The 68462-nt window shown below is 46.7% G+C and overlaps 8 protein-coding genes across 19 annotated transcripts in view; 5 read left to right on the top strand and 3 right to left on the bottom strand.

The window, feature by feature from the left end:
- The first annotated feature begins 8455 nt into the window (after positions 1–8455).
- Positions 8456–9993, top strand: LOC120706365. The gene is made up of 2 exons (XM_039990994.1): positions 8456–9219; positions 9335–9993. The coding sequence occupies exons 1-2, from the start codon at positions 8753–8755 to the stop codon at positions 9747–9749; spliced, it is 882 nt and encodes a 293-aa protein (XP_039846928.1). The 5' UTR covers positions 8456–8752; the 3' UTR covers positions 9750–9993.
- Positions 9994–10065: 72 nt separating this feature from the next.
- On the bottom strand, positions 10066–15987 carry LOC120706364 (importin subunit alpha-1a). Of its 3 annotated transcripts, none has more exons than XM_039990993.1 (11): positions 15560–15987; positions 13778–13874; positions 13573–13664; positions 13353–13484; positions 13063–13248; positions 12817–12980; positions 12636–12714; positions 12251–12379; positions 11666–11793; positions 11180–11561; positions 10066–10519 (listed from the first exon to the last, which is right to left on the bottom strand). In XM_039990993.1, exons 1-10 carry the CDS (start codon positions 15758–15760, stop codon positions 11186–11188), a joined length of 1584 nt encoding a protein of 527 aa, XP_039846927.1. In that variant the 5' UTR covers positions 15761–15987; the 3' UTR covers positions 10066–10519; positions 11180–11185. The 3 variants fall into 3 exon arrangements, 2 of the variants coding, with proteins under 2 accessions (XP_039846927.1, XP_039846926.1); XR_005688263.1 differs by having other exon boundaries at positions 10110–10564; positions 11120–11561; positions 15560–15952; XM_039990992.1 differs by having other exon boundaries at positions 10110–10519; positions 11162–11561; positions 15560–15952.
- Positions 15988–17074: 1087 nt separating this feature from the next.
- On the bottom strand, positions 17075–18131 carry LOC120710519. Its single transcript, XM_039996186.1, has one exon. It carries the CDS (start codon positions 18048–18050, stop codon positions 17511–17513), a length of 540 nt encoding a protein of 179 aa, XP_039852120.1. The 5' UTR covers positions 18051–18131; the 3' UTR covers positions 17075–17510.
- Positions 18132–21015: 2884 nt separating this feature from the next.
- LOC120706362 lies at positions 21016–22660 on the top strand. Of its 2 annotated transcripts, none has more exons than XM_039990990.1 (3): positions 21016–21703; positions 21798–21926; positions 22279–22660. In XM_039990990.1, the coding sequence occupies exons 1-3, from the start codon at positions 21172–21174 to the stop codon at positions 22440–22442; spliced, it is 825 nt and encodes a 274-aa protein (XP_039846924.1). In that variant the 5' UTR covers positions 21016–21171; the 3' UTR covers positions 22443–22660. The 2 variants fall into 2 exon arrangements, with proteins under 2 accessions (XP_039846924.1, XP_039846925.1); XM_039990991.1 differs by having other exon boundaries at positions 22196–22660.
- A 654-nt stretch (positions 22661–23314) lies between these two features.
- LOC120710518 lies at positions 23315–24306 on the bottom strand. The gene has a single exon (XM_039996185.1). The coding sequence runs from the start codon at positions 24168–24170 to the stop codon at positions 23634–23636; it is 537 nt and encodes a 178-aa protein (XP_039852119.1). The 5' UTR covers positions 24171–24306; the 3' UTR covers positions 23315–23633.
- Positions 24307–32223: 7917 nt separating this feature from the next.
- LOC120706361 (receptor-like protein kinase ANXUR2) lies at positions 32224–42098 on the top strand. Its single transcript, XM_039990989.1, has 9 exons — positions 32224–32577; positions 34874–35353; positions 35543–35917; positions 36518–36730; positions 37267–37638; positions 37787–38030; positions 38108–38255; positions 38490–38857; positions 39476–42098. Exons 1-9 carry the CDS (start codon positions 32538–32540, stop codon positions 42096–42098), a joined length of 4863 nt encoding a protein of 1620 aa, XP_039846923.1. The 5' UTR covers positions 32224–32537.
- Positions 42099–45266: 3168 nt separating this feature from the next.
- Positions 45267–50665, top strand: LOC120706360. Of its 4 annotated transcripts, XM_039990987.1 has the most exons (8): positions 45267–45694; positions 45764–45801; positions 46384–46736; positions 47323–47800; positions 47952–47957; positions 48266–48564; positions 49842–50166; positions 50383–50665. In XM_039990987.1, exons 3-7 carry the CDS (start codon positions 46410–46412, stop codon positions 50151–50153), a joined length of 1422 nt encoding a protein of 473 aa, XP_039846921.1. In that variant the 5' UTR covers positions 45267–45694; positions 45764–45801; positions 46384–46409; the 3' UTR covers positions 50154–50166; positions 50383–50665. The 4 variants fall into 4 exon arrangements, with proteins under 4 accessions (XP_039846921.1, XP_039846919.1, XP_039846920.1 ...); XM_039990985.1 differs by lacking the exon at positions 45764–45801; XM_039990986.1 differs by lacking the exon at positions 45764–45801 and having other exon boundaries at positions 45267–45699.
- A 17100-nt stretch (positions 50666–67765) lies between these two features.
- Positions 67766–68462, top strand: part of LOC120706359 (GPI ethanolamine phosphate transferase 3-like) — a 6053-nt gene continuing 5356 nt past the window's right edge. For 5 of the 6 annotated variants that reach the window (XR_005688262.1, XR_005688261.1, XM_039990981.1 and 2 more), the window contains exons 1-3: positions 67766–68079; positions 68162–68196; positions 68268–68389. Coding sequence is in view for 4 of the 6 variants with exons in the window: in XM_039990981.1 (XP_039846915.1) it covers positions 67829–68079; positions 68162–68196; positions 68268–68389 (408 nt within the window). In the remaining 2 variants the exon portion in view is untranslated. The remainder of the gene's footprint in view (positions 68080–68161; positions 68197–68267; positions 68390–68462) is intronic. The other variant, XM_039990982.1, reaches the window with a different exon arrangement.

The raw sequence follows: 68462 nt of genomic DNA, 5'->3' as shown, positions 1-68462 counted from the left end.
GCTATCGTAAAAGTTTGATTTTCAACCTTCAACTACGAAACCGAACAACATAAGCCATCCAACTGTCAGAACCGGACAAATTTGACCCCTGGGGTGGTTTTGAAGGTGTTTTTTCATTTTATGAGAATAAAAAATATTTCAATTTACACTAAAAAAGTAATTCATTCTAAGTCAAAAAATTATGATATGGGTATCAAAAGTTTTCTAAAAATATAACCTATCTATTGTCACATAACTTGTGAGCTATTCAGATCTAATTTTTTATGTTCATAATATTTGGTTGCTTGCAGTTATGCCTATTATTTTTAATAATTAAGATTCAAATGGAGCAATAATAGATATGTTACATTTTTAGAAAAATTTTGGTACTAATTTCATATTTTTCTGATTTAAAGTGAATTAGTTTTGATTTTTAGATCTAATTAGATTTATTTAATTTTTTAGAAAATACAAAACCACCTTCAAAATCACCCTAAAGGCCAAATTTGTCCGATTTTGACAATTGGATGGCCTATGTTGTCCGGTTTCGTAGTTGAATGTTGAAAATCAGACTTTTGCGATAGTTCGAGAGTGAAAAATTGACTTTTCCCTAAATTTTTTCTGCCGATTACGTATTTTGTACGCATGACTATTTGTTGAAGCAATAAGATGAGGATCCATTATGTAGAGCATATGTGTTATGCTTAATTATAAGCCATCACCAACGACCGATTCAAAAGGCAGAGGAGGATCGTTTTCAGTGATAGGTTCAATAGAAATTTCCACTTGAGGTGCCACTGGATCGTGGCTTCCTCGTGCTGCAAAAGTTTGATGTGAAAAGCCACCTAATCAAAACAATAAGCAGTATTAGGTGGGCGGGTGTTTGTTTCCTTTGGGTATGTTGATAGCTGGAAGCTAAAGGTACCAGTTTGATAAGTTTTGGGCAAACATTTCGTGCGCAGCAAATGAGCATAAAAGCAATGTTTGCGTGACCAAGCCAAGCAACTGACTAATTTAGTGAGCAGAGCTTAAATGCTAAGCGTAAAGTTTTGTTTTGCTTTGCTTTCGCGGTATTTAGGCGGCATTTTGTACAGTGTTGTACCTTTAGTCTTTTTTGGTTTTTCCCTTCTAATTAATATAATAGGCAGCTCGCCTGCCTGTTCGTTTCAAAAAAAAAATGTTTGACTGACCAAAGGTTGTAGAATGTAGACGCGACATTTAGCTTGTAAATAAAAAATAGTGAACGAACCATGCAATTTTATTTAGGGAAGGTGCATTACACAAATGGTGCAAGCATAACGGGTCTAGGTACGAATGAAGCATTAGGGATTGAAACAGCTTAGAGGCTTTCATAGCTGTAAACGAAGAAATTATAGAAATGGCAGGCGGGTTTCAGGGGTATCAAACCAGCTGATGCTTGATGATGACACAGGGATGGATTAGCCGCCAAGTTTGCTGCGGACGATTACGGGATGATGGTTTCCTGTCCTGTTAATGAGGTGCTGCAAAGATGTACCTGAAGGGGAAATAATGTAGGTAAACTATGATATGAGGCATTCTGTTTTGGCTGATTGAATTTCCCAGCAGGAAGAAGCTGTGACTGAACACTAAACAGGAACTGTATCAGATAAATTGTTGACAATGCATTCCTTAAGCAGATGAGGTTAACTAAATGTATAGTTGAAGTTTCAGATTTGGGACAACATCTGAGAAATTGGAGAGCCTAATTAAGACAAATGCTTAATCCAGCTTTTATTACTTATTAAGCTTGAGTTCAGTAAAGGTAAATCACAAAAAACGACATACACAATAATCTATATATATGCAGGGCTGATGGAAGAAGCGTGATATCTGTATATTTCTTGTTCTGTGAATCTGTGTGCTGGGATCCATTACTCTTGCCTAACAAACACAGTTTTTGAATGCAGTAATAGGGTTAGGAACTAATCACCCGTGAACTGCTGCTTGGAGGAAGTTGTTTCAGTTGATGCGCTCAATGTAGAAGCTTCATATTCAGACATAGTAACAAGGTGGGCATTGTTTACAACCTGTCAATGGGAAACTGTCTAGATCTAGAGGAAGCCGAAATTTCATTCAACCTTTTTGTCAGATGTATCTGGACAGAGCAGTATTTGGTTATGCTCAGAATTAATTAGGCATGCAGATGAGACCGGTAGTATCTAATTTATTTCTGCTACAGGATATGTTACACGCTAACTCAAGGCAGCCACCAGGGCCATTACCAGTCTCTTTTTGTTGAACAAGAAAGAGATGCAATGCCTCCTCCAAGACTGACCACTGCAATGGCAAAAGGCAGACTGAGAAGGGCAAGAGGGACTAGAGGTAGCACAAGAGGACGTGTTCAAATAAGAGATGCAGGAGGAAACACAAGAGGTAGGACAAGTGGTAGTACTAAAAGTACAAAAGGGCATGGTCGGAAAAGGACTAAGAGAGATGATGATAGTATAGGAGAACTAAGTGCCGCAATAGATATCGACGAGGTTAGCATTACACAAAATGCTCTAGCTAACCTTAGTCAGCAAGAATCTCAAGAATAATTCAATGTTTTTTGTGTGATTGTTATGGACTAGGCATGAATATCTAGTACTATCACTAGTTTTCTTATCACAGTTTTTAAATGTGGAATTAATATAGTTTGTTGTGACTACAATATTCTTGTTTTTTCAACTTATTGTGTATTTGCTTATAATATTCTAGGCCTTGAGAACTCAGAACAAAAGCAAACAACAGATATATGATCATGTGTAACAAGCAATTGACCGATCGAACTGGACAGATAGATAGCGCGAGCATCATCACATGGCAGAGACCATCATCAACCAAGAGATATTTTGCATTATGGCCCTCCCTCTTCTCCACATTAAAGCTTGTGGCCAAAATACGCTTTGTGGTGTATGTGTGACCGTAGATGCACACTTTTGACAAGTTCATGCATCTATTCGTGCATTTTACAATTTGTTGGACTAAAGTGATACAGCCGCATAAGTTGATGTATGACGGGTGCAATTTACTCTTATTTTTTTCATAATAGAGTTCTAGAGTCAACAAAACTAAGCGGTGGGATTGGTTCATTGTTTAAGTATGGTTTTTCGTGGCCTCTTGATTGAGATGAGATCTATGGTTTTTCTTGACTTCTTGATTAGGATGAGATCCATGTGTTGAGCGTGAGCAATAATATGGTGAAGGAGGTTTTGAGGTTGACAAAAAAAGAAATAGTTGCAGACAAGTATGTATAGTTGTTGACCTGGATATAAGTTATTGTTACGTGGCTCTTCGTCCCAAATTTTGTTTGCATGTCTTACGGACCTGACATGCAAACGAAAAGCAAAGTGTGACAATGCAGCCAATGGAACGAACTTTAAAACGTGAAATAAAAGGACAGGGACGATGTTTGAGGTAATGAGACAGTTACAATTGTCTCTGTGCCGCTTGGAAATGCACCCACAAAAAGTACACGGAGTGACTATTGTTTTTCATGAAATGACTAATGAACATAGTGAGATGTAATTTTATATAATATATTTTTCTTCTAAACCAGATTTATAATATTAAGGGCGTTGCTACAGCTCCGCTCCAAGTTTTTTATTTTTGCCAATCGTGTCCCTCTAGAATTCAAAATTTGTCCCAAAAATCATGACATCTTACCCTATTTAGGAAGTGCATATGCATGCAAAAATCAATTAGTATCAAATATGGATAATAAATAGGAGCAAACATGGTCATTTTATCTTTTTTTTTTCTTTGAGAAACACAGTACAGACGCTCACAAACACGCACGCACACTCATTCCTATAAATACACGCACGCAACTCTTGTTAATTTATTCTAGAATTTTTAGGTTGACTTGTTTTTTTTTTTTGGACGGAGACAGTACGTTGGAGTGGGAGTGGGCCTTCTTATTTTTCAATGCCTTGGTATTGTATTACGCGTGACATCAGCAGCTAAGGGTGGACGCATCAAGCGTGGCAACCCAGATCATACACTCCCCGGGGGATGAGTCTACTCTGCAGTACTACAGAGAGACTCTCCCACTGACCTGCGGCTCCCTGAACCATGGCCCCGTAGGTCAGTGGCCGGTTCCTCCCCGGGTGCAGAACATACGGTCCAAGTGGCCAGTTCACATGATCCGGGTGACAGCTTCTAGCACTCCGGGTACCAAAGACATGTCAGATGCATCGTGTGCACATATCACACGCTCTGGCTGTCCATGTCACACGATCCAGTGCACCCGCAGCTGCTCCAGGTGGACACATCAGATGCGTGGCCTACCCACGTCATCAAGACCCGCAAAAGCAGAACACTCCTCCAAGACATAGACGAAACGTTCCGCAATCTTCGGGCAAAACGAGTCAAGTTCAACCTGGAGAAGTGCGTCTTCGGCCGGGGTACCCCTGCTTGGCTTCCTGGTGTCACACCGCGGGATCAAGGCGAACCCGGAGAAAATCAAGCCATCGAAGTACGCCGCCTCGAGCGCGCACTTCCATGCCCTTGAGCTCAAACAAGTCCCCCGCAAGGACAACATGGCTGCCCATGAGCTCTCCTGGATCGCCTCCTCAAGGCAACCCGCTCAAAGCGGCACGTTCGTGGAGAAGCTTTACCAACCCTCCGGCTAGGCCCGTCCCGAGGGGCGTGCAACCAGTGCACCTGTACAGGGCCCTAAAAAATGTGGGGCCCCCAAAATTAAACTATGTGCTAACTACTAGTTCTAATACTACCTTAGCATTCGATAACTTTTCTTTCTCTCCCTAAATCTCTTCTAATTTTTCCTGCAGGATACAAACAATCTGCTATAGATCAACAGCCGTGCGCCTAATTCTCCTCCCCCAATTAATCCCTAAGTTCACCCATAGAAGATCACCTGGACCTGTGGAGGCGAGGGCAATGTTTATGGCCCAACCAGTCCTTAAGGTGGGCTCTCGTGCCAGTAGACCACAAGCTAATGTCATTGCTACAATGTTGAAGACCATAGTGAAGGGTACACCCACAAATAAAAATTCTACCAAGCTAGTGGCAGCAACAGCAAAGAGATGAGAGAGGGAGGAGATGGCAAGTGAGATGAGAGAGAGTTTAGTATTTTTAATTCCTTATGGGTGGTCTTTGTGGCTATGGGTACCTATAAAAGATTCTTTTCTATTGCCACTATGCACAATGTTGAGCCAGGCTTTATAGGACTATAAGAGCATCTCCAAGAGTTTGGCATTTTCTACTTGGCAAATTTTGTGATTTGCCAACTCCCTAAAATATATGCAAAGTAAAAAAAAAGATTATCTCCAACAATTTAGCATAATTCACTCCCAAAATTAAAATAGAAAATCTTGTCAAGAATAATCCCCACCCCCAGCTGCTTAAAACGAGTCAGCAGGCAAGCGGGGTGTCCCAAGCTGTCGAAAGCGAAGCCAATATCCTTTCAAAAAAAAAAAGCGAAGCCAAGCAAAGCAAAGCCGAGCGGCGGCAGTCCTCGCAGGCCCCGACCGGTCAAAAGCACTGGCGCTCCACACCACACCACATCACCATCCCCATTCCCCAACCCCAAGCGAACCATCCCCGCAGCCGCAGCAGCCCCCCACCGGCCTAGGCGACGGAGGGCGGGAGCCGATCTAGGCGGAGGAGGCGACGGAGGCGAGGATCCGGGACCCGACGAGGTAGGCGAGGAAGCCGGCAAAGGCGAGCAGGAAGGCGTAGTCCACCGCCACGAACAGCGCCGTGGACCCGTGCCTCCTCTTCCTCGCCGCTCCGGCGCTGAGCTTCTTGGCCGCCTCCATCGCGTGGGAGAAGACGACGGGGAGGCGCGGGAGAAGACGACGGGGAGGCGCGGGAGACGGCGGGGAAGACCACTTTTCGTGTACATTGTGGCTGCCCTAAATCGCCACCAATCCAATCTAGTATTTGTTTTTGTGTGTGTGTGCGCGCGCGCTCTAGCCAGTCTTTCTCTAATTTTGTTCTTAATCCAAAGGTATCAGATTGTATTGGATCGGGCCCATCAAGAGCAATAGCATCCCAGGGCCGTACTAGTACAGAATGGATATGACTGTAAATTTTGGTTTTCTTCTTGAAATAGTCATGTTAATTTGACCTTTTTCATACTTGTCACCAGTATTTAGTCGCATTAGGAAATATTACTCCAAGAAAAGGGTTAAAAATAAGAAAATAGTAGAGGAGCGGACTAAATCTTATAAAGGAGTTGTAGGTTTATTATTAAAGAATCTTCATTTCACTCCAAAATTTTGATTTTGAGATTCTTTTAGCTTAAAAAAACAGCCTATCTAACATAAGACGTTGAACAAATGGGTTCAATTAAGCAACATACACAATCATTATATTAAACTATTTGATTGAAGTGGTATAAAATAAGCCTTAGTTATATTATTTCTTCTATAGTTAGGGTTTAAATTGAAATTTGGCATAGGGCCCATATATTTTGCGGGACAGCCCTGCCTCCGGCCGGGTCCCCCAACCGCCAGATGAGAATGGCACGCGCCCGTCCGCGTCGACCCACAGCCCGCTCAAGCAAGCACCCGGAGCTCGCGGCAACGTCTCAGGCACCCGCATGGTTCGAAGGACATACATCCTTCCTGATTGTCATCGAAACTTAGAGACGATGGGTTAAGTTTATCATTTTATTGAATATTTTATTAGGCGTGGAATTCGTATATATGTCAAGTATGATATTTTGCACGTCCCAACTAATTGACTGTTGAATCAGTGTTTTGAAAGTATTGAATATTGTATTACGAGGATTACGAAGAAAAACAAATGAAAATATATAAAGAAGCTTAGAACAACGGGTTTCGACGAGTCTGCTTTTTTTTTTTTTGAGTGGATCGACGAGTCTGCTTTGTTGTTCCGGATCCGTTCCGCTGCATGCTCACGGCCTGATGTGTTGTGCTCCTTTTTTACTGTTCGTGATTGGGCCGGACACTATTTGAGCATTAGGCAGATGAGCCATGGCGGGCTGTGCGGGCGGGGTGAGTGCCACCCATCAAAAAAAAAAAAAAAGAGGGGTCAGGGATGAGTCCTCACGTACAACTTTTGACATGAAAAAAAAGATGAGGTTAAAAAAGGCTCATCGTGCTGCATGAATCTGCATATACCTGGGCATTTCTCGGGTCGGGTCGGGTTCGGGTCGGGTCGAAAAAAACCTGGTAGAAAAACTCATGGCCCGAGCCCGCCCGTGGCCCGGCGAAAACCCTAAAATGTTGCCCGAGCCCGCCCGCAGCCCGACCCGACGGCCCGCGGGCCGACCCGCTGACCCGACGGTCACTTGTAGATGAACCAGCCACTGATCTTCCTCGTTTCTTTACACGCCGTTGTGTGCTTGCTCCTCTCAAATTTTCTTCCTGATTGCCACCATCCTGCTGCTGCCCGACGCCACCCTGTTGCTGCCCAGCACCCTTCTCCTGCGTTGCAATTGCTATAGCACCAGCACCAACCTCTTCAACTTCATCCTCCTCTTCACTACTAGCCATAGGGCTCCATGGGCTTGCCATGTCGTGAAGCAAAACACCAACGGCCAATCTAACAATAGGCAAATAAAGTATTAGTCAATGCAGCTTACAGAATAGAACTACAGAAGCAAGGGGAACTGCCGGTTTGCTGCGTGCTGCTGGCTAGCTGCTTGCCTGCTTGTTCCTCGGTGCCTCGTCACGGCAGGATGCGAACTGCCGGGATCTCGCCACCAGTTCTGAATGGATCAGGCCATCGCGCTCATCATGGAGGTTGCGTCGCTGCAGTCGTCGTCGAGGTGTGGAGGGGAGGGCGCGCCGGCGTCGTAGGTCGCCTCGCACTCGCAGAGTCGCAGTTGGGGTCTTGGGGAGCGGCGGCTGGTAGAGTGACGGGAAGGAGACACTGGATGACTGGAGGGGGAGGATTTTAGGATTTAGGGTTTGCACTTTGCAGGCTGTTGGGTTGGGCCAGATTGCCAGAACATTGCGCATGGCCTGCTAGGCTGCGGGATGTCTTTTTGACCGGGCCGTCGGGCCGGCCCGCGGGTTTGATTTTCAGCCCGCACCCGACCCGAATTTTTCACCGGGCTGAAATCATGGCCCGGACCCGCCCGCCGTGTTCCTCGGGCCGGGTCGGGTTGGGTTTTTTTCGGGCGGGTCGGTCCGGGTTTTTCGGGTCGGGCGGCCCATGCCCAGGTCTATTTATCTGCAGTCCACTCCGGAAGGCACCCCTGCAACTCCCCGGCCGCCCAAAAGCGCGCGTCCCTTTCCCCGGGAAAAGCTAAGCTAGGCACCATGGCGTCGACGGGGATCGACGGCGACGATGACGATGCTCCGGTCGTGCCCCTGCTAAAAGAGGCTAGTACTAGCTAAAGAAACTGCGAGTTTCGCGTCAAAAAAAAACAAAGAAGAAGAAGAAGCCGCGGGTGAAAGGCGAAAGCGAGGAATCGGAATGTCGCCTCCAGCAAGGCACGCACGGCAGGCCCCGTGGATTATATTCCTCCCGTGCTGCCCCGTCCAAAGGGCCCGATCGAGGTCTCCTTGATCGCTCCTCCGCGCAGCAATTCCTTCCTCCACCCCGATGCAACGCCATATTCTCCCTCGCCTCCTCCAGGCGTCGCCTGCAAATAGGTAGCACGGCCGCGTACGAACAGATCCGCCCCATATATACCGACGCCGCCCGGCTTGCAAGTACCCGGCCGCAGGCTCTTCTTCTGCTTTAGTTCTTCTCCATTCGCTAGGTACACGTAGCAGCCATCCACCGATCGAGTAAGCTCTGCGGCTGCCAAGGTAGTAGCTTGTCATCATCCATGCACGCGGTGCCGGCGACGGCGGCGGCGATGCCGGCGGCGGTGACCCACGACGACCTGTCCCTGCGCAAGGCGCACGAGCGCCGCGCCGCGCGGTCGAGCGGCCAGGCCGCGGTCGCGCTCGTCGCGCTCTCCGTCATCTGCGGCCTCGTCGCATTCGTCCTCTGCCTCGCCGCCGAGGGGTCGCGCTCCGAGGTCTCCCACTACCTCCTGAGCGTGGGCGGAAGCCGGGACCAGCTGGACGTGTGCGTCTACAGCGGCAGCGGCCGCGCCGCGCTCGCCTACGCCGTCGGCGCCTTCGTCCTGCTCGCCGTCGCCATGTTCGCCGAGCACGCCTACATGCTGGTCGCCGTCGCCGCGCCCGGGTCCGCCTCCGCGGGCCTTGCCGTCGCGCAGGACAACCCGCGCGTTGCGTCCACCGCCGCCACGCTCACCTGGCAGACTTGCTGCCTCTTCTTCCTCACATGGTAACTTGATCGAAACAGCCTCATTTCGTCGAACGCGATGCTGCCGCTCGATCGGCTGTTGGTTTCGAAATGGCGAGGTGTGATATGCATGCTCTGTCGTCGAACACCCCCGCAGGATCTGCTTCGGGCTCGCAGAGGTGCTGCTCATGATCGGCATCGGCGTCGAGTCCGGCCACATCAGCGACTGGCGCAAGCCGCGGCCAGTGTGCCACCGGGTGCGGCCCGGGATGTTCGCCGCCGCGGGGATCCTGGGGCTCATCACCGTCGTCGTCGGCTTCCTGGTCTACGTCACAGCCGTGCAGGCGCAGCGGCTGCGTGGGCAGTACCACTACGGTGGCGGCGGTCACTTCGTCGGCCCCGTCGCTCCACACCCCGGCGTCCAGCACCAGCACCTGCAGCCGCCGGTGCCGCACCCACACCCACACCCACACGCTCATCCAGCGCCATCCGCGCCGGAGATTAGGGCGGCGCCGTGCCAGGTGGAGCCCAGCCGTGCGTCCCTCATCACCAAGGAGGTCGCCGAGGTGTGAAACGCTTGCAAAGGGGTCAAAACGGAGCAGAAACAAGACCACAGCTACGGCTACATTCTTTGCCGCCATATAAGTTCTACATTCTTTGCCGCCTTATTTTCTACCATGTAAGAATACTACCAAGACTATTTCGTCGTAAATGCCAACTAATCATTGTGAAGTGGGTTAGATGCGCTTTGAGTTGTAAAGGGCTTTGTACCGATCTTTCAAAGAATAATCCTGAGATTTATGTATTTGAACTGCATCAGCCTGACCCTTGTATTTGCTACGAATTTGAGCACCCAACTAAACTTAGAGAGAAGAATCTTACAGATCATAGAGAATCTAGAGAATATGAAAGTTATTTTAAGCTCCAACAGGTTGAATTGACCGTAGTAAATAAAGGCCTAGCAATATACTCAGAAACCATTGAAGGTTTACAACTCCGGACAAACTGCAACGCAGCCAATTCCTGAAAAACCTCAACCAAACTATTCAGGAATGTCTTAACGGCCTTGCAGACGACGGGCTATACAGTAGCCAGATATAACACACCAAACTATGCAAACTCTAGAGTAGCCTTTTCAAAAATCCAGACTCAGGTTGACAATTATAATCCTGTTACAGACCCTGCGATATTGATATCCATGACTTGGTAACCCAGCTCCATCGAAATCTCAAGCTTATTGGACCCCACCACAGCCATCATCCCGCACATGGAACCAAACTGACTACATTGACTAATCATGACAAGCCATCACTGAGGGTATTACCACCCTTTGGTAAAAAGACTGCAAAGTGAATATCAGAAAAGTTAGTCTGTTTGCAGAAACAACCAAGGTTTACCAAACCGGTGGGAACCGGTCCGGTTTGACCGGTTACCGGTCAAACCGGTCCGGCCCGGTTCCGGTTTGGTCCGGTACCCAACCGGCCAAAATTTAAATTTAAATTCAAAAAATGAAAAATTCCTAAAAATACTTCAAGGTGCAATGAATCTAATAGTGTCAAATTTTCTCAAAAATTCGTTCATTTAGTATAGTTTGTGGAGATTTAAAGTTAAATCAAAAAAAGAAAAAGAAAAAAATGGGCCGGCCCATTAAGGCCCATCGGTCAAACCGGTCAAACTGGCCGGTAAACCGGTTGCACGGGAGCTTTTAAATTTGGGTTTGAATTCAAACCGGTCAAACCGACCGGTAAACCGGTAAAACCGGCCGGTCAAACCGGCCGGTAAACCGGTCGGAACCGGTTGCACGGGATTTTTTGAATTTATTTGAATTTGGATTTGAATTCAACCGGTTTGCACCGGTTACCGGTCAAACCGGTCCGGTAAACCGCTACCGGAGGGCGGCGGTTTGACCGGACCGGTCGGTTTGGTTAACCCTGGAAACAACACATAAAAACAGTAAACGGCTCTTGATGCAATGAATATTAACTGATGGTGTTTGGAGCACCTGTACTTAATTGAAGTTCAAACCACCACCAGCGGGAGGGTTGCCACCTTGGCCAAAGTCAAAAACAGCAGGAGCAGCTTCCCCAGCAGTAGCCATTGCCTCATCTTCCTCCTCCATCCAGTATGCCTCAAGAAGCTTCACAGCCTTTTCATAGATTTCATTGTTATCATGGCTCTGTAGGTTCTCAATCTTCTCCAGGCCTTCAGCTTCATCGATCATCTGAGCAAAGACATTGATGTCACCTGTTGCACCTGCGGCCTTGTCATGCTCACCCACTTTGAGAATATTCTCAAGACCCTCCAAACACACTGTTACAATTCTTGGATCAGGGCAAACAAGAAGGTCGCACAATGGCTTGATGCAGCCCTCAGACACCAAATACCTACACAAGGCATACAATAAGTTCTCAATTATGCCTAAAATATAAATAAGTAACTCGCATTGCATGGGAGCTGAATAGCAGTGCAGCAAGTTGAGTGAACATACTTGATTTGCTCGTGGGAACCACCTGAGGTAGCATTTGAGATAGCCCAAGCAGCCTCTTTCTTAATATCAAACTCTGCTGTTTGGAGTAGATGCAATAAAGGAGCGATAATTCCACCACTAATCACAGCCTAAAATTCATCAGTATAGTAATGTGAGAAAACAATGGTTAACATTTTAGAAGGTATGTTATGAACAAGATTTATGCTTGATGTATGGCATGGGCCATCTGTGGAAACATATTATATTGTTAAATTATATTTTTCCTTCTCACAAATGTAGGATGTACCAACTAATAAAGAATGCTCATAAATGAAGAAACATGATGGTACTATTGCTAAGAGCGAGATGCTAGCTTCCAACTAAGATCCATTGGTCTGCTCCGACATTTGACGAAATTGAATTGGAAAAATCTCAAGTAGTGACAAAACAGGGCTTGCACGCTTTCAAAAATTGCTTAATTGCATTGCAGTACTAGGAACACTACGAAAGATTAGCAAAAACCACTAAACTAGAGTACTTTGCTGTCATCCACTGAGTGATAACTGAAAAAATAAACAATTTATCTAAGGTTTACTGAATGTATACCTGTATCTGATCTTTGTTTCCAGCAGTAATATTTGAAATTGTCCAGCAAGCCTCTTTCTTAATACTTTTCTTATGGTTCTGTGTCAATAGATTCAGAAGGCAGGGAAGAGCTTGATGATCAATGATGCACTGCAAAAGTAGAAGAAAAGTTTGTAGAATGGATAAAATGCCCACATAGTTGCAATAAACTCTCATGCTGGTTCCTTAAATGCTTGGGACAGCACCTAAAAGCAACACAAATTGACAGATCGTCTTGTCTTATAAAACATGCAAGAAAATTAAACATAGCATGACCTTAAATAATCATATTCACATCAAATTAGCTCATAAGTGAGCATTCAAATGCTATATAATTGATTGTACTAACAAAACTAATGTGCTCAACCTGAGTTTGCAAATCATCTCCAGTGACAATGTTTCCAACAGTTCGTAGAGCAGGTATAAGCACCGAAGGTGATGGATGGCTGCATGTGGTACCAGAACACATCACACAAAGAACAGAAATCAACGTAAACAGCAAACTATTGAAGAAATCAGCATAAAATTTGTGTGCAAGATTCACATACAGGAGGAGCTCCACAAGGCGGGGACACACACCAGCTTCAATCACAGCTTGGATTTTGTCATTAGTGCCATCAGATAAGTATGAAAGAGCCCAGCATGCATCAGTGAGAACTTCCTCATCATTGGAGTGGATAAGTCGTGCAAGTGCTGGAAGAGCAGGCTTAGTCTATACAACGAAAAAAACAACAGGCTTAGTAACTGTTGCTGGGCGGAAAAAAACCAATAAAATAACAGCCTTGTCTAGAAACCTGATCAAATGATGGCTGCGGCTTTCCCCTGCAGAAGTTTGACAGAGTCCATGTAGCATTCCTCAACATGGAGAGCTTAGCATGCTCATTTAACTGGGCTAGCAGAGGCATCAAGGCACCATTGGCGAGAACAAGGTCGCGGCACTTTGGAGAATCACCAGCAACATTGCCCAAAGCCCATACAGCCTATTGAATTGTTTTAAAATGGAGACTCATTAATATCCCATGATGCAGTCCACAATCAGAAATAAAAGGCATAGATGTTAGCAGCCAAGCAACTGAACAAATACCTGCTCACGAACATCATCACTAGCAGACTGAAGAAGTTTCACAAATATCGGAACAGCCCCATGATCAATGACAACCTTCGTATTTTCCGAAGTGCCAGAAGCAATATTTGTAAGTGCCCATGCTGCTTCAAACTACAAAAAAAAAATTACAAAGCTCAATGATAAGAGGACCATTTTCATCTAGCAGCAACAAGATATAAGATTTAGAATGTATCAATACCTGCAGTTGAGGGAAATCCTCTCTGGTGAGGAACTGCACAAATCTAGGAACAACACCTGACTGAATAACTTCCTCAATCGGGGGGCTCCTCTCTGATTCAGAAATGATGCAAGTTCAACCAATGTTTACCAAATGTCAAGAATAGGTCATCTTTAGCTTTAATAAACTAAGGAACAAAACAAATGAAAATCAAACAAGTTAGTACCTATGGAGAGCAACTTGCGGAATTGTGTTGTGGCCTCAAGCTGAAGGTTGTTGTCGTCCGAATAAACCCCACTAACCATAGCTGGGAGGCTTTCAAGCTACAAATGCAACACGTCAAATGTCAAATCAAGCATAGCCAGTACTAGAACCACCAAAACAAATGGTTGAAGAAGAGGTGAAGCAATTTATTTGTACAACAACCACATCAGGGCCAACACAATAAATAAACTTCACAAAGATACCGCAGCATAGCAGCATGCTAGTTTTTTTCCCCTAAGATAATTGACAAGGACACAAGCAGCATCGCACCATGCTAGTATTTTTTTACCCTAAGAAAAAAAGGATTGAAATAACCATCCAATAAATACATATAGATTACTAGATTAGAGCTTAAAGCATACAGATGGAGTAAAAACTAAAACTTCTCGAAAGAATTAAATGGTATCAGTGTGAGTGTGACCACGCATATAATAAGGACGACTACGAACAGAACCCTCAAAACGAGAGCAAATTTCAAATGAACCAAAGAAGTTATGAAAATACTCAAAAAAACTAAAACTAATTTCAAAAGTCACAAGGGGCCTAGGTCAACGTGAAAGAAGTAATTCAAATTAAACTGCGAGAAAGACACCTTTGGTTATAGAAATATAATCCATGTTTCAGTTGTCAAGCACAAGGACAATTCCTTTCTCATCCTTACCCACAATGCTAGATCAAAAATTAGTGTGACAAAGCATTAGGTCCCTAAAAAGCAGCCAAGTGACTTCAGAACTATGATGACAGCTCTTAGCAGCAAGCATGCATCAGATCATTATGGTACATTATACCGTTTGAAAACAAAAAATGATGGTCCATATTATCAAACTGAACAATATGAAAAATGACACATAACAAGCAAATCAGCATACAAGTAGCATGGCAAGGGCAACTCTGAAAAATGCATGAGATTGACGAAGCTGATCGCAAACATTAACACAACATCAATTATGCAGTTATGTAAGCCCAACAAGATAATGAGGAAAAGAGTTTTAATCCCTTGGTGTAGTAATTGAAATCGAGACAGGATGACAAACTCAGAGATACAGCAAGTACACTAACATTAATAAGAAATCTTGCTTAAATAAATAAATAAATAATGTATTTGAGACACTATAAGCCTGTGCGGCTGCCGTTGCTGCAGCTGCAAATAACTATGGCATGCTATTCCATGACCCACATTCAGTGGCACATTGCTTGGGAGCTGCAGCAGCAGCAGAACACCTATGTCATGTTTTAGCGAAACACCATCCTGTAATACAAACAATCCACATCTCTAGAGCCATATGCCTAAACGTTTTATTTTCCTGAAAAGCCATAGTGCTATGGATGGCGGATATACCAAACGCTTGTCAAAAACACCAACTAATCTTTGCTCTAAAATCTAATTTCTAGAGAGGTAATCCAACATCCAAAGGCCCATATTAGTCAGAATCTGAAAAGGATTCAGGCATCTGAAAGCACAACTGCAAGCACCCAATACTCTCACATACAAGTAATCAAACATGCATCGGTGGTCGCATAAGAGCTCCGAGCTACAAACTTGCGAGCATAAAGAAAGAAAAGTAATCAAATCGTTGGTATAGCATATCAATCGAACCGATCTACCGAACTTGTACTGAACACTTGTCCACGAGCGACATAATCCCAAGACTCCAGTACTCGCCGCAGTAGTGCAACTACAAATAAGAACGCGAAAACATATAGATAGAAGGCAGTTGGAGCGGCCCGCGCTGCGCATCCTCACCTTCTTCTCGACCCCGGAGGCGGGGACGGGGACCTGGGCCTGGAGCCCCTCGCGGCGCTTCTTGAGGAGGCTCTCCTCGCGGCGGTTCTTGCGGAGCTCCACCATGTTGTCCTCGCGCCGCCGCCGCCCCTCCTCCGCGTCCACCGCCACCTTGTAGCGGTTCCGCCGCACCTCGACCCGCTCGCTCGGGCGCAGCGACATGGCTGCCTACGCTCCGCTCGCTCCCTACCCCCTCGGTCTCGCTCGCTCCAGCGCCGGCGGTGGCGGCGGAGGGGATGAGGCAAAACCCTAGCCGGCGTCGGGGGATTGAAGGGGGAGCGGGGAGGAGGGGGAAAAAAGAGAGGAGAAACCCTAGCGGCGGGTGGGAAAGGGTAGTTAAAGCTCACACCACGATCGCAATATTCTCCTTTCTTTCTTCTTTTTTTTTTTTGAGGCCGCTAAATTGCGTGCGAGATGGGAGGAATGAGGAACTGTAGGCCCACCAATTGTGTAGCCCATCTGGACTAATGGATTCGGCCCAGGCTATGCTCGCAGCCTCTCCTCTGCTCCACCAAGCGCTAAGAAAAACTTCGTTTTGTGCACCCCCTCATCAAAGAAAAACGAATCTTCACCGGTTCTATTTAGTTTGATGTCTATAAGAACTTGCAGAAAATTTTTGTAAGTTTGTCTGTTACTATGATTCAAACCATCGGGATGGTATTCAAACTGTCAACATATCTTTCGCCAGAGAGCAGTTCAAAAGTTTCAGATGATTGTCCCTTCACGAGCTTCTCTCCTCCATGCTAGTAGTTTGTCAATGGTATTTTCAGGACAGAATGACCCCAAACACAAGTGACCTCAGCCTCCATAAGAACATTTTCATCTTGCTTGGTACTTGTAAGCTCGAGTCATGTCTCACACTTTGCATTGATCCCTAGATTGGATTCATAATTTGTACGCTGATTTAACTGAGAACACCTTACCATACCATCAGTAATCAGAATGTCATGCCGCCATGCACGTCCTCAACATGATACATTTCGTGTCACTTGGACAAAAGAAAAAAAAACTTTTGAAATTTTGATTAATCTCCTCTTTGTGCTTTACTTGGCGATGGATGTAATTCGGTAGCCGGTGCGGCTCTAGTTTTTGTTGGGAATGATCGTCTGCTCTAGGTCTAGGTACATTGTTTTCCGGACATCGCAATCAGTTATGTGGCCAACAATTTAGCTGAGCATGTGATCTAATGGGACATGTTTTCACTAAGAATGGGGCGTAAACCAACAACGGGGCAGCCAATACACCGGAACGCGAAGTGTTCACATAACAAGACTACTAACTTCCCCTAACAATTTTGGTTATTAGTGGCCAACGATTTCTATAACTAGTGGAGTACGGCCTACCATAATGGTGGGAAACGCAATTATTAGGAATTACGCGCGTTGTTGGTAATTTGATTTGATAAATAAAACTGTCAAAGAATATGCAAATTACACAAGAGAAAATGTCGGTCGCTCGGGGAAAAGAATTAAGGATCAGTAAAACAGTTTGTCCATCATGTAAATAAAAATGTCAGGAAAGATCATATGTCCTGTAGTCTGTTATATATACAGGAGTATCATCGTACGTGTGATGGCAAGATGATTAATGGCCAAAATCCGGTCCGGGGAGTGATTGAGAGTACAACACGATCGATCATCAGTGCAGCAGAACCTGAACCGTGATTCAGATTGAAGCAGCAGCAATGGTGATCCCACCTCAATGCGCCTCCCCGGCCCGTTTCGGAGACCAGACTAACACATTTCTCCTGAGGGATTAGTACTGACGCTGTTATACGACGGCGATCAACAATGATCAAAGCAAAAGAAAACTCAGCAGCGCATCGATGTCGCTCGCAGCCGCGGCGACGAACCGTGCGAGGAGCGAGCTCGGGCCCACGCCGGGCGGCCGTGTCAGGGCAAGCGGCAAGCTCTCAGATCATGTTGGAGAGCGAGCGGCAGTTCTCGGACATCTCGACGAGCGACTCGTCGAAGCGCTTCATGGGGTTGTTCTCGCCGATCTGCCTGAACTGCTCGTCGCAGTTCTGCATGTCCTGCGCCGCCATGCCCATGGTGGCGCGGATGGTGACGGCGTCCTTGAAGCCGATGGCGCGGCGGCAGGCGCCCAGGTTGTCCAGCACGTCCAGGTACAGGTTGTTGCACAGGTCCAGCTTCGCCCGCGCCGCCGGGGACGCCGTCTGGGCCGCCTCCGCCACGTGCGCCCGCGCCGCCTCCGTGCGCTTGGCGAACGCGTCCACCTGCATCTCCAGCACCGTCAGCGGGTCCACCACGTTGTGGTAGCGCTCCGCCTGCTCCCCCGCCGTAGTGGTGCACAGCGCGGGGAACGCCGTGCCCTTGCACACGTCCGCCACCGTGGCCGCCGGCGGGTTCGCGGCCACCAGGTCCAGGAGCGAGCAGCAGCAGGACGCCGCCGCGACGGCGAGGAGCAGCAGCGCGCGGGTTCCCGCCGCCATGGCTGTGTTGGGCTTCGCCGAGGCGGTGCTACGTGCGTGGCCGGGCTGGCTGCTGGCTGCGCGTCGGAGGAGGCCGGTGAGGAGAGGAGGGGGGGCCTGCTCGGACGGGGGGGAGGGAGGAGATAAGTAGGCGAGTTGGGTGGCGCGCATGGTCGCAGGAGCAGCGGAAATGGCGGGTGTCCTCCGTTGCCCGGGTCACCTCTGTCCGTCCGACCGTTGGTATTGGCGTGTTTGCCATTGCCAAGCTTTAATCTCCCTTTTTTTTGACAGCTTAAGCTCCCATTTTTGGTAGCCCTTGACGCCTCACGGGAGTAATTTGCAATTTCGCATGGAAAGCAGCTCGGCTTCCATGTGGAGAATTCCATGAAAAGATTTGACCAATGGTGTTAGTCTGTCGTCACACTGGATTTGCCTCAATAATGGCTGAGAGTAATGGAAAAGAGCTCGATATTGCCTTCAGAAACTTGCCTAGCAAGTGCACATTATTTTTCCACTGCACGATGAAACCGCATTTCAATGAAATTACAAGGCATTATGTAAAATGGATCCCTTGGGGTTTTAAATGGACCACGCAGGACAGCCAGCCAGAGTACAGCAGGACATGTCAACGGTCTTTTCATGTAGGAGTTTTGATGTGAAGGAGTGAGAGAGAGGACAAGGTTGTTGTTTTGCCAAACAACCATCTCATAAGCTAAAATTAAGAACAGTAAGACTACTCCTCTCTACTGTACAACTTATTGTTGCCATGCGACTTGTAAATATTACTTTCTCTATGTGCACAAATTAAGGGATGAGGCAATCACTACGAGACAACTAAAAAACAATCCACTGTAGGGGTTATCAGTTAAACTGTCTTAAGATTATGTGGTACGCATGAGACCATCTTTAATCTTTAGACAACATAAATATACTTGCCCTACGCATAATTGTTGCATCGTCACTACTATAGCACCCCCATCACCACCAGTTCAAAATAAGCACCACTGTGGTTTTGGAGGATATTGGATTTAACTCCACAGTGATGAGGGGGTATCACCGCCGGGTCTAGAACCATAGTTGATGCCCTTTTCACATAACAGAAAATTAATAAATATTGCTGTTTTGGGGCCACACCGCGTCGCGCCCTGCTGCCCACTGCTGCGGAGAGGAGGGGAGGCGGCGATGGAAAGGAGAGGAGGCAGCGGCAGGGAGGATGAGGAGGGGAGACTGGGAGGAGGATGGGATGGTCAGCAGTGACGGCAGGGAGGAGGAGGATGGGAGGTGAGGCGGTTGTAGGGTGGGGGGATGAGGATGGAAGGGTCGGCGGCGGACAGAGGAAGAGGAGGAGAGGGGAGGCGACGGGGAGAGGAGGAGAGTTGAGGTGGGTGAGAAAAGATGAATATTGAGAGGGAGAGGAGTGAGCCAGAAAGGGAGAAAGGAAATATGGTAGTAAATGTATAACCGTGGCGGTGATGCCTAGCATCACCGCCGATTGCAAATGAAAATCGATGGTGGTAGACTATCACTATCAGTTCGGTTTGGTTCGAACTAGCATGAAGGAGCATTTGCAATGACTAATTATGTAATAGTGCATGTACGTGTATGTAATTGAAGAATGGGAAAGACAACTCTAAATACCAAGTTAGGGGCTATTGCTAGTGGATACAACAGCCCGAGACACAAAGAGGCGAAAAGGAGGATAAGGCGAGGGCATCATGTCAAGAAAAAAATTGTCAGTGAGCACATTGGGATAAGAAAGGAGATGCAGGAAGAAGAAGCTCACGAAGAAGAAGAACAAGGCAAGTTTCAATAGTTTGAATCCATAACTAGCCACTTATTACCATCAATGTTTTAAATCGCGCGCTATCAAATTTAGCGTGAGGCTGTCCTGGACGTTATTAGCGCTATAGCGGCAGCTAAACACAGTAGCGTCAGCTGATTGTACACGATATAGCGCCGCTATTTGCACTCTATAGCGCGCTATTTGTTTACAAATACAGAAAACATAAAAATCTGTCAATTCTTAATCACTCAATGTCTCAATCTAATAACTCATAAGTCATAACTGATAACATCCACCAGACCACCATAACAATTATAAGAGCAAAGTAGCAAATAGCCAAAGAGGAACATAACCACATTTGATTCAAATAGGCAAAGCCAAACAATAGCGGCTGGTTAGCGGCGCTTTTGCGCTAAACGTACTTAGCGGCGCTTTAGCGTGCAATAGCGCATATAGCACAAAAACGAGCAATTGCGTCGCGCCAGTTGCCTTGGGCCACTATAGCGTCGAAATAGCGCGCTATTTTTTTTATTGAGTACCATGCTGCCATCCACGTGGCATAGATAAGATATCAGTGAACATGTTATCACACATTTAAGATATGTAAATAGGCAAAATCGCCCCGAACTCTTGGCAAAAGGTCATCAAGTCCGTCTCTGTAGTTTTGCACCAGCCAATTTAATCCTTGAACTATAGCTCTTCACTTCAGTTGCGTATTCATCTGAGTTGGATGTCCACGCCGTTAGCGAACGGGTGACACACAATACCAAAAGACCTGTTTGCCCTTGTCCTACCAATGACCCCTCCCGTAGGGCCGCAGCCCTTGACTCAATGTCTCATGTCCAAAGTTGCAGATAATAAAACAAATGTCTCACGTTCAAACAAAAGCCATTACAAAATTGTTGGCAATACGCTTGTCTCTGATCATGCGTCCCAACTCACGCGAACACGATTGAGGAGCACCAGGACAAGGGGCGTTTCTGTGCTCCGAAGAAATGAGCAGCGTCTTCAGTTATCTATGAACCTAAATAATTGAAATTAGCATGGATCAAAAAGAGTACTCTGTACCTCTCACAAGTAACCCCACGTGTCAGACTTTTGGTACAGCGGCAGACCGAAACAGACGAAGCTGACCGAAAAAAACTTGCGATACAAAATGTTTCCGCCAAATCCCTTCATCTTTTTTCACCGCACGCAGCGCTTACCCGCCCGCGCGTACCCGCTCCTCATCGCATCAATCACGCCTTCAGTCCCCCCTCCATTTCCTTATCTGTAGCGCCCCTCCGGATCCTCTCCCCGATTCCCCTTCCATCCGCCGCCGTGGCGGTGTGCTCCTCGCCGCCGCTGCGCCCGACGAGGATGCCCCTGTGCCGCACCGTGCGGGACCTCTGCGTCATCGCGGGGGATATAACGGACGATTTCCATCAGCTTCGGCCTTCGAGGTCGTCGACCCCGCCGCGCCGCGCTCTCAGCCTCGTCGGGTTCCCGCCGCAGCGGGTGTGGGAGGCCGCGCTGCCGCAGCGGCCAGCTGACGCGGTAGGAGGAGGAAGACCGCCTGACCGGATGCGCAGGGGCGTGCGGCCGGCTTCCCCACTCCGGCCTTCCCGCCGGCTCCTCCCTCCACGGCAGTTTCACCGGCTCGCGCCCTTTCCTCCCTCCCCTCCCGATCCCTCGCGCGCGGCCGCCGTCGTCGCCGCCGTCTTCGTCACGTTCGACCTGCCCCCACCACGGATCCCCACACGCGGTGCGCGAGTACCTCCTGCGCACCCTCGCTGTTGCCTGCGTCGCGTCCTCCCCCGAGACGGACGAGCAGATGGGATCGACGACGACCGGATGGTTGCAGTGCTGGCATCGGCGAGCAGGGCAAGCAGGGCTCCACTGGTGACGGAAGGTAAGAAGAGACTCTTCTTCCCGGCGATGCCTTTTGGTTATTTCAGGATGATTTCGCGTGCAGGCCTCCTTACTTTCATGCTTCAACCTTTAAGGAATGGTGGTGTATCCTAAGCAATGGTTCCCTAGGCGGCATGCGCAACCACGTCAGAGCAACAGCCAGCACGCCAGCGCGCTGTTCACCACCAGCTGCTGCAACCCATTAGCCATCCATGTCTGTGCAGGTAACCTGTTTGAGTAAGTGCCTGTGAAAGGCACAGTTGTGGATTAGTTAGTTTTCTTGTGCGTCCTCCTTTTGATTCACCTTCATTCACCTTCAAATTTATTAAGATGCATCTGTGATTTTTATCTGAGTTGTAATCCTCTTGTTTTAATCTGAGTAGTCTCAAAGGTTTTTATTGAAATGCATCTATGATTTTGGAGATAAATAAAGATCATGAACATACATTAAAAAATCTAACGAAATGTATGGCTTTTATTTTGCATATTGGAGGTGGTGTATCTAGCTAGCTGCAGTTGGGGCTAATGATGATGTGCCTGCATTTCTCCAATCTAACACTTTATTGAACTGACTAGATGAGTTCTTTTCGTGGCTGTTTTCTGTTCGCGGAGTATGTGGCTCACGAATGGGAGAAGGCCCGGTCTTCATGGAGTGTACGTGTGTGCGAAAATCGCTGGTGATAGTTGTGCGGGCGCTAACTAGCGGAGAGGCTACATATGGCCATGTAATCCTTGTGTAAGGTTGTTCGGTCCTTTTGAAGTTGAATAGAAGCCAACATATAGACCGCCGATCGGTCGGGGCATTCATTGCTAAAACTTGTGTCTCCTGTTTATTGTCTTCCTCCATGCGTCTTCGCGGGAGCGTGTGTGATTATATGAAGCATATGTGAAAATAATATCATAAAAGATGTACCATAAAATGATGCACTTCATAAATGGATATCAGTTAAAGTATTTATATTGAATAATATTTTTATTTTTGAAGGTAGTTGAGTCGTCTTGAGTTTACATAAATTCAACATCAATAATATGTATGCTTGACTTGTTTTTGTTATTGGATAATTTTAATGCGTGTGATACTAATTGTAGTTGCTTATTTGATTTTTGAAAATACACGTCCTTCTCATGCATTCATATTATTGAATAATTTTATTTTATCTGGTTTTTGAAAAACATGTGCATGCCGCACATGCACCCTACTAGTATTGTTAAAGAATCATAAATAATTAGCCAGTTAGGGTGCCCCTTCATGCGCACCATGCCTCTCGACGACGAGCCGTGCCATCCCCGCGGTCGATCGATCTCAAGCCATGGCGCGCACGAGGCAACATGAAAAAGGACTGTGAAACTCCAACATCTTTTAGTTTAATTATTTGTGCTACTTTTCTAAATAAAATTTTGTTTTGTGTCCCGCGAACACGATCGAGGAGCACTAGAAATAGAGGTGCAAATAGGTGACCTTTACGTGCACCTCAAATATTTTTAGTATTTTCTATAACAGAATTTTATTTTGAAAAAAATAGTACAAATATTTAAATTAAAAGGAATTAGAGATGCACCTAATTAAGGATCACCAATTTACGGCTCTAACCAGAACACGGGGCGTTTTTGTGCTGCGAAGAACTGAGCAGCGTTTTCAGTTGTATTCATTGATGACTGGTTTAAAGAAGCACAAAATAATTAGCCGGTTAGGGCGCCCTTCACGTGCGCCATGCCTCTCGACGATGAGCCGTGCCATCCCCACGGTCGATCGATCGTCAAGCCATGGCGCGCACGAGGCAACGGGAAAAAAAAAAGAAGGACGCGCCCCGGCCGCACGGACTGGGCAGGGGCATGACGAGTACGCGTCCAGCTCGGCGACGACTGTTGCCATCGATCGGGTCAAAGAGAAAAAAGAAAAGAAGAAGCGGAAAAACAATGAAGCGAGCACTTCAGCTAGTAGCGGGGATCATGTTGGAGAGCACGCGGCAGTTCTCGCCCATCTCGACGAGCGACCTGTTGAGGTCGCAGACGGGGTTCTTGGCGGCGGCCTTCCTGAACTCCTCGTCGCAGTTCTGCATGTCCTGCGCCGCCATGCTCATGGTGGCGCGGATGGTGACGCCGTCCTTGAAGACGATGGCGCGCTTGCAGGCGCCGATGTTGTCGCCGGCGTCCAGGTAGAAGCTCTTGCACAGGTTCAGCGCCCTCCGCTGCTCCGGCGAGGCGGCCTTCTTGGCCTCCTTCTTCGCGCGCCGGCTCGCCGCCCGGACCCGCTTCTTGAACGCGTCCACCTGCATCCCCAGCACCGTCAGCGGGTCCACCGTCTCGTACTTTTCCGCGTGCTTCGTCGCGGACCCCGTGCACAGGTCGGGGAACGGGGTGTTCTTGCACACCGCCGCCACAGCCGGGTTGCCGGTGGCGTGCGACGCCAGCTGGAGCGCGACGACGGCCGCCGCCAGGACGATGAGCGCCGCGCGGGCTCCGGCCATGGCTACCTAGCTGGTTGGTTTATTGGTCGCGGTGGAAACGATCGGTCGGACACATCAATGGAGGGGGATAAATACTGCGCGAGGCGGGTGGCAGGGGGTGGTTGCATGCACCGGCGACGGAAGTGGCGGCTCTCCACCATTGCCGCCGCTGGCATTATTGGGACGATTACTAAGCTAAGCTAACCTAATTAAACAATGGCGAGAAGCTCGCAGGCTCGTATCCATCTGCTTTATTTCGCTCGTTCTCGCTCGCTAATTTGAGACCTGCCTATTTCCTCCCGGTCCCAGTCCGTGATTAGGGAAATTGATGGAAACATGTTGACACCGATTCTGGCCAGTACTCCTATAACTCAACAGTCTTCGTTCCTACCAGAATATCTGTCAAGGAATTTAGGAGTAGAACTAAATTACTGCCATAAAAAAATCGAGGAGACGCAAAAAGGAAAATCTATATAAATGTTTTGATACCGTTTCTGGCCGTTTCATCTGTCGATTATTCAAAAGCTTAATTAAACACAAGCATCTCTCTATCTTTTTTTTTTCACGGTCATGCCTGAACATGTTTTTAATTAAGAGAGAAAAAACATCTCTCTATCTGTTCTCTTCAGTCATAAAAAGGGCGATGTAATGGATAGACATGTCCACATGATTCCTAAAGCCAATTCTGAGTCTCAATTTTCCATGGTAATATATTTACAAGCCCCAGGAAATTCTATGGTCATGATTATACTATTTTAGACAGATATACTTGTACCATTCAAATAGTGCTCAATCTCAGTAACATAAAATATTTTATCATCATTTATTTTACTAGCATAGATGGACGTGCGACACGCACATGATTTAAGAAAACCTAATAGTTTTCAATAGAAATACATTAAATTATATATTAATTAAATGCACGCTCATTTACTTTTATAAATACACGCACGCAACCCTACCCCTATGAGCATCTTCGAGAGATCGAGCCGGCAGATTCGCAAAATTGACGAGCATCAGTACCGAGTCGAGGACTTGAACCCTGGTGGACAGTTTCCAAAAGAAACCTTACCGCTGAGCTATGCTCCGTTTGCATTCTCAGAACATTTTGTTTCGTTCTCAGAATAATTTCTATTGCTGATAGAATCCATTTCAGATTAATTTTTATTTGGAATATTTTTTATTTGTTTTAGAATAATTTAATATTTTAAGGATAATAAAAAATTTCTAGTTTCATCATCAAATTATTTCCAACTAAAAAAGTATCTAAACATATTCAAATATAATCTTATTTTGAAAATCTCATCACAAGAAGATGCAAGCAAAATTTATTTTGGGCAATAGTTTTTGAGATGCAATTTTCTTCATTGAATGCACATACTAATCTTGCTTTCTTTTCTTTTCTCGATACGTGGGCCATTGTAGAGGTCTAACGTTCGTTTTTTTTTTGTGGCTATCGGGAGCCTGGCTGGATGCTGCCTTTGTGCGACACAGTATCTCTATGGCGGTGCATCTAGGACTCCTGGTTCCGGTGAGCACTATTTTTTTTATATAATAACACGTTAGGACTCCTGCAATTTAAGTGTATGTTTCTTTCTTAGCGTGCCATGTGGGCGCGCGGGTACTATAGGTGGGTAGATGGAGGTGCGGTGAGAAAAGAAATAACTTTTTGACAGAAACACTCTCAAACTCACAATTTTTATGGGTCTCCACCCCCTCCCACCTTCCGGGGCCCTGACAGGTGGGTCCGGTGTGAGGGGTACGGTGGACCCAATCTGAGTGAGAAAAGTTTTCAATTGTTTTCGATCTTTATAGTATAGAGATAAAATCTGACTGTATGGAACCTATATTGTCACAACTTTTAATTTCTGACTGCAACACATGTAGAATTAGCAATGCCATAATAACATTTCTAGACCCCAAATATCCAATTATATGGAATCAAAGACATTCAAAAAGGGGTACGGAATAGGAACCCTTGTCCAACTGATGGTATAATATAATTTAAAAGTTACTTGCGTGCGTTGTGAGTGTCTGAGTTGTATTATGTAATCTAGAAAATAATGAAACTCGTTACTCCTCCAAACTATTGCCTCCAATTAGAAGTACTTAGTTTTTTATGGTATATGCAGTCATTTCTTAACAGTACTTTCTACTATATGTTCATAAAATCGAATAAATCTATTTTCGAACCGAGGCCATCCTCATTACCATTGTAACAATGGAAATCAAATAAATTTATTAATTATGAAAAATGCTTTCCAAGATAATTCTTCGTGTATATATGTTCAATGATCTTATAATTATTTACAGCCAACTTTCAAAAGTTCAGTTGGGTCTTTGTTTAAAACGCAACTGTTTTGTCACAGGAGATGAGGGGAGAGTATTTGCATTTAGCGGCAAATTTTATGATTAGTGGTAGGAATGGACTGAGAGATCCCAATCATCCAACTGCAGAACGTCTTGAATTGCAATAAAAAAGTCTGCTATCCAATTGAAGTCCAAAAAAAATATCAAAAGAAGACTATATAATGTCCAATCCAAATGCTTTGGTCTATGTCCATCGAAGAGGCTTCTGGGCTTTCACTCTTCTTATTAATACAACGGGCAGCTTTCCTATTGGTTCCGTTTCAAAAAAAAAAGTCCATCTAAGAGAGAATCCAATATTTCGATTACTGATCATTCACACTATCGATTACACAAGGTAGGCCCCTTATGCTTGGTCAGTGTGTGGTAAGCCGGGGAAGACGGACGAGGAAGACGTAGAGAGGAGAACATGCCGAAAGCTATGTCTAGGAAGAACAAATGATGTTGGCTAGACATTGACTAATAAATCCTTGCACTTTTTGTGTATGATGTTGTGCGAGAGAGCAGAGGGATCCACATCTACCTTTCCGGCCTTCTTCTTCTTGGTCTAAGAATCGAGAAATCTCATAATATTGTTTCGCATTTTTTAAATGAAACCGTTTTTCTTGTTGAAAAAAAAAGAAATGAAACCTCTGTTGCCGTATCAAGTTAGGCATTTTCCCACAACCATATCTGCAGTTAGGTAGTACTAATAACTCTCGCTGAAATTCACCTCCATCAGCTGCAAAGAACAGAACTCTGACCTTTGGCACATTAGACGACGGATTTGCCGTGCTCGCGCGTGGTCAGACAGCTTACAAGAAAGTCGCAAGTTGTGAAGAAAACAGGTGCCAAACTGCAGTGGAGGTCAAAGCAGCGACCTGAATTCAGCCAAGGACAACAACTTGCTGAACTCCAAGAGGGGGCGCGGCCGGGGACGACCGGACGAGGACGAGCAAGCGGAGGCGGAGCCCCGTCTTTCAGGCTGTGGCTGTTGATTAAAGAAGAGGTAAAGCGTCGCTGTCAACCTGGCACCCGTGGTGGAAGGATCGACGCGAACACAGGGAGGGGGGGAGGGAGCCATGATGGCGCACACATGAGAGGTCGACGTCGACCCCGGCGAGCTGCCCGCGGATCCGATGCCCGGCCACTGTGGTCGACTGCTTGGGCCGGGGATCGTGTCGTCCTCGGCAGGGGTTAATAAACAACTCGTCGTAGATTGACAGATTGGGCTTGTCCTAAGCGAGTACGGTCGGTGCAGGGCTGATTTAGTTTGGTATACGTGCGTGACCTATCTTTTGTTGCCTTCCACATGAGCAAGTAAACAACGGAGCCTGACTAGGACAGTTCGTATTTTTACAATTTTTTTTAATCCTCGGTTTGATTTGATTTTTGGCCGGTGTGCATGTGGGCTGGCGTGCAACGGACCTGGGTATGTGCACGAGAGATCGCGTATAAGCAGATGCAGGAGCTACTTGTTTGGATTTCGAGAATTTCTCAAGAACTTTGCACGTTATTTTTTATTTTACAAAAGTTTATGTAGGTCATATTATTTGATCCATCATCTCTGCATTGAAAATGGGAAATCCCGACTTTAGGTGTTCTTTCTTTTTTGGAAAAACCTTCAGGGTTCATCTGGACATAGGCCAAATAGTCATTCGAACGGACTATTGGAGTAGGAATCGATTGATGTTTAAGCAGGCTAAATAGCCATTTAGCTGTACATCTACAAGCATACGAGAATTTTACCATTTAGAAGTAGTATAAATAAAATCTATTTACAGAATTTTTTGCACAAATGAGTGCTAATTCGCAAGGTAAATTTAATGAGTCTAATTAATTTAAATTTTGTTATGGTGATGCTATATTAGTCATCCACTAATTATGCATTGATATATCTTATTTAAATTATTTTGTCAAATAATTTAGAGTTCTACCATTAATTTTGTGATTAAATTTTATTAATACTTTTATATGGTAAGATTCGACGGACACCCGATCCGAACACCCCTTAGTTCTCGGCCCGTACACTGGCATTGGATTTCCGGACGTTCTGTGCTCCCCCCTTTGCAGTGGACTCAGATTCAGTGCCGTAGTTTCACTAAGGCACAACGTGCCTTATCTTCCCATATCTGCCGTCCAACTTTAATCCAAGGAATCTGGTGATCTCCAGGCAAAACAATAGAAGCAGCAGGCGGGAGGGCTCTCTAGCCGGACGCGGGACGCGTTTTGGCGCACGTCCGCAGTCTTTGCGCGCCACCGCGGGAGGCTTCCACGAGGGCCCCCTGCGCCTGGCCTCGTCCCTCGCCGGAGGTAGGGGAGGAGCCCCCTGCACATCACCTTGACTCGCCGGAGGTGGGGGAGGAGCCCCGTGCCTCGCCGCCCCAACCCTCCACTCGGGACGCGCCGGTGCTGCTCCTCCCAGCCCCCTGCGCCGTGCCTCGCCGGAGGTGGGGAAGGCCCTGCCTAGCCCCTCGCCGCCCCAACCCTCCACGAGGGCCGCGCCCGCACCGGCGCTGGTCCGCCCCAGCCCTGTGCACCTCGCCTTGCTGGAGCCTGAGCTGTAGCCGCCGGCCGCATCTTACTCGCTCGAGCCCTCAGGTGTGTATTGGTAATGTAGTTGTTTTTCTGTTGTATATGTCGTGTATTCCAATCATTATTGTGTTCTGGTGTGATCTGAATATTCATATAGATTGATATTTTGGTTACAGAGCTAGTTGCTGGTTGAGTTAAGGGGGATATGACAGAATTTAACAAGGGGACACCTCAAGTTGGTTTGAGGTTCAAAACTCCAGATGAGGCTTGGCAATTTTGGGTGACATACGGGGGTTATACAGGCTTTGATGTGAGGAAACGATACTCAAATGTCAGTAGCTTTGATGGTAAAGTGACTTCATGCAGATACGTTTGTTCCAATGAGGGTCACCGAAGAAAAGGGCAAACTGACCATGTGACCAAGTGTTTTAGAGCTGAAACAAGAACTGGTTGCAAATCACGGATGACTCTCACATTGGATCGTGGTGCGGGGAACTATGAAGTTACTGATGTTGTACTTGAACACAATCACATACTTCACTTGTCAGAAACCCGCCACTTGATGGCATCACAAAGGAAAATTTCAGAAATGCAAGCTTTTGACATTGAAACTGCTGATGATTCTGGGATTAGACCAAAAGCGGCACATGAGTTGGCTTGTCGTCAAGTTGGTGGGCCGTTGAACCTTACGTACACTTGTCGTGACCGGAAAAATTATTTGCAAAGCAAACGACAAAGGGAGTTGGCTTTTGGACAAGCTGGCAGTATGCTGAAATATTTTCATGAAAAAATTTAAGAGAACCCATCATTCCAATATGCTTTGCAAGTGGATTGTGAGGAGCGAATAACTAACATTTTCTGGGCTGATGCAAAAATAATCATAGACTATGCACATTTTGGTGATGTTGTCACGTTTGACACTACTTTTGGCACAAATAAAGAATACATGCCATTTGGTGTCTTTCTTGGGCTGAATCAGTTTCGAGAAACCACTATTTTTGGTGCAGTAATTCTCTTTGATGAAACTGAAGACTCATTTACATGGCTCTTTGAGACCTTTCTAGCTGCACATAATGGGAGGCAACCTAGAACTATTTTTACAGATCAAGATGCAGCAATGGGAAAAACTATACCCAAAGTGTTCACAGAATCATATCATGGACTGTGCACCTTTCACATCATGCAAAATGCTGTCAAGCATTTATGTTCAGTGAAGGGCCAAGGGAATGATGAGGGTGAAGACAGAGATGAAGACGAAGATGAAGAATCTCATATTCTCTCTGATTTTAGTGCTTGTATGTATGGTTATGACGATAAGACAAAATTTGAAGAAGCATTTGACATTTTGAGATCTAAAGTGCATAAGCAAACCTGGCTAGATAGTATCTACAAGGTGAAAGAAAAATGAGCTGAATGCTATATGAGAGATGTCTTTAGTTTGGGAGTCAGAAGTACACAACTAAGTGAGAGTTTCAACAATTCATTGAAGAACTACTTGAAATCAGATTTTGATATTGTCCGATTTTTGAAGCATTTTGAGAGGACAGTTGAAGATGCGAGGGCTAGAGAACTAGAGGCTGAATTTGAGGCAAGGAAGAAGATACCGAGAAGACAAATGTGCACACCTATGTTAGTTCAAGCAAGCACAGCTTACACTCCAGCTATTTTTGAAGCTTTCCAGTGTGAGTACGAGAGATCCATGGCTGCATGTGCTAGAGTGTTGAATGGAGATAACAAATATGTTGTTGCTGTTGGTAACTTAAGTGGTGAATTAAGTTTTGAAGATGAGCGCATAGTGACAGCTGATCCTTTGAACCAAACAATTTATTGTAGTTGTCAAATGTTTGATAGGACAGGAATATTATGTGATCATGGGCTAAAAGTTCTTGATTTGATGAATATAAAGTTATTGCCCACACATTATGTCTTAAAGAGATGGACTAGAGAAGCACGCACTGGAAGTATACAAGATAGCCAAGGAAGAAATGTGGTGGAAAATCCAAAGTTGGAGGCTCAACTTAGGCTCAGGTTTTTATCTCATAAATTTGTCAACATGGCATCTAAAGCAGCTAGCTGTCCAGAAACTTGTTTGATGATAGACAATGCACTTGATCACCTTGGTCCACAAGTAGAGGATAAACTCAATGCATCAACCGGTGCTGTGAATGAAAAACCATGTAATGACCAAGAAAATACTGACCCAAATATGCAAGGAAAAGATGACTTGTTTAGCGCTGCGCAACTTAAGAAAAAAGAGGTTCAGCCAAAAGGCTCCAAGAGAAAGAAAAGTTGGATTGACAAGTTACGCAAAGGAAAGCGCAAGGCGACTAAATCCACTGTGCCATCCAAAAAGGGAGCAAAGGTATTCTGCAATCTTGACATTTCAATATGGATGTTGTCATTCACTTTCAACTAATTTTGTTGTATTTTTTGGCAGCAACAAAAGAAAAAAGATGGCGCACACCCACATGTACAAGCGGAGGATGATAGCAGCAACAAAGAAACAAATTTCGGCATGCATGAGTACAGTGCCATTGGTACTTTTACCAGGCTCCTAACATCTGCAGTTTGTGATGAAGGCAATATTTACGATGAAGATCTCTTCTAGATTTGCAAGTTGGTTGGATAGTATTTTGCATAGAGCTAACTATAGTATTTTTTGCGTGGCCCAGTAGTAGCACTTGTTTGAATGTAGAAGTATGCCACAATGCCAAACAAATTCGTTTTTGCACTGCCGGCACATGTGACATTCTGAATGTTCAGACTTGTGCTAACTACAGCCTGATGATTGATTATTACCATGCCAGGCAAGGCCTAAATGGCACAATTGTAACTATTTGAATGCCATTATTATATTGATTAAGAAACTTGGAAATCTAATTTCTAGAAAATTTGTCATATAAGATATTTGGATATTTTTTAGTATGGTTGCCTCCTACTTGTCTGTGCTGTGAGAGGCTGAATAAAAATCGTCCTGCTGCTGGACTTTGAAGAGTGAAGGAGGTAAGGCGCGGTGTGCCTTAGTGGAGCTAAGGCACTGAAGCTGAGTCCCTTTGCAGTCGGGGACTTTGACGGTTTGACTGCCGCCGCCGCTTGCGTCGGCGTCGCCCTTGGTAAACCGCACTGGATGACTGGACTGGACACTGCCTGAGCCAGCAGGGTCCGCGACGGCGAGGAGGGGAGAAAAGTCGCAGGAGGAGGGGGGTAGGGGAGGGAAAGGCAAAGCAGCGGCAAGCGCAGGCGCAAAAAGCAAATCAAAGCCGCCACCACCACCGGCAGCCGCCGAGGCCGCGCCGCGGGAGCCGGGAGGAGGGCGAAAAGGAAAGTGAAACCTATCCATTCCACCCCCGCACGCCGCCGCCCCTCCCAAACCCTAACCCCCGCGCGCATGGGCCCCGCTTCGCCGGCGACGCGACGGGAGCACCGGCCCCCGCCGGTCAGGCGCCGGTAGCTCCAGCAGCAGCAGCAGCAGCAGCGGGCCGTTGCCGCCGCCGCCGCCGCGGTGAGATGGCGCGGCTCGGGCGGGAGGGCTGCCGCGCTGGTCGAGGTGAGCTTCTCCCCTGATCTGGGCCCTCCACGCCGGGTTGCGCGGCGGACTCGTGCACTCGGAGGGGCGCGCCGCGATGGCGCGGAGCGATGCGAGGTTTCGGCGGCGGGGGAATGGGGATGCCACGGCGGCGTCTGGGCTTCGGGAGGACGCGTGGGGGCGGCTGACTCGGTAGCGGCGATGAAATTTGTCCCAGGATCTTATTACTGCTGCTACGCTACCAGAATTGGGAGCTCGCCTGAGAAATCGGTTTCGCTTGGGGTAGTGGGAGAGTGGATTCGGGGCCATGTACAGCTCGGTAACTAGAGTGCAGCCTTCTTAGTAGGCTTTGCTTTGCAGGGTATCCGTAGGCCGAAGTCCAGTATCAGAATGTAGAGCTTAGACAACCTGAAACCTTGAATCCGTGCCTTTGGATGGAACATCTGCCGCCTTGTGGATTTCGGAGGAAGGTTTCCGTATTTAGATGTATATAAGTACATTGTTTTATTGTTTTTGGTTTCTGTCCTTTTATTTGCCTAATCTATATACGAGTCTTGGGCTAAAAATTTGTTACCACACTTAAAAGAAATCCTGCTAATGAATTATTATTTGCTGAAAAGGGACGCTCCTCAGATTTTGATTCTAGATAGAGCCGTGCGGTGTGCTTCAGAACTTGCTTTATTTATGTGAATAACACCTTCTTCCCCTACCTTTGTTGGGGGTGTCCCAATAGTTGTTCATTGTCATTACGTTGTCCACTAGTCGTTCTGTTGACGTGGCAGCAACTAGTGGACCCATTGAGTCGACTTACCAGGTCAATTCTGCTGACCTGATATCTTGATTATCGACTTGGGTTGCTAGTCTTAGATAGACCAGGCTGGTCACTTTGTTTGGTTACTTGCCTACTTGGTCCCTTACAGCCATCAGGCCCAGATCAATATTGACAGCTGACAGGCACAAACCTAGCCAAACTCCAAATCCTAGCCCCTAGGTGCCAACCATTACTGCCACATTAGCCACTACCACTGTTGCCACGAGCCTTGTTGCTGGCTTGTGCTTGTTTCTCCATCACCCCATCGTTGGCTACTCCCTCTCTCACATGCCTTTGTCGCCATGGGATGAAAGCTCTTGTTGTTTGCCCTTACCATCAGATGCTGCTGGGATAGGTGTACTGTTTATTTGTGCCGAGCTGCCAGTGGGGGCCTGGTATTAGACATACATGGTCGGCTGGTTGCAACAGTATAAATTATCTATGAGCTCCCATGAAGTGCTATTTTTACTAGTCTTCAACTTTGTCCATTAGGTGTACAACATTGTTTTATGGTGCATGTGCTGCTTGTTTAGATTGCTAGTTTAATTAAGAAACATTTGTTTGGAGAGTGTACTAGAAATGTTAATATTATAATGCTGAAAAAAGCTCTTCTTTTCCTGGAAAATATATCCTATCTAATATAGGAATAATTACTGCCTGCAAAATGTATTTAAACTTCCTTAATATATACTTAAACCACCATAATAATAGGATTATGCTTGTATACATAATAGTACATATTAATGGATATCAACATTTACAGCATGTAATTATCTTTACCAGTACCCTGACAAGAGCCAGCTGCCATGTATAATTTGGTAGATAACTAGATATTGAGCAGCTTGTGCATAACAGCGTAACAATCCAATGTCCACTGGAGCAGATAATAGGCAGTTTCATGTTCAAAATCTTTGTAGCTTGCGTGTTTGAGAAAAAAGAAGGTAATCTTTGTGGTTTGATGCTTATATTTTTATTCAAAGACACTGTTTAATTGGATGCATATTAAAAACGAAGAATACCGGTAGTAGACAAAATGATAAATCTGGATGAGTGGAAATGATCCCTTGGATAATGAGTCATAAAAATGGCATAGCTATCCTATTTAATTAATAATGGCAAACCTCAACAATATTAGAATATAAATTTCTGAACTTTTATCATAAGATAGGGTAAAAGGAGTGAGAAGATCAGATACTAAAGTCAGGGTCAGTAAATAATGGTTGGCTCATCGGAATGGTGCTAGATGGAATACAAATCTATCTTTACATACACATGGGCATTTCTGTGTCTATCTACATTTGAGGCATGTGTAAAGGGCACATGTGACTTTTTTGTGGCCACCTTAGAAGATTTCTTCTTTGTAACTTCTATATGTTGTTTCTGAGGTGCCAATGAGCTATGATCATCCGGCATCTATTGTCTGCACTAATATTATATACTCATCTGCACATTGTACATGTCTTAAAAAAGAATATTCTGACAGGTTGATGTACAACTTCTTTTCAGGAATTTGTGAAGATACTTTGAGAAATTTTATGTTCAATTTCATGGCTGCTGTGCTGATCCTGGAATTTCTCAGTGGGATCAATTTGATTATTCAAACATCAGCTCTAGAAGTAGTGGCTCCTGCTATGCCTCCATCTCAAGGTCGGAAACCATTTCACTACATGGCATCCCGAGATGAAGTCCTCATAGGTGTTTCAGTGCAACCAGCGGATGGCCAACAAAGACAAAAGAAGCTATATTCACCAACAGTTGCCCTGTCATCCACACATCCTCCTATTTCAGCACCTAGCTATAGTTCCATGACTGGTGCTTTAGATCTGGCCATTTATTCCTCAGATCTATCACTTCCTTTGGTGCACCATGACAGGCACTTAGCAATGGCTGCTCCTGCTCATGTTGATGCTGACTCTCCAGATGCAGCTTCAAACTCTAGCGCAGCTCCTTCTGGATTAGTGCAACCTCCAGTATCCCCTCACAACGGTAAGTCTACTTGCCAGAGCCTTGGAATATTGTAACTGTAAATAATTTTTCACGCTGCTTCAAGTTACATAATTTGATTAAAAGGCAGGTTATTTATGTGATGGATATCATTGACTCCAATAGTATCTGCAATACTGCAGTGTTCTGTATATGCTGTTAACCATATTGTAATTCTCGTTTGTTTACTAGGTTGTTGTGCACCAAACATGGTACAAAAACGAGGGACTCAAGACTGTCATTGTGTTTATCCAGTGAGAGTTGAGCTCTTCCTTCGTAATGTTTCCTTGACTTCAAATTGGAGCAATGAATTTCTTCAAGAACTTGCTTCTCAGCTCAACCTTCATGTTAATCAGTTCGAAATTGTAAATTTTTATGTTGTTGGAGCTTCTGGACTAAATATCACAATGGATATAGCACCCCATACTGGAATTAGCTTCGCAGCTGATCAAGTTAACACAATGAATTATTCACTTAGTCAGCATACAGTTCGGATTGATCCTGTGTTGGTCGGGGACTATAATCTTCTTAATTTAACATGGTTTAGGCCATTGGCTCCAGCCCCAGGTAATAGCTTTTGATCTTATATTTTCTGTTTGTTACAATGATGGCAGTTTTGTTACAGTTCTAAGAGAACAAATGCTGTTTTGTTTTTTGTTCTTATTTTGTACTTCATGTGAGATAGATTACTCATCCCTTGTCCTACCTAACTTTTTCAATGTGAAGAGTTAAAAATGGTACTTAAGGCAGTAGAGTAAGGAACAACTGCATTCATTATTCTCTTCTTTCCTTCTAAAATATTATTATGTACTTCTGTTATTGTTTTATCTTTTCTTGTTTATAACTATGTAAGTATATATGGTGCCCCTTATGCGTGTATGTTGCATCTTAATAATTTATTCAATTTGTCTGTATGTATGTCCTAAGTTGTACATGAAGTTCCTTTTGTTTCGCCTTCAAGCATGTCTGCAATTAACATTTTTACCACAGTATGTTCTTTTCTTTGATGAACTTTGGATGCCTTGATGTTATGATACAAATATGAAGCTCGTGAACATGATAAGTCATACATATTATAAAATGACATTTAAATGTGTATCACTCAATCTTGGTTCTTTTTCTTTTTTGAATTTCTTTTTTTAATACTGCTATCTGTATCATTGGCAGCTCCAGCATTCACAATAGCACCTAAGGCCTCTCCATCTACAGCGCATAAAGTACCAAGATCGAGTGAGGATCCCAGCAACAATAGACATACAAGCCTGATTACTGTCATTATCATATGTGTTGGTGCTCTAATTGGCGTCTTGCTGATCGTTTTAACAATTTGCTTCTGCACATTTAGGAAAGGGAAAAAGAAAGTGCCTCATGCTGAAACACGTACGTACCTTACTATACACTGTGTTATTTTCTTGGAACCAATATACATTTGGTGTGTTCATTAATCTGATAGTGATTTAGTGATTGGATAATTTTTCATTTTTTCTATAAAAATGTTACGCAATAGTTGCAAAAGGTGCTGCCAGTCCTGACGAGATAGACAGCTAGCTATTGTATACTATGTAACTTCTATTTAGTTAAAGCACTGCATATGGCTGTCCAAACCATAGCACAAAGTAACGTATGACTGTACTTTGAACTAAGGTATCTGTGGGCTTTTGTAATGTGTGGCTTTACTTTGTTGATACAATCCAGTAAATTAATGTATTTCCAGTAAGCATTCATATGCTTGTCATGTTAAGAGAAATGCATCTCAAATATACTTTGTAGCCTTTTGTAATATAATGCATTTCTGAAGCCGTGTCATGAATTTTTTTAGATAAAGGGGTATTCAGGATTGCAACCTCTACAGTATACACCCTTGGTGTTTTCAGGAACACTGTTATGCACATATAACCCATAATTCTTTTATGCAGCCAAGCAAAGGATGCCAGATGCAGTTTCTGCAGTGGAGTCACTTCCTCGTCCCACCAGCACAAGGTTCCTTTCATATGAAGAACTGAAAGCGGCAACAAATAACTTTGAGCCTTCAAGCGTGCTTGGAGAAGGTGGTTTTGGCCGTGTCTTTAAGGGGGTACTTAGTGATGGTACTGCTGTCGCTATAAAGAAGCTTACTAGCGGAGGGCACCAAGGAGATAAGGAGTTTTTAGTTGAAGTGGAAATGCTGAGCAGATTGCACCACCGAAATCTTGTGAAACTCATTGGTTACTATAGCAGCCGTGAGTCATCACAGAACCTTCTCTGTTACGAGCTTGTTCCCAATGGAAGCCTAGAGGCTTGGCTTCACGGTACGATCAATTGCAACCTTTTCCTGAACTGCATAGGCCCCCATTTTAGTTCCACCACCTGAACCTATTATTTCAAGTTTTTTTATATTGTAATTGTAATTCCCATACATAAGAAACATAATTCTGACCATGAACTGCATTTTATCAGGCGCACTAGGTGCTAACTGCCCCTTGGATTGGGACACCAGGATGAGGATAGCTCTTGATGCTGCCAGGGGATTAGCATACCTCCATGAGGATTCGCAGCCCTGTGTAATCCACAGGGATTTCAAAGCTTCTAATATATTGCTTGAGAATGATTTTCATGCTAAAGTGTCCGATTTTGGTTTGGCAAAACAGGCGCCTGAAGGTCGGGCTAATTATCTTTCAACTCGTGTCATGGGAACTTTCGGGTAATCTGAATGGCCTTTTACCTTGAGCTACGTCCCAGCTATTTCTGTTCTAAATTTGCCTTCTGGCATGTTTTCAGGTATGTTGCGCCCGAGTATGCCATGACAGGACACTTGCTTGTAAAAAGTGATGTATATAGCTATGGAGTCGTTCTTCTTGAACTACTAACTGGGAGGAGGCCTGTTGATATGTCACAGCCGTCGGGACAGGAAAACCTAGTGACATGGGTAATACTTTGTTCTATTATATACTAATATGTCACAGTTCTTGCATGGTTTACTGCTGAATCAGAATCTTTTTTACGCTGTGACTACTAGGCAGACAGCCAATTGAGTGTGTACAGGTAGTTTTTTCATGTAGGCATCTGACATGAGGAACTTATGCGGCGATTTGTTCATATCAGTTATTATTTATTTATTTTTTACTTATTTGAAGGCAGTATTTCTCTCGATTGACTGCAGGCACGGCCGATTCTTCGAGATCAAGATAGATTAGACGAACTATCTGACCCCAGGCTTGGCGGCCAGTACCCGAAAGACGATTTTGTGCGGGTGTGCACAATTGCAGCAGCTTGTGTTTCACCAGAGGCAAACCAAAGGCCAACAATGGGCGAGGTGGTGCAGTCACTCAAGATGGTGCAACGATCGGTGGAGTTCCAGGAATCTATGCCGACACCGCCTGCCCGCCCCAACATCCGGCAGTCTTCGACGACCTACGAATCTGATGGTACCTCATCCATGTTCTCTTCCGGCCCCTTCTCAGGCCTCAGCCCCTTTGACACCGAAACCATTCCAAGAACCGCTGTTTTCTCAGAAGATCTCCATGAAGGCCGATGATTGCCGGGCTGTTTCTCTAGAGCCTATAGCAATGTAGTCACCCATTGCAAGGCTGCTGCTGCTGCAATTGGCCTGACCAGTCATTTGGGAAGAGGTACATGTAAATTCCATTTTTATTCACCATCTCAAAAGACTGGATTGTTGCAAGGACGTTCGATGGCTTTGTATGAAAGAAATGATTTTGTTCAAAGTTGTTTTTTCTTCAGTCCATCGCGCCACAGATGTATTATTATGTGCAGAATCCTGCATCATCTGGACCTGACTATGGAGAACCATGCAGCCAAACACATCCATGTGTGGGTGGACATGTTTGTAGGATTTCTCAGCCGCATGCCCCGGAGTAACCTCCCAGGTCCGCCGTACGCGTGTGCCTTCATCCCCTTCTCCCACGGTTGTCGAACACTCTCACTCTCGTCCCCCAGCCCGTGTTCTCTCTCTAGCCCTCTCACCAATCGCTAATTCGCTATGTCCTAGTCACCCATCTCCTCTACCGTCCCCATTGGCCGCCGGATTGCCAAGCTCCCACCCCGCCAGGCGCCCTCTGCATCGATCGCCGTCCTCTCTCGGCGCATGGCTGGCACAGCTCGGAGCCCATTGCTGGTGCTGCTTCTCGTCGCCGTGGTCGCGGAGTCCAAGCTGTACGCCCCGGCGGACCGTGTCCTGCTCAACTGCGGGTCGACGACGGACGGCCTGGACTCGGACGGCCGGAAGTGGGTGGCGGACACGAACGACAACATGTGGCTGACCGACTCCGGCAAGTCGTCCCTGATGATGGCGGCCGACAGGATGGACAACGGGCTGCCGTCCACCATCCCCTACATGACGGCGCGGGTGTTCACGACGGAGGCCGCGTACAACATCACCGTGAACCCGCGGGACCGCCACTGGGTGCGCCTCCACTTTTACCCGTCCTCCTACAACGGGCTCCCCCCCGAGGGCTTCCACTTCGACGTGGTCACCTCCACGGGCATCACGCTGCTCCACAACTTCAGCGTGTACACCTACGCCAAGGCGCTGAGCCAGGCGTTCCTCATCCGGGAGTTCTCGCTGCCGCCGGCGCCGGCGGGGTTCCTGACCCTCACCTTCACGCCGATGCCGACGGGCAACGAGACGTACGCCTTCGTGAACGGCATCGAGGTGATCTCCATGCCCGACATCTTCGCGGACCCGGCCACCACGGTGGGGTTCGCGGACCAGACCGTGGACATCGCCGGCGCGGCGCTCCAGACCATGTACCGCTTCAACGTCGGCGGCGTGTACATCCCGCCGTCCAACGACTCGGGGCTCACCCGGCACTGGTACGACGACACGCCCTACGTGCTGGGCCCGACGCAGGGCGTCATCTACAAGGCCGGCCCGCACTTCCAGCTCAAGTACCCCAACGACATGGCCGAGTACGCGGCGCCGCCGGACGTGTACCTGGGCAGCCGCTCCATGGGCTCCGACCCGCGCCTGAACCAGAACTACAACCTCACCTGGGTGATGCCCGTGGACGGCAACTTCACCTACGTGGCGCGCCTCCACTTCTGCGAGCTGCTGCTCAGCCGCCCCAACCAGCGGGCCTTCGACATCTACGTCAACAACAAGACGGCGCTGGCCGACGCCGACATCATCGGGATGACGACGGAGAAGGGCGTGCCCATGTACAGGGACTTCGCGGTGTTCGTGGCCGACGAGCCCGGGGACGAGGCCATGTGGGTGGCGCTGCACCCGTCCGTGGCGCTCCGCCCGCAGTTCTACGACGCCATGCTCAACGGCCTAGAGGTCTTCAAGGTCAACGACACCGCCGGCAACCTGGCCGCGCCGGACCCGGACCCCTCCAGGCTGCTCGCCAAGGCGGAGCTGGGCGCGGGCGGCGGCGACCACGTGGGGCCCCCGATCCACAGGCACCACCACATCGCCACGGTGATGGGCAGCATGGCCGGCGGCGCGGCGGCGCTCGGGATCATCGCCGCCATCTGCGTGGCGTGGAACCAGGAGAAGAGCAAGAAGCAGGAGCTGCGGCAGGCCGCCGCCGGCGGGTCGCACACCTCCGGCTGGCTGCCGCTCTACCACTCCCACACCAGCGGCAAGTCGTCGGGCCACCTCGCGGCGAACCTGGCCGGGATGTGCCGGCACTTCTCCTTCGCCGAGATCAAGGTGGCCACCAAGAACTTCAGCGAGTCGCTGGTGATCGGCGTGGGCGGGTTCGGCAAGGTGTACCGGGGCCTCGTGGACGGCGACACCAAGGTGGCCATCAAGCGCTCCAACCCGTCGTCGGAGCAGGGCGTGCAGGAGTTCCAGACGGAGGTGGAGATGCTGTCCAAGCTGCGCCACCGCCACCTCGTCTCCCTCATCGGCTTCAGCGAGGACGCCGGCGAGATGATCCTCGTCTACGACTACATGGAGCACGGCACGCTGCGGGAGCACCTCTACATGGGCGGCAAGCCGCCGCTGCCGTGGCGCCTCCGCCTCGACATCTGCATCGGCGCCGCGCGCGGCCTGCACTACCTCCACACCGGCGCCAAGCACACCATCATCCACCGCGACGTCAAGACCACCAACATCCTCGTCGACGGCGACTGGGTCGCCAAGGTCTCCGACTTCGGCCTCTCCAAGTCCGGCCCCACCACCGTGAACCAGACGCACGTCAGCACCATGGTCAAGGGTAGCTTCGGGTACCTCGACCCGGAGTACTTCCGGCGGCAGCAGCTCACCGACAAGTCCGACGTCTACTCCTTCGGCGTCGTGCTCTTCGAGGTGCTCCTCGCGCGCCCGGCGCTCGACCCGGCGCTGCCGCGGGAGAGGGTCAGCCTCGCCGACTACGCGCTCCTCTGCCAGCGGAACGGCACCCTGCTGGACGTCGTCGACCCGGCCATCAAGGACCAGATCGCGCCCGAGTGCCTCAAGAAGTTCGCCGACACGGCCGAGAAGTGCCTCGGCGAGCAGGGCATCGAGCGCCCGTCCATGGGGGACGTGCTGTGGAACCTCGAGTTCGCGATGCAGCTGCAGGACGCCTTCGAAGGGCAAGGGGGCAGCACCACCTGCGGCCGCCGGCCCATGGGTGAGGGCAGCGGCGGCGTGGGGCGCTCGTCGGGGGCGCTCGACGGCAACGGGAGCGTCACGGTCAGCGTCACGGCGGTGGAGGCGGCCTTGTCCACGTCCCGGCCGCGCGTCATCGTCGAGGAGGAGGACGACGACGAGGTGGCCAACAGCGCGGCGTTCTCGCAGCTCGTGCGCCCCACTGGCCGGTGACACGCGGCCGGCGAGCTGCTATACCTGCTAGTGCTATATATAGAGAGAGATGCCCCTCTCTGGGAACGCCGGATTTCGTATAGTGCTTGATTAGCAGCAGCGCATCTGCTCCGCGGTGATGATGCTAAATTAGTAAAATTTTTTGTTTTAGTGGATTCATGTAAGTAGCCAAGGACTTGCATTGAAAAAATTTTTGAGGTTAGGGTTAGCATGTCACTAAAAGTCTACCAGTGTTTTTAGATCAACATGATGCTCATGCTGAGTGCCGACTACCATCGTCGTCATGGAGAGAGAATGGCGTCGGTGCAGACTAGCATCGCATGGATTTGCTGTTTTTTCTCCTCCCCGAAATACACGTACACATATACTGACAAAGCTATATTATAAGAGCATCTCCAGCAATAGCTTCTATTTTTAGCCCTACTTTCCTGAATAGGGATTCTTCCAACTTTCTAGAGCTTAATCCACAACTCCAGCAGTAGCCTCTATTTTATTCCCCCTATTTTCATAAGACATATGAGATTCGTGCGTCAGTGAATTAATTTTTTATTTCTTTCTAATTTTATTATTCTCCTCGTTCGCCCTTCTATCCCACAATCTTCTCTATCCTCATACTCTCTCTCCCTCTCCACGCTCGAATCTCCCTCTCAAGCTTCAGCTGCCCCCCCTCTCTCTCTCTCCCTAAACTCAAATTTCTCTTCCGAGTTCCGAGCTCTGGCGAGCCGCTCCCCATTGTAGATTTGGCCACGAGAGGTGGTTGGGAGCACCGGACATCTAACCTTGAAAAATGCACTCATCCTCGAGCATGGGGACGAACATGCAGACCTGAGCTCAAGAGGGTCGGCGGCAAGCGCCGCAGCTCGGGGATGGCAGCGAGTGGACCACAGCTCACGGCAGGAGGCACAGTTGCAGCAGCTTGGGTCGGCGGCGAGTGAGCCATGGCTTGAGGGCAGTGGTGCGGGCGCCAGAGCTCAGGGCGCCAGCTTGAGAGGTCGCGCCGCAGGCACAAGAGCTAGGGGCGACGGCGGGAGCGCCGTAGCTCAGGCTGGTGTGGTGATACCACAACTCCGGCCAAGAACCATGACAACCACGCTCCTCCTCCGAAGCTAAAGGTCCCGCCACCTGCGCCGCCGACTCCGCCGCCATACGGTCTGGAGCCACCGGCTGCACCGGCGCCAGATGGCCCGCACGTCCCGGCAGCTCCTCGCGACCTGCCCGTCCTGCCGCTTATTTCCAAGCCGAAGCAACGCTATGGCCTCCCCGGGCCCGCACCGGATCCAGTTGGCGCGCCAGTGCTTCCTCTGCGGAGCTCCCGCACCACGGCCTGCGTGGTGGGGCGAGGAGCAGGGGCGGCACTGCCCATCCAGCCCGCGACAGAGGCATAGAGGAGCAGCGGCGGCACTGCCGGTCCTGTCCTCCGGTGGCGTGGTGCTGTCGGTCCCGTTCCCCGATGGCGACGCGGAACAGCAGGGGCGGTGACATCGCGGAGCAGCATGCGGGAGGGAGTGTGGAGCGCATGCGGTGCGGGAGGAGTAGGGGGCTCCCTACAGACCGGTGGGAAAAGAGGCTCAGGTGGGGGAGATATAGGGGCCTCCCTAGAGTAAGGACCCGGATTGAGAGTTTGATGGAGTGATTTTTTCTGCTCTCGACCCCTACTTTAAAAGTAGAGGCTTTCGTAGAAGGCTTGTTGCAAATGCTCTAACCGAATATTTCTTCCCCATCTCACACCTAGATTTTGGTTCTTCCTCTTCCCACTAATTCATGGCTCCTTCTACCTCCTTCCACCTCCGACGAGCTACTTCTCCACCTCCGGCGAAATCTCCAGCTAGGATAGGGTTCAAGGTTAGAATCTGGACTCCGGTGATCTCCATTGCCAGGCTTAGAAGAAAGGTTGGGGGTGGCAGGCCAACCCACAGAAGTTATGGGCGCAGGGGTGAGACCAGTGGTGGTGGCATCACGGGCCAGATGGTGGTAGAGGCCGGTTAGACCAGACCAGGATGGGCGCGACAATGGCTATGGTGGCGATGATGCTGGGAGGGGATCAGAGGAGCTCTTAGAAAAAAAAGGAAAATTGCACAACTTAAGTACATATCAAGCTCTTAAAGTCCAATCTCTTCTTCAGACAAAAAAATGAAGTAGCCTACCTTAGAGGCTTCTATATATCTTATGGAAGATGGTTAAGCAACTCATCTATAAAGCCAAATAAATCTTATTTACTAAAAAATGTTGAACCAACATTTCGAAAATGTTGAGCCAATATTTGAAAAATGTTGAGCCAGTATTTCAAAAATATTGTATTAATAATAAAAAAATGTTGAAGCCTCATCTTCTCTGGCGCCAGCGGCGGACGGCGCTGCAGTGGCATGGCGCGCACACGGCGGCAGTGCAGGGCAAGTAGCATCGCGCTGAGTAGCAGGGCGTGTGGTGTGAGCGGTGGGGCAGGCTTGGTATGGGGCGGGGCGGGGCGGGGTGAGGGGGGGTTGAATGTTGGCTAGAGAGGAAGGTTGGGTTTGGATAGATACATCGGTTGTATTTGTTTTGCACGAATTTTAAATACTGGAAGGTGGAGAAAGAAAAATCTTCCAGAACATGTATATGATTAGAGACTGGGCGCTGATTAGTGTCACTAGTGTGACCCCAGCAGACTTGTCACACTAAGCTCTTCTACTCCAGATTTTATGTTTTGGACCTAAACTGGTCCAACAATCCGGCTAACATGTGTAATACAGTCAAATTTATTCCAAAACAAACCTTGTGTGATAGTTTGACTGTCAGTCACACGAGCAACTATTAATACTTCATCCGTTCTAAATTATAAGTCATTCTAAAAATCTTGGAGAGTTAAATCATCTCAAAGTTTGACCAAAATTATAGAGAGAAATATAAAGATTTATGACATCAAATAGGTGCACTATGAAAATATAGTTAACAAATAATCTAATGATACTTAATTGATATCATAAATGTTATTATTTTATTATAAAAAAATTGGTCAAATTTGAAAAACTTTGACTCTCCAAAATTCTTAAAATGACTTATAATTTGAAAGAGTATTTACATTAGCGGCCTACCTCCCCCTCCCCACCCGACGGCCCACACATGGCCCATTGGTGGTCAGCCAGGTCTTAGCCACGGCCCACGTCCTGACAGTCAAGCGGCTCCTCCCCGACCGCCGATCCGCACTCGCCCTCCGCACCTCCCGATTCCCCAGCCCCGCACCGGCCGCGCCCGAATCCAGAACCCTAGGCGGCGAGGCGGGTAGGCCACTGGCGGTCGGCGGCGAGGCGGCGACCTTCGAGCGAGCGGCCAGCAGCAGCGCAGCTCCGCACTTTCAGCAGGCGACAGGCGCTCCGCGGCGAACGGCGGGTCGGTGGCCAGCCAGGCAGCGGCGCTGCGGCGGAGCGGTCGAGCACCCCGCGGCCAGCGCGCCGTGAAGGGCTTCGCGGCGGCAGACGCGGCTCCGCCAGCGCAAGGGCCGGCGCCGGGGCACGGGTCCGGCGACGGTCGGCGGGCACAGCGCGGCCTGACTCCTGAGCGCGGCAACCGGCCAGACGCCAAGACAGCAAGCAAAGCAACCGACCCAGTGAATTACCAAGGTGAGGTCTGAGAAATTTGTCCATGTTTTGTGAAAATGTGTCATTGCAATTTGCTTGTAATTTGTGAAGGATTCAAAGCGATTATCAAAATGTCGAACAGTTTCAAGGTATGAACAATTTTATGTTGTCGGTACTCAATTATTTTCTATGAAATCTGTACTTTAGGCTGTCAATTTTTTTCCACCCTTTTTCAAAATTTTGAATATCCATACCCCATATCCTGGGGCTTGCCCTGACGCATAATTCATTCACAAGTGCAATACCACATCTTATATGTGGGACGGTGGTAGATGTAAGCCTGTGAGTGGACGTCTACTGATTTACTTTGGGTGACTTTTTGAGAAACCAATCCTGATCGAGTGTCAGGAGTTTGTGCAATTCCTCTGAAGTAATCTGGTGGGCAAAATAAATCAATGAGTACGAAGCTGTTCTCATGCCTAGGTTTTATTAAGACATAACTTATAATAGCATGTTATTCTAAGGATGCAACCTATATCCTCAAGGATTGACATAATATTAGAACCACCATAATTTGTTTTCAGCCGCTCGTTTATCTGCTACAACAATGGTGCCTTAATGCATCTGTAGTCCATTGTTTTCCAAAGCTTCAATGTAGCATGGAATGTTTTCATTTCCCTTTGCTAAATAATTTATTTATCTTTCCCCTCGTGTGCTTGCAATTACTGTAGGTTGAGCAAATATCTTTTTTTGGCCAATGGCAAGGGAACCTAGTCCTGAAATAGATGATGAGCTTTTCAATGAAGTTTATGGGAAAGCATATAGTGGTCCAGTTGCATCAGCTACAAATTCAGCTACAAATAGTGTGATGCCTAAAGTAAATGACGAGAAGAGGCCCTTGACTCGTAATACGTCAGATGATGAAGATGAGGCCCCAGATCCTAATGCTGTTCCTACCGACTTCACTAGCAGAGAGGCTAAGGTCTGGGAGGCTAAAGCTAAGGCCACAGAAAGAAACTGGAAGAAGAGGAAGGATGAAGAAATGATTTGTAAAATATGTGGAGACTCGGGCCATTTTACTCAGGTGCTCTTCTTTATATTGAAATCAGAACTTGCATGGAAGCATATCGAAATATAGGCTTGCGATGAACATACATGAATTACTTGTTGTTGTCATATATTCGTAGTGAGTTTTATTAGTAATGATACTCTGGTATTTAAAGTTTTAAACAGCGGGTTTCTTTTTCAAATCAGCATCATATGATGCTTCTACTACAAAGAAATGCTGGCATTATTTGGTGGCATTGTTTTCTATTCATTATCTGAGATTCACAGTGCATAATGCATAATCGGTTCAAAACTTTTAATAGCAATATATGGCAATGCAAGTCGTAAGAGTTGATGCACAAAATTGCACCTCACCTTCTGACATCTTTATCCTCTGTGTTTTGTCCTACATGGTTAGTGCAAGATTAGAAAGTAAGCCATGCTGCCTTACCAGTAGAATTGTGTTTACTCTTTTTCTTTGATGTATCCTGGACACTCCTTTTGTTTTGGTGTTGGTGTATACTCTAATTAATGACATCATTTTCATGTTATCTTCCCGTGCTAATTGTTACCGTAAATTTTCATAGACTTCTTTTCATTTAACTTCCCCCCTTTCTGAACAGGGCTGTCCATCCACACTTGGGGCAAATAGGAGAAATGCTGACTTTTTTGAAAGAGTTCCAGCTAGAGATAAGCAAGTCAGGAATCTTTTCACTGAGAGGATGATAAGCCAGATTGAGAAGGATGTGGGTTGTAAAATCAGAATGGATGAGAAGTTCCTGTTTGTCAGTGGGAAAGATAGGTTAATATTAGCCAAAGGTGTCGATGCTGTGCATAAAATTATTCAAGAGAGTAAAGGTAAACATAGTCCAAGCAGTCCAAAACGGGATCGCTCTAGGTCACCTGTACGGAACACCACTGAGTTTCGTCCGAGGCACTCTGATTCTCACCGGTCCTATAGCCCAAAAAATCCTGATCCTCAACGGTCCCGTAGCCCAAGAAATGCATCACGCTCTCAAAGTAAAGGATACTATAATGAAAGACATCTAGATGGCCGATTGCATGACAGTATGCCCAAGTTTTCAAAAGGATCTCCACAAGGTAGGGGGCTCAGGCGTCTCATCATCTACTGTATCAGCATTAGGAGCACGAAAAAACAACAATTTGAGCTAAAGAAAATACCTTCGGTTCCTTTCTGTTGGTTATTGTCGTGCAACTGTGCTAGTGTATAACTTGTTTGGTCCTTTTGCAGCTCAAGGTAAGTTCAAGCCTTTTATGATCAAATATGAAGTGTTTCTACTTGATTATTGATCGGCCAAGACTATCTCGAATATATGTCCGAATATGAAGTGTTTCTGCCTGTTAATTGATCAGACAGACTATCCTGAACGCAATGTGTACTATATGTTGAAAGATTTTTCAGACATCTGAGTTGGATGGCCTGCAATTTGTGTATTGCATCTGGCTTTTCCTTTCAGTATACAATAAAGTCTACTTAGGTGTCAAACTATTTTAGCAATCTGGAACTAAAATGCAATATGTTGCATCTTCTTCCTTTTGCTGAAGCTTATGCCAACTTCGGAGCAAAAGGTCATCCAGCCCAATCAAAATCTCCACGCCATTCCTCTTATCTTGATGTTTCCCCTAGAACACATGGCGAGAGTAACCAATTTACTGCATCACACATGGCTAATAACTGGAGCATTGAGAGGCCTGGAGCAGATGTCCAAACAAGCATTAAGTTTGACATGCCACCCCACCAACAGACCTTGGAAGATCTTGAAATGGAGTTTAAGAGGGAAGCTACAGAATTAGCTAGAGCCCGTGATCTAGAGGAGGATGAAGAGAACTACAGGCATCGAGAGGTAAAGTGTATTTTGTTACCATGAATGTCACTTTGTTTCTCTATCAACATTTCTCCACATAATGGTTACTGGTGATATCTAATTTTGAACCCCTGTTATCGTTTGATATGATTTGTCCATGGTTAGAAAGAGTCGACAAAGTCCTTTACTTATTTTTTCCCTAATAAAGTTTCTGTAGTATCATATTATCTGTATGACCATTACTTTAAAGTATGAAGAAAGAAGTTATATCATAACACTAATCTTATCCCAACATTAAAACTGGAAGTTCAGAATGTTCTCGGTTATGATCATATTTTTGGTCGAGTATTTGGATTCCCTGTTTTCTCATCTAAAGCATATAATAGAATACCAAATGGCTGCTGAATTTTGCATTCTTGTATTACTTGCCCATATCTACTTTGAATAGGGTGTAGCTGGAAGTAGAAGCTTCTCTCTCGGTTCATCTCAGTTTTTCATTTTTGCTTCTAACTACCAGATTTGGATGACTAAATCTAGCTTTAGCCTACCTTGTTTTATGTATTGATTGAATGAACATGATACGTAATGCACTATTTTCCTTACTGGATGGCGGGGTGCAGTGAGCATTGGTAAATTTTTTATTTTTATAATTTTATCTCTTATAACAAGTCCATATACTTATGCTCAAGGTCCTGCCAACTTATTATGTTAGGTTGCTTAGTTACAATACATTTCTGGTCATAGAAAACACTATTTTCCTTTCTGGATGGCAGGGTGCAATGAGCATTGGTTAATTGTTTATTTTTATCTTTGTAACAATTCCATCTAGTCACGCTCAAGGCCCTGCCAACTTATTATGTTTGGATCCTTTAGTTACAATACTATTCTGGTTATAGACAAAAAAAATCCTGCTTTACCTTCATGGTAACAGCTGGGGCATAACAAATAATTACTCCCTGTCCCAGAAAACAAGTCATTATACTAAATTTGGCATGTGCACATGTTGCATGTGGGCATGCAATTGTCAATTAGCGCCAAATATGGCTAATAAACAAGGGGCATTCAAGGTCATTTTACCTCCTTGTTAATTTGTCCTAAAATCCCTTGGGTTACTTGTTTTTTTGGAACGGAGGGAATATGATCATTAACATCAAGTTTGCACATTTTGTTGCACTTGCTTAATTTGAATCCTGTAACGTGTTCCACTTCATGACATAAGTATCCATGAATGGATAAGTACCAAGTGTGGTATAGTAATTTGACATATTTGTGTCTGCCTTTATTATTCCATAATATTGATCTTCTTTCCAATGCAGTCACTGAGAGTAATACGTGAAAATTACATGGGCAGAATGACTACCATGAGGAATGTGCATGCAAGGAAGTGGGAAGAATTTCTAGAACAAACTTTTAAAAGGAAACAACAGGCACAGACTTCTTACACCCAAATAGGTTATCCAGGTTTTGAGCAGAGAACTACACATATTTCAGCTGCACTTCAACCAATGGATTCAAAGAGCATATATCCTTATGCTTCTGATAACTATTCAGCCCCGAAGGCTCATGCTGCATATGGCGAGTTTCAGCATGACAGACGTGATTTGGGGAGGACCCATGGGCGATATTAGATCTTGACTAGTGGTGAGTTAACACACATTTTAGATTTTGACGTTAAGCTGTGCAGTTCAAATGTATTAAGAGGTAGCATTTTTGTGGTTTTGCCAAACTGACACAATGGTAAGTTAGTGTTCAGTTATGGTCGCGACCGACAATAGATGCAGACTTGGTAGCCTCCATCTTACTACAAAAGTGTCCCCATCCATTTTTGAGTCCTAAAAGAAGTTCCTGAATTTTCAGGGCAATCGTGTGAGGAATCAGTGTCAATGGTGTGCAACTTTAGAACCTCTTAGCACCTATTTGCTGTTATGTAGTTTAAGGTAAGAATTCATTTTTTTTTTGGGCAGAACTGTCTTCCAGTTGCTTTCTATTGCAGCTAGTAGCATCACACCGAGCTGTTGAAACTGTCTGTGGAATCCAGATTATTGTAAAAAGCTGCCGTTCAATTTCAGCGATCTTTTCTGAAATATACTGGTAAAAACATAAACTTGGTATTGGTTATTCTGGCTTTTCATCTGCTCCACAGAAATTCCCCATATTGGTTTGCTTTTGTGAGTGCCTATTATCTTGCTATCTGATCGTGAATTTTGTGTCACAGTGCCAGATCTGTTGGCATGACAGTTTACGGTTTATCACATCTTTATGTTAGAAAGGTTTTTGACAAGTTTTTCTCTGGTTTGGTATCCAATTTGAAATTTATCCCGTGGGGAACATTTTCTTAGTAGCAACGTCGTGTTACTCCCAACTTGTGCAGAGCGATTTTCTGAAATTTGGTCAAAATCCGATAACATTCATTACGGATATCAGTGTTACTTGATCATGTTGACAGTTGACTGATTGGACCTGTTCCTTTGGATTGTGAGGAAAGGTTCCTCGCGTGTCATGCACCTGCATTGACATGGACTTATTCATATTTATATCTCTACGGCTCTATCTTCTGTATATATCTCTATCTCTACTTTGTACTTTTTACTAGCAGATATGCCCGTGCCACGGGAAGCCACAAATATATTGATTATAGCATATAAAATGTATTACCAAATGTATTTTATAATAACATAATGTGTGTCGGTTGAGGACTTAAGATTTTTTCTATTTTACTTGCTGAACGCTGATTCTAAATGGTCTTGGATCCTTAATCCTTAACATAAGGTCACCTTGATTCCGATTAGAACCTCGATTCACGGACAAGCATTGCTCACTTTAGTAATATAGAGAATACTTCTTAATTTTTAAAGCAAGCAATGATTTTATAATATGTCAATCGAAATCCTAATTGGAATGTACATGAATCAATTTTAGTCCTAATCCCAATGGGAATCTAAGTAAATCAAATTCTAATCGGAATCTGAATAAATCAATCTGAATCCCAATAGGAATTCGGACAATTAATACTTTGCGTAGTCACGACACAACTTGTATATGGAATGAAAAAAATACAAAATTAATGGTCTCATATTGGTCTGAGTAAAATATAAATTAATCATAGCATAGGGGCACTATATTAGTTTTTTTTATCTCTGTTATATCTAAAGTAGGTAATGATTACATGGTCCATAAAAGAAAAGGACAGAAGACAATTTTCGAAGCTAAGGTGCATGTTGAATGATGTGTTATGGAAGATGGTCAGTGGCGCGGAACGCGGCGCTAGGTGCACGGCGTAGGTGGCGCGGACGAGGGCCACTGCAGTGCCGCTGGTGGTGATGCTCAGGAGAGGGTGCTGTTCGCGGTGTCGGGCACGTCGGGCATCGTGGGCGGCCGGGTTGCTGGATGAATCAGACCTGCCATGACGGACTAGGTATACCAGAGAGAGCTCCAAGGCGGGCTTGACCTTGTTCTGATGATCGGGAGTTTTGTCGTGGTACATTTAGCTCTCTTCGATGTTGGATAAAAGACAAGAACAATGCACAACTTAATCTCTCATCTTGTGATGAAAATTAAGAAGAACATCTAGCAACATATATGAAGCAGAATAATAACAATCACATGCACAAAGATACAACAATTTACGTGAAAAAACCTCCTCAAGGTGAGGAGAAAAAACCACGGGACCAACCGGTTCACTCCAAGTTTTCACTATAATCAAACAAATAGTTACAAGAGGTCTTCTCTAGGACCTCCAGAGGATTACACAAACAGAAACACATTTACCATGATGCAAATTTGGCATCAACAACAATAACTACAACCATCTAACAAGAGGTATTGACAAACTGTCAAATAGAGAAGTCACAAATTCTGTCTTCTTCAGTAATCAGTCCATATCTCACAAACCACAGGTTCACTGTGCACAATTTTTGGTAGGCAAGTAGATCCATGAGTCCCCTAAGTACTGACAAAATTTCAGCTCAATCGTACACTATTTCACTACCCAAAACTGATCATCTACTGACTTGCTCAGTAGGGCTGGGCATTCGGTTAGTGCGGTTAAATCGGTTCGGTTAATTCGGTTTTGAAATATTTCGGTTATGACAAACTCTTAACTGAAATTGTAGCTAGAAATCTTTTAACCGCATAAATTCGGTTGCGGTTAAATCGGTTCGGTTTTGCGGTTAACCGTAATGTATACAATACATAAATAACAAGCAAATTAGAATGAAATTATGACATCAACTACAAGCTATTGGCCACTAAAATAAGCTTAGAAAGCTAGAAAAACAATTAATGTAGCCTCACTTAGATATCTTAATTATGAAAACCAAGAATTCTTGATATCTCACATGATTATACATATATTTAAGATATAAGATAAATACATATTACACTCAACTTGCTAAATCGGTTAATTCGGTTAAATCGGTTAGTGACACATCAAAACCGAAATAATATGCGGTTAAAGAATATCTCAAAAATTTTAACCGCAAAATTAACCGTTAACCGAATTAACCGACTTTTGCGGTTAAAGCGGTTCGGTTCGGTTCGGTTAATCGGTTTCGGTTATATTTTGCCCACCCCTATTGCTCAGTGCTCAAACTGCAGTCATCCGAACTGACAAAACCCCTCTCAAATTTGATGCTCCGCCCAACCAATCCATAAACCAACTGACTGGATCGAAGTACTCTAAGTGTAGAACGAGCTCACCAAGTTTAGCACAAATCAAAGCACGTTTGAACCTCCAATCACTGACTTGAAGTAGATCGGTTCACAACCACCAAATCTAGGCTAGGGTTAACCAAACCGGTGGGAACCGGTCCGGTTTAACCGGTTACCGGTCAAACCGGTCCGGCCCGGTTTCGGTTTGGGCCGGTTCCGGTCCAAATTCAAAATTCAAATTTAAATTCAAAAAATTGAAAAATTACCAAAAAAATCCTAAAAATACTTCAAGGTGCGACGAATCTAATGGTGTCAAATTTTTTCGAAAATTCGTCCATTTAGTATAGTTTGCGGGCATATGAAGTTAAATAAAAAAAAAAGGGCCAGCCCATTAAGGCCCACCGCATATGGCGACCGGCAAACCGGTCAAACCGGGAAACCACTTTTAAACCGTCAGATTTTTTGGTTAAAACACCGGTAACCGGTCTGTTGTCGGTCGAAACCCACCGGCGAGCAGTGACAGGCAACACGAAGAGCCGGGAGGTTGCCGGGGCGCTGACAGGCACTGCTCCCTCGTTGACGGCCCGCAATTCCAGCATACGCCGCGGCTTGCGAAGATGCAGGGCGTGCCACCTGACCTATACCCGATAGGTGCGAACGTGCTTGCAACGATTAGCCTGCATACACAAACACGTGGAAACGTAAGTCCGAGCCGTGGTCGGCTCCCCGGGACGACTCTTGCATCGGCTTTAAAGAGCCGATCGAGTCCCGGTGTCAGATTGCATCTGTTTGCATCCAGATGTTGATGAATAAAACAAATAACTGTAAAGCTGCTTCGATTAAATCTAACTAATCTAATCCACGACGGTAAAAAGCTTCACTGTTAGATCGGAATATCCTACACGTGACTGGGCCTAATGAACGTGACAGACATCTAAACCACAACCCAAAACAGAGGCCTAAGAACTAGCAAGAGCCGATTCCCGAAACAATCCCTATCAAGGCTAAGATAAAGCATCTACTACACCACCGGATCATCCAACTCGTTTGCAAGGCCTAACCTAGCAGATATTACGCCAACTCCTAGAGATAAGAGCAAACCATAACAGATCAGATCTACTAAACATAAAAGAAGCAGGGTGTTGTCTCTGTGCAACTAATTCTATGCGACAAGAACTAGCATAAGATTGAAACGTGACTGCACAAAAACAACATGATATTCGTAGATGATAAGCAACGAAGCATAACGGATCTACTAAAAGCCATGCTACGAACATGAGATAACTAGTACTACTCGCCATCAAAAACGCTTCAGTACGAGTAATAACAAGGTAAAAGTAAGAACAACGCTGCCCTGATCGCAAGAAGCGATCAGGGCAGCATGGCGCTTACTTGGATGAAACCCTAAAATTAGGGGTGGTGATGCGCCGAGAGTTGTTGTTTGCGAGACGTGATGACGTTTTTCTTTTCATGAATAACATAGGGTACATATTTATAGTCCGGAGACTTGGAAAACAATCTAAACTAATCTTGTCCCGATCGGACTCTATCTCTAGTCTTGAACTAAATCTAAGGATACATGGCCCATGTGGCCCAGATGCTCACGCAGGAGCCGATTTACAAGCCTTCTTAATCTTCTACTTTAAGTCCATCTTGCTCTCGGCCCATAAATTAATCCTGTTAATTTATGGCGATAACACATGCCCCCTGGTTTTGGCAATGATAGTTCCAAAACCACTCCGTCGCTTCATCTTCCCGTTAATGTTCATTAAACACACTGCAACCACCAAGGAAGCCGCAACGTCTCTGCAATTGGCTCCTCATAGAATGTGAAACTGCCGATCCGTCTTCCATCTTTCCACTATTTAATCTCACCCCGAATCGGCTCTTCTTCACAGCAAACTCCTTCCTCCCAAAGCCAATAGCGTAGAAAACCCCACTCTTCTGCCAGCCATGGCGATCTCTTCTTCCTCTAGCTCCAACTCCATCGGAGATTCCTCTTCTTCCTCTTCTCCCTCTTCCTCTTCTTCCCTTTCCGCCTCCTCCATTGATCCTATCTCAGAGAGCCGAGAGCCGACCCCCGAATGGGACCCAACAGCAGCCTACGAGGCACTGGCTCCTCTGCACTGGGATGCAGAGGAGTTCGACTTCGGGGTCGTCTCCCAGGAGGACGAGCCAACAATTGAAGGAGAGGAAGACCTCCAGTTCCAGTTCCAGGAGGAACTGGAGAGCAGCGAAGACGACGTCTTCTCCTGGGAGGGAGCCGACTCCTCCGAAGAGATCGACTCCTCCTCCAGCGATGACACGGCGGCAGGAGGAAACCCCCACCAATTCCTCAAAGCCCCCACGGAGGGGAGCGAAGAAGGAAGCAGCAGCGGTGGCGGACGAAGCAGCAGCGGCGGCGGACGAAGCAGCAGCAGTGCCGACGATGACGGCAACAGCGGCAGCGACGACGACGATGACGACGGCGGAGACGCACCGGCGCGAAGCCCCAAGCGCCGTTGGCACTCAGATACCTACGATTGGTAGATGTAGGTAGCATCATAGGGGTAGGATCACAAAGCCGAAGGATTAATTCCTTTGTAACAATCGGCTTTTCCTTGTAATGATCTTTCTATTAATGAAATCGACTTTCCTTCAATTCTGTGCGTCCGATGTTTACCTTCCAAAAATCCGATGGCAACGCATCAGGCTTCTATAAATATCCAAGAGCCGATGAAATTCAAACTAGAAGCAACCCGCACAAGAGTAGAGTATCACTTCCACCTTGAACCGAACTCGAAACAAGCTCTCAAATCTGAACGAAATTCGAAAACCAAGCTCTACAAATTCAAATCTGGTCCGATGCTCTGAACTGTTTCCTCTTTGATCATGGACCCATGACTCCTACTCTGCTGGATGTCACCATGATCACTGGCCTAGACATTAGTTCTCCTAATCCTGCTACTCACAAAATGACAGAAGTCCCCTTCAAACTTTCTTCCAAGGTTAACTGCACAAACTGGGCACTTACATGAATTAGCACATGAAGACAAAAGGTCCAGTGACTGAGAAGTAACACACAACCTTTTTAAATCTTTGGCTAGAGCACTTCATCTTCTGTGGTCCTTCTTTAGCTCCAACTAAGAACTATCTTCCCTTGGTCTATCACCTGGCCCATGGCAATCACACCGGCCTAGACAAACTTTTTCTTGGAGAAACCTACAGATATCTCCATTTGATGACATCTAACTTGCTTAATAAAAAGAAACTGAGAACTGGAGGCCCTTGGTGGTTTATTCAGTTGTGGGCACAACTGTACTTTCAGCACCAGATTCCGAACTTCCAAGGCCTGACAAAGAACTCTTTTCCTGATGAGAGTGGCAAACCAATTAAATGTACTAGCTACGACCAAGCTTTATTTAGTCTCCCTGTCAGTAAACTGAATTCAGCAGATGCAGCACAATGGTTTAGAGTCTTCTACAAAGGACTGGATAATCCACTCTATTTCCCATTCACTGAATCTGAATCTTTTGAAAACCCAACTGCCTTCAGATTAGACAATTTTGCCGATGACGACAGCACTCGGCATCTATATTCCCTGATGATTCGACCTAGTTTCCTCCCTGTTGGCATTAGCACCTCAAATAGAATTATCAAATCAGGTTATGAATCTTACCAACCAGTCATAGCAGCCCGGCAATTTGGCTTAGGACAGGTCCCTCCCCACTTCCATATTCACCACTTGGTGGAGAGCAGAGCCGATTTGCCTGATGGTCTCACCAGCTCAAGATGCTACAACATGTTCGATGACCTCCACATTCCAATACCAGCCGATCTGTCCTTCACCTCCTCACCAATCGACTTCAGCACATGGTGGGGAATGTGGAAAACACATGTATTCAGGAAAGCTCTAGGTCCTCGACTGCAGCAAATTGATCCTGAATATGTAATCCCCGAGGAAGAGCTACTGAATTTATGCACTTTATTACTTTCAAGTCCTCCATTCCTTTGCTTGACTAATCCTGCTCACCTTGTTATCATCAACAGGATGGTCCAGAACCTATGACCAGCAACGGGGAACCATTCCACTTTCTTCCAACTGCCCCTGATGTACTCTTCTGCAAGGGATCACCAACGATGAAGAAAGTGATAATGACCATCCAGCCAGACTTACTTCAGCCGGCTTCCAAACGAAGACAAACTTCTGCAAGCGTTGCCCCCCCGAGTCTTGACCAAGAAAAGGAAGATGATTACGAGGCGAGTCATCAAGAAACCAGCACCAGCTTCCCCAAGTCCATCAGAGTCCAACACCAACCAGGTAACTCATCTTTCTAAAACTTTCTTCTTTATTTCATACATATGTACTCTGGTTGACTGTAATTCTGTTTCCAGGACGCAGCTGAAGACATCTCCAATGCAGAAAGCCCAGTACAACATGAGATGACTGCAACTCCTAATGCACTAATGGAGGTAAACGAGAAACAAACTGATACAGTCGATGTTCTTGATGTCAACACAAGCTCTAACAGGACGATCGCTCTTGAACCGCCCAACGCTTCTTCTTCAGAACAGGTAACATTACAAGAACCAATTCTGAATCAGCCGATAGCTTCACAAATGCATCTTGCTCTAACTTCAGATATGTCCATAGAGCTTTGATATTTCAGGTTTGCTTTGCTTTGACCCGGCATCAATGGGTCTGACTGTCCCTGGAGCAGAAACATCATCTTTGCAGCAATCGGCTAATTTGGCACATCAGCTTCAACTCATCAAGGATCTTCTATCTGCTCCGATCACTGCTCTGGTTGATGATTCCAGCAAGATAAAAAAAAAATTTGAGCAGATAGAAACCCAGCTTCCAGAATCACTTCAAGTCAAACTTTGGCCAGCCAGCCATCTCCTTTTCTTCCGGGCAGAAGTGAAGGCAGCTCAACAAAGAATAGAAGCACGTCGTTCTCAAGTCTCTCTGAAAACTGACATAGCTCAAAAGTGCAAAGCCCTCAACCAAAAGAAAGCAACTCTGGATGCTAAAGCTGATATCTCCGAGAACACAAGACGACTCAACCTCTTGGAAAAGGAAATGATGGAACTTGAAGAAAAGGTCCGCAATACCCAAAGACTAATCCAAGAGGAGAAAGCTTCGATCGCAAACTCTAAGCAGGAAGCCCAAGAAATAACTGAACAGATACGGGCAGAGTTTGCAGAAATAAGCACCTTGAGTCGGCAGATAATATCAGGCGATGACAAGGACGACGAAGAAATCATTGCAAGAGCTGATGCTGTACGTGCAGACGTCATCCATGCCATAGAAAAATTCCTGAACTAGTAGAACTGTTCAAAAAACATTTGACGTGGCCTGTTAAACCTGAAACTTGTACTCATTAAAAAACACCTTAAGTCGATGGTTACACATCGGCTGTCTGCTTCTCATATGTATTTTTACTAGCCAACTCAAAGTGTTGGCTTCTCATTCATTTCATTTTTTTTACTGGCCAACTCAACGTGTTGGCCTATCTCTTTTTTTTTTCTTTTACTGGCCAACTCAACGTGTTGGCCTGTCATGATTACAGCCAGATGGATCTCATCGGCTCTTGTTACTCGCTTTCCCACATGCTCGGGAAATACTTCTTGAGGTGTTGACCATTGACAGCAACAGGAAACTTGACGCCGTCCAATTCCTCGAGCATGTATGCATTCCCAGGCAAAACCTGATCAACCTTGTACGGCCCGTGCCAAGTTGGAGACCACTTGCCATACTTTTTATCTTTAGTTCCTAATAGCAATACTGCCTCCCAAACCAAGTCTCCAACCTAGAAATTCTTTGGCTTGACCTTCTTGTTGTACGCACGAGCAACTTTAGTCTTATTTTCCTTGATCTTCTCCAGTGACCAAAGCCTTAGCTCTGTCAGATCCTCCTCGTTATCATTCATCAAGGCTGCATACTGTTCAGCAGATAGATCATTCTGAAACTCAACACGCCTTGATCCGGCCGTGATCTCCCATGGTAACACAGCGTCTTGGCCGTAGACTAAATGGTACGACGATGTCTTTGTGGATTCGTGACATGAAATACGATATGCCCACAAAGCCTCTGACAAAACTTCATGACAGCGCCTAGGATATTCATCGATCTTTCGCTTTATGAGCTTGATGAGGCTCTGGTTGGATGCTTCAGCTTGTCCATTAGCCTGGGCATAGTATGGAGATGATCTGATCAGCTTAATCCCCATGTCATCGGTAAACTTTCTGAATTCTTCTGATATAAAGACCGATCCTCCATCGGTCGTAATGGTCTGAAGGATCCCAAATCTGTGAATGATGTGCTCTTTGACAAAGCTGATCACATCTCTTGACGCTACTGACCTCATGGGCACTGCCTCTACCCATTTTGTGAAATAATCTGTAGCAGCTAAGACCTATTGGTGACCCTTGCTAGATGATGGGTTGATCTGACCAATCATGTCCATGGCCCAACATCTGAATGGCCATGGTTTGATGATAGGATTCATTACTGATGCTGGCACTATCTGAATTTTGCCAAACCTCTGACATGCCTGACATCCTTTGTAATATTTAAAACAATCCTCATGCATAGTGGGCCAGTAATAACCTGATCGCCTAATTAGCCACTTCATCTTATGAGCCGATTGATGAGTACCGCAAGCTCCTTCATGAACCTCATGCAAGAGCCGATTTGACTCTGAAGGTCCCAGACACTTAAGCAGTAGTCCTTCCAAGGTCCTGTAGAACATGTCATCCCCTATCAGAACATACTTCATAGCCTTGAGTCTTATCCTCCTGGGTGCCCCCCGAGCCGAATCCTTCAAGTAATTGAAGATATCGGCTCTCCAGTCGCCGGGCTCTAGAAACTGAACCTCCACATCGACTCTATCGGCTGTTTCCTTGTACCCAGAAGCCATCTGTGCCAAATCATTGGCTCCATTGTTCAGAGTTCTGCGTATCCAGTGGAAATTGACATACCTGAATTGTGACATCAACTCACGGCACTGCATCCATATCGGAAAAAGAGCCTCGCTCTCGCATCTATATTCTTCCGTGAGCTAAGAAATCACCATTTTTGAATCTCCAAAAATTTCCACCGCTTCTGCGCCAGCTTCGAGGAGCAGTTCCATCCCTTTGCGAACGGCTTCATATTCCACCAAATTATTGGTGCATGGGGCGGTCATCCTAATGGAGAAAGAGTAAGTCGCCCCTTGAGGCGACACCAACAGAATTCTCACACCGCACCCGTCATCACAAGCCGATCCGTCAAAAAACATAGCCCAAGCACGAATAAATAGTGCAGCAATGTCAGTACTGATCCTGTCTGCAACAAGATCCGCCAGCGCCTGTCCTTTGACTGCTTTCGCAGGCTGATATCGAATATCGAACTCTGACAATGCAAACATCCATTTTCCAAGCCGGCCTTTCAGGACAGGAGCCGACAGCATGTGCTTTATGACATCCGATTTGCATATGACAATTGTTTCCGCCGAGAGCAAAATATGACGAAGCTTTGTACATATAAAGTATAAACAAAGGCAAAGCTTCTCGATTTCAGGATACCTGGTCTCGGCGTGTAACATGCGCCTGTTGAGGTAGAAAACCACCCTCTCCTGGCTGTCGTGCTTCTGGACTAACACCGAAGCAATAGAAGTGTCACCCACAGATAGGTACACGTAGAACGGCCTATCTTGCTGAGGAGGAACCAACACTGGAGGCTTTGACAACTACTCTTTGATTTCATCGAAAGCTTGCTGCTGTTTTGCCCCCCAGCGAAACACATCATCGGATTTGACCTTCACTAAACCCATGAACGGTTCAATGTGTCCAGACAGATTAGAAATAAATCGTCTGACAAAGTTAATTTTACCGATGAGCTTCTGCAACTCTTTCTTCGTAGTAGGTGGCTTCATCGTCTTCACAGCTTCTTGACTCTTCAGGCCGATCTCGATTCCCCGTTCATGTACCAGGAATCCCAGAAATTGACCGGCCGATACGCCAAAAGCGCACTTCTTTGGGTTCATCTTGAGCCCAAACCTTCTAGTCCGCTCCAAAACTTGACGCAGATCTTCTAGGTGCCCCCCAGCTGATTTGGACTTGACCACAACATCATCAATATAAGTTTCTACCAGTTTGCCGATGAGATCATGAAAAATGTAATTCGTGGCATGTTGGTACATCACACCGGCATTTTTCAGTCCAAAGGTCATAACCAAATATTCAAACAAGCCGACTGCGCCTGGTACTCTAAACGCAGTCTTGTTCACGTCTTCTGGGGCCATGAAGATCTGGTTGTAGCCGGCATTACCGTCCATAAAACTCATCATTTTGTGGCCGGCAGCTGCGTTGATCAATGTCTCTGCAATAGGCATCGAGTATTCGTCCTTTGGCGTCGCTCTGTTGAGATCTCTAAAATCGACGCAGACATGCCATCGGCCATCCTTCTTTTGCACCGGTACCATGCTAGAGATCCATTCTGCATACCGGCACGGCCTGATGAACCCAGCATCCAGCATCTTCTCCACCTCTTTCTTGACTTCTTCTAGGAATTCGGCCTTCATCTGACGTGCTCGTTGCTGAAACGGCCGAAACCCTTTCTTGAGCGGGAGCCAATGCTCGACGATGCTTCTGTCTAGACCGGGCATTTCAGTGTAGTCCCATGCGAAACAATCCCGGTACTCTTTCAGCAGTGCAATCATCTCCCCACGCAAAATCGGATCCAACTTTTTGCTGATAAATGTCGACTGTGGCTTATCCCCAGGACTGATGTCAACCTCTTCCAAATCATCAGCTGACGTGAACCCATATCCTAGTTTGCCGTCATATGAAAAACCAGCAGCGAATGCAGGCGAGTCTTCATTACCCTCAAGATCAGCGGCAAACACAGGGAGATGACAAGAAAAATTATTTGTCCAACCGCATGGGCTGGCCGCTTCATCATTCGAAACCAAATAGTCAATGAGTGGCCAACTGCCAGAGCAGGCCATCGTACGTACATGATGTAACAATTCCGACCCCGAATAGGATTTTTCTATTTTTTGGGGCCGGTCGCTGGGACCAGCCTCTCTATCTCTATTACATCCCGTGGCATACCAAGATGCGTCTACTCTGTGAGGCCAGTGGATAAGACCAGCCTCAGTCCATTTTTTGTCGCTTCGATCCGATCACAATCTTCCAGGGCGATCCCTGAGATTGGCTCTTGTCCTTCCGCATCCCAAGCGTTCATGTCTGCGAGCGAGACCTCGCAGGAATCATCTGCACGGACCACCTCCACTTCATCGCCGTCCCATTGGACGAGATACTGGTGCATTGTGGAAGGGATACAACAGTTGGCGTGAATTCAATCCCTCCCAAGCAATACTGTGTAAGTACTCTTGCTGTTGACGATGAAGAACGAAATCGGGATCGTCTTGTGGCCCACTGTCAACTCCACATTAAGAACTCCCATTGCCTCTGATGGTTGTCCGTTGAAGTCATTGAGCATCACGTTGGTCTTGATGAGGTCGGTAGAAGAACGCCCCAACCGGCGCAGCACTGAATATGGCATCAGGTTGACAGCAGCACCGGTGTCGACCAACATCCTGTTCACAGGCTTGCCGTCGATGAAGCCCTTGAGATACAATCCCTTCAGATGCTTGTAGCTTTTCTCCTTGGGCTTCTCGAAGATGATCGGCTGTGGGCCCAGATCCAGCTGTGCAACAGGCAAATCCTCCGGTTTGGGTGCCCGAAACTCTGATGGGAGCATGAACACCATGTTCACATCAGCTGATGGCTTCTCATCGGCTTTTGTCTGCTTGGGGCGCCACTCTTTTCTTGGAGGGCGCCTTTCCTCCCTTCGCGGTCGCCTGACTTGCTCCGTGAGATCCGGACGTGCCTTTCTCAGCACGTCGAGGTACTTCGCTTCTGCCTCTTCCAGATTGCGCAAGCGCTGCACTCTGCGCTTCTGCGAGCGATTAAGCCCGTCAAGACACCACCATGGGCGATGGTACCTGTCTTCTTCTTCTGGATTGAAATCACCCCTGGATGGTCTCCTCACACGGTCATCATGACGTGTTCTGGGCCCTAAGCGCTGGAACACCGATGTCTCGTCCTGCTGGCATTCCCGAGGCCTGCACTCCAAGCAATCATCTATAGTCGGCAATCGGCTCATGCCGGAATTCCAACAGTACCTGAAGAACGGGCAGTGCCAGTGGTCACGTATAGCCTGGCGTCTCCCCAGTGTCCTTCATGTGCGGTGCTCGTACTCATCTTCTTCCGATTCGTATCGGCGGCGCAACTTATACTGGTACTCGTACTTTTCCAGAAGCCGATTAGAAGCTGGAAGCTGGTTGCAGATGTAACGCACTTGTTCTTCAGTAATATGCTGTTGTTCCAGCTTGTGTTCATCCTGCGGCCGTTTGCCAGAAGCGGCCTCTCTCCTCTGCTTGTCATGGCGGCCATGGGTCCCACCATGTTGATCTGGAATGCCGAATTCTGGCCCTCGGATCCGAAATCTGACAGCTCCACCACGTTAGCTTGTGGGAAGGGCTTCGTGTCGACCTTCATCGTGTGTTGAGCCAGAATTAATCGGCCTTGCTCGATAGCCGATTGGATCTGACGACGCAGCTCCTTGCATTCACCCGTGGCATGAGTGAACGAGTGGTGCCATTTGCAGTACAGCCTCCCCTGCAGCTCTTGTGCTGTCGGTAGCTTGTGATTCTCTGGGAGCTTCAGCTGTTTTTCTTTGAGGAGCAGATCAAATATTTGCTTTGCTTTGGTTACGTCGAAGTCGAAGCCCTTCACAAGCCCCTGCCGTTTGATCCATTTACACGGGACAGGGTTTGCCCCCCGAGTCCACTCTGCCACAGCCACTTCTTGCTCCTCGCCTGAGTCATCAGATTCATCCGCCTGGGCCATGTTTACATGGCGCTTGAACTTATCTTGGTACAACTCAGGATGGTAATGCTCATACGCCGTAAGCTTCTGCACCAGGTGCGCCAGAGATGTGAACTCCAACTGGAAAGCCAGATCCTTGATCGGCTTAGTGAGTCCCAGAATAGCCAGATCGGTTGCCTCCTTCTCTGTGATGCGCAATGAGTAGCATCGGTTCTTGACTTCTTTGAAGCGCTGTATATATTCAGACACCATCTCTGCCCGCTTCGGCCTGACTTGGGCGAGATCGGCAATCCCAGCTTCAGCAGCCTCCGAGTGATACTGGGTATGGAACTGATCTTCTAGCTGCCTCCAAGTTCGAATCGAATCCGGAGCCAACGACGCGTACCACCCAAAAGCTGGGCCTGTAAGAGATTGGCCGAAGAAACGGACCCTCAACGGGTCCGACACCGAGATCATCCCAAGCTACGTTAAGTATCGGCTCACATGCTCGATGGAGCTGGCTCCTTCCGACCCGTTGAATTTGGTGAACCAAGGGAGCCGATACTTGGGTGGCAATGGGATCAAGTCATAGTCACTTGGATACGGCTTGGAATAGCCGATCGCTTTTCTCTTGGGCAGGATGCCGAATTGGTCTCAGTATTGCACTGACCTGCTCCACACTAAGAACTCCTGGGGCCGATGGCTCAGCACTCGGCCCAGTAGCGTACTTTGCCAACCACGCTTGTTTCTCCGCGTCTGCTCCAGAAGCTCCTGGGTTTACCATCTGCACCGAGCGCATTGGATTGACGCTGTCAGGGATGTAGGCGCATGTATAGCCGTGCGGGATCTCCTTGGTGGCTCTGTGAGGAATTGGCCTTCTCCAGGATCACCGCCGATCTTGTGGATGACGTAGATCGGCGAATTTTATGGTTTTGGAGCCGCAAATGAGAACGGCAATAACGGCCTAGAATGCAGTGCAGCTTCCTCTGTGTGACTCCCCAGGGTTGGTCCCGATGGAAAGTACTGGTTCTTGATTATCTCCTGGATGACGCGATGTGCCACGCACTCAAGCTCGTTCATCAGGCTTTGAGAGTGCCGATGAAGCGTATGGGCCACTGTAGTTCATCTCCTGACGCAGGGCCCTGGTGCGCTCCTCTGATGGTACAGACAAATCTACGTTGTCGAGAGCGCCTTCAGGTGAGAACCCCTTCCACTTAATGTCGTGGTTGCGATGCGCCGAGAGTTGTTGTTTGCGAGACGTGATGACGTTTTTCTTTTCATGAATAACATAGGGTACATATTTATAGTCCGGAGACTTGGGAAACAATCTAAACTAATCTTGTCCCGATCGGACTCTATCTCTAGTCTTGAACTAAATCTAAGGATACATGACCCATGTGGCCCAGATGCTCACGCAGGAGCCGATTTACAAGCCTTCTTAATCTTCTACTTTAAGCCCATCTTGCTCTCGGCCCATAAATTAATCCTTTTAATTTATGGCGATAACACGGTCAGACCGGACCGGTAAACCGGTAGGTATACCGGTCGGAACCGGTTACACATGTGCTTTTGAATTTGGATTTGAATTCAACCGGTTTCCACCGGTTTCCGGTCAAACTGGTCCGATAAACTGCTACCGGAGGGCGGCGGTTTGACCGGACCGATCGGTTTTGTAAACCCTGATCTAGGCAGACCTTCTCCTTCTTTCTCTTTTCTCTCTAGTTGTGTTTGTGTGTGTGTTCTACTGCACCTCACCCTCCCACTAGTGACGTCCCAAGCTGGGGCTCGTGGGGAGCTAGAGTTTGTTTGTGCCTTTGTACTTCCCTTTGAAGTGACCTCAACCGTTGGATCAAGCACCAAATCAACATCGCACAAGCAATGATCTTGTGAGCTGTTTTCATGGGCTCCAAATCATTCTCAAAGCGAGGGGACAGCCCAACATTCGATCCATCCATGTGCTTTGACGAATTCTGCGGGAATTTGCTATCTGATTCGTACCACGATGGCGTCAGCAACGGTCTGCGCGCCGCGTTTGCAGCCCTCTGCCGCCGCCGCTTTCTATATATACCGGCGCTCGCGCGCGCCGCGGCGCCCGCGCGCGCCGCGGCGCCGACCGGCCCGCCTGCGGGTGTGGCATGGTCAGGGTTTACAAAACCGATCGGTCCGGTCAAACCGTCACCCTCCGGTAGCGGTTTATCGGATCGGTTTGACCGGAAATCGGTGGAAACTGATTGAATTCAAATCCAAATTCAAAAACACATGTGTAACTAGTTCCGACCGATATACCAACCGGTTTACCGGTCCGGTCTGACTAGTTACCGGTGTTTTAACTAAAAAATCCGACGATTTAAAAGTGGTTTCCCGGTTTGACCGGTTTACCGATCGCCATATGCGGTGAGCCTTAATGGGCCGGCCCATTTTTTCTTTTTCTTTTTTGATTTAACTTCATATGCCCGCAAACTGTACTAAATGGACGTATTTTTGAAAAAATTTGACATCATTAGATTCGTCGCACCTTGAAGTATTTTTAGGATTTTTTGAGAATTTTTCATTTTTTGAATTTAAATTTAAATTTTGAATTTAGCCCGGTTTGGTATGGTCCCAAATCGAAACCGAGCCGGACCGATTCCCACTTAACCCTGGGCGGGCATGGTAGTCGCGGAGCCGCGCCGCGCAAGTCACGGCTGGCCCATCTCGCCTGGCGGGCTGGCAGCTCTCGTACCTCCTTGTCCTTGCTCATGTGAATGACTGTGGTCACGCCACCGCCCGCCAGCGCGGCCAAGCACTCCGCATTTTCTCTGCAGTCAGCAATGGAGGAACGGTGGCTATGAACGGTCACGCCACCGCCCGCCAGCAGCAACGTCTTGCTATGAACTTGGAATTATTACTCTGCATTGGCAACACCCTGATTAGGAGGCAGAGGATGGTTTGGGGGCAATTCATAAACCGGATAGATGGTGCTGGAGTAGGAGGACTTTGACGTGGATTCGCAGGGATTGTTGCTGCAGAGTGCAATGGCAGCAACGACGTTGAGCGCCAGTTCAGCAACGGTGATCTTTTGAACAACCTCTTGTCGATTCTTTTGGATAGTATATATAATCAGTTAGGCTGGATTATTTAGTTCGTTAGCTTGCTCAATAAATAAAGTAATGTAGACTATCAGCTGAAGTGTCTTATATTAGGTTCATTTGGATCACCTAAAACTAAAGTTTATTCCGGACTAAATGTATGTAACTAAGTCAGTCGGGACTAAATTCTATGTAACTAAACTAGTTCATACCTGTTTGGATTTATAGACTAGACTTTAGGTGAAAAACCAATTGAAATGCATAAATGGATGAAACTAAATTTTAGTCTGAATTAGCTAGGTAGGTTCTATGGACTAAAGTCCAACTGTTTGGATCATCTAATGAACTAAATTTTAGTCTAACTGTTTGGATAATCTAGATCTAATGGACTAAATTTTAAGCTAATGTTATAAATCATGGAAACTCATGACATGGACGCTCGATTTGAAATGCACGAAAGTCCGTTAGAAGTTGGAGGAGATCACCATACCAGTAACAAATTCCAAAGAGGATAAAAAAAATTAACTGGGCCAAGCCGCCAAGGCACAAGAGTGGGCTTTCGGCTGTACGCAGGGCCAACCCATGTGTCCGGGAAGAATGGGCCCATCCTCTCCACGGCAGCAGCGGCGGGCTTAACAAGCGAAGGCCCACTTTACCTCAAAAAAAAAAAACAAGCGGAGGCCTACTTTGCCCTCCATCACCCACGCCGTAGCGCCCTGCCGCCCGCCAGATCGAAATCGGAGGCGATGTCGCCGCCGGCGAGCCACCGCCGACGTTCTCGGCTCCTTCGCTGGCCGCTGGTGTTCGTAGCGATCCTCGCGTTCCACTCGCTGGCCGTCTACCTCTTCACCCGTGGCTTCCTCCTCACCCGCACCGAGCTGGACCTCCACAGCAGCCGCGACGACCACCCGCCGCAGGGCGACGTCTCCGCCGCGTGCACCTCCTGGCCACCGCCCGCCGTCGACCGCCTCGTTATAGTCGTGCTCGACGCGCTCAGGTGACCCGTTTTGGATCCCTCATCATCCACATCCCTGGTCGTGTTTCTAGCTTATGCAGGTGTGCAATTTGTTGCCTCGCAGGTTCGATTTCGTGGCGCCGAGTACCTTCTTTCCAGGTGCGTAACTCCGAGCTGCAAAATTCCGATGCTGTACTCTAATTGTTAGTTGACCGAGGGGTTTTCTGCAGAAAAGCACCCATGGATGGACAAGCTGCAGGTCTTGCAGAAGCTAGCTGCCAATGAAAAGACGTCAGCAAGGATCTTCAAAGCACTTGCTGATCCACCAACCACTAGCCTCCAGCGCCTTAAGGTGGCTGTGGCATTCAAATCACATCATGAGATAGAGCTTCTCCTGAGAATGCTGTTATCTCATATGCAAATAT

Source organism: Panicum virgatum, chromosome 5K, assembly GCF_016808335.1.
Source record: "Panicum virgatum strain AP13 chromosome 5K, P.virgatum_v5, whole genome shotgun sequence".
Lineage (NCBI taxonomy): Eukaryota > Viridiplantae > Streptophyta > Magnoliopsida > Poales > Poaceae > Panicum > Panicum virgatum.
The sequence above is the reverse complement of the archived record's forward strand: the minus strand, read 5'-3'. Positions and strand labels throughout refer to the sequence as shown.

What these genes read in the sequence shown, in the direction of transcription:
- LOC120706360 (XM_039990985.1), top strand. Translation starts at nt 46,410, where the DNA reads ATGGCAAGGGAACCTAGTCCTGAAATAGATGATGAGCTTTTCAATGAA. An exon ending in ACTCGGGCCATTTTACTCAG is followed by an intron (nt 46,737 to 47,322) that starts GTGCTCTTCTTT and finishes CTTTCTGAACAG; the next exon opens with GGCTGTCCATCCACACTTGG. An exon ending in AGAACTACAGGCATCGAGAG is followed by an intron (nt 48,565 to 49,841) that starts GTAAAGTGTATT and finishes TTTCCAATGCAG; the next exon opens with TCACTGAGAGTAATACGTGA.
- LOC120706361 (XM_039990989.1), top strand. Translation starts at nt 32,538, where the DNA reads ATGGCGCGGCTCGGGCGGGAGGGCTGCCGCGCTGGTCGAG. An exon ending in TCCAGTATCCCCTCACAACG is followed by an intron (nt 35,354 to 35,542) that starts GTAAGTCTACTT and finishes TTTGTTTACTAG; the next exon opens with GTTGTTGTGCACCAAACATG. An exon ending in TCAGAAGATCTCCATGAAGG is followed by an intron (nt 38,858 to 39,475) that starts CCGATGATTGCC and finishes GGTGCTGCTTCT; the next exon opens with CGTCGCCGTGGTCGCGGAGT.
- LOC120706365 (XM_039990994.1), top strand. Translation starts at nt 8,753, where the DNA reads ATGCACGCGGTGCCGGCGACGGCGGCGGCGATGCCGGCGGCGGTGACC. An exon ending in TGCCTCTTCTTCCTCACATG is followed by an intron (nt 9,220 to 9,334) that starts GTAACTTGATCG and finishes ACACCCCCGCAG; the next exon opens with GATCTGCTTCGGGCTCGCAG.
- LOC120706364 (XM_039990993.1), bottom strand. Translation starts at nt 15,760, where the DNA reads ATGTCGCTGCGCCCGAGCGAGCGGGTCGAGGTGCGGCGGAACCGCTAC. An exon ending in CCGCAAGTTGCTCTCCATAG is followed by an intron (nt 13,665 to 13,777) that starts GTACTAACTTGT and finishes TTTCTGAATCAG; the next exon opens with AGAGGAGCCCCCCGATTGAG. An exon ending in GTGATGATGTTCGTGAGCAG is followed by an intron (nt 13,249 to 13,352) that starts GTATTTGTTCAG and finishes ACAATTCAATAG; the next exon opens with GCTGTATGGGCTTTGGGCAA.
- LOC120710519 (XM_039996186.1), bottom strand. Translation starts at nt 18,050, where the DNA reads ATGGCGGCGGGAACCCGCGCGCTGCTGCTCCTCGCCGTCGCGGCGGCG.
- LOC120710518 (XM_039996185.1), bottom strand. Translation starts at nt 24,170, where the DNA reads ATGGCCGGAGCCCGCGCGGCGCTCATCGTCCTGGCGGCGGCCGTCGTC.
- LOC120706362 (XM_039990990.1), top strand. Translation starts at nt 21,172, where the DNA reads ATGCCCCTGTGCCGCACCGTGCGGGACCTCTGCGTCATCGCGGGGGAT. An exon ending in GGCTCCACTGGTGACGGAAG is followed by an intron (nt 21,704 to 21,797) that starts GTAAGAAGAGAC and finishes TCAACCTTTAAG; the next exon opens with GAATGGTGGTGTATCCTAAG. An exon ending in AGCCATCCATGTCTGTGCAG is followed by an intron (nt 21,927 to 22,278) that starts GTAACCTGTTTG and finishes TGAACTGACTAG; the next exon opens with ATGAGTTCTTTTCGTGGCTG.